The 72,089-nt window shown below is 41.9% G+C and overlaps 4 protein-coding genes and 1 long non-coding RNA gene across 6 annotated transcripts; 2 read left to right on the plus strand and 3 right to left on the minus strand.

Moving 5' to 3' along the window:
• Window positions 1–3,827: 3,827 nt before the first annotated feature.
• serp2 (stress-associated endoplasmic reticulum protein family member 2) lies at window positions 3,828–7,399 on the plus strand. Its single transcript, XM_027009587.2, has 3 exons — window positions 3,828–4,412; window positions 6,798–6,870; window positions 7,051–7,399. The coding sequence occupies exons 1-3, from the start codon at window positions 4,329–4,331 to the stop codon at window positions 7,089–7,091; spliced, it is 198 nt and encodes a 65-aa protein (XP_026865388.1). The 5' UTR covers window positions 3,828–4,328; the 3' UTR covers window positions 7,092–7,399.
• Window positions 7,400–7,885: 486 nt separating this feature from the next.
• tsc22d1 (TSC22 domain family, member 1) lies at window positions 7,886–42,634 on the minus strand. 2 transcript variants are annotated; one of them, XM_027009568.2, is made up of 3 exons: window positions 39,417–42,634; window positions 10,430–10,481; window positions 7,886–9,492 (listed from the first exon to the last, which is right to left on the minus strand). In XM_027009568.2, exons 1-3 carry the CDS (start codon window positions 42,077–42,079, stop codon window positions 9,235–9,237), a joined length of 2,973 nt encoding a protein of 990 aa, XP_026865369.2. In that variant the 5' UTR covers window positions 42,080–42,634; the 3' UTR covers window positions 7,886–9,234. The 2 variants fall into 2 exon arrangements, with proteins under 2 accessions (XP_026865369.2, XP_026865370.2); XM_027009569.2 differs by lacking the exon at window positions 39,417–42,634 and adding an exon at window positions 10,959–11,278.
• Window positions 42,635–49,259: 6,625 nt separating this feature from the next.
• gtf2f2b (general transcription factor IIF, polypeptide 2b) lies at window positions 49,260–63,348 on the plus strand. The gene is made up of 9 exons (XM_027009583.2): window positions 49,260–49,328; window positions 49,795–49,953; window positions 50,126–50,196; window positions 50,290–50,308; window positions 50,919–51,063; window positions 61,125–61,206; window positions 61,338–61,437; window positions 61,542–61,685; window positions 63,101–63,348. The coding sequence occupies exons 1-9, from the start codon at window positions 49,260–49,262 to the stop codon at window positions 63,230–63,232; spliced, it is 921 nt and encodes a 306-aa protein (XP_026865384.2). The 3' UTR covers window positions 63,233–63,348.
• On the minus strand, window positions 55,363–57,261 carry kctd4 (potassium channel tetramerization domain containing 4). Its single transcript, XM_027009546.2, has one exon. It carries the CDS (start codon window positions 57,056–57,058, stop codon window positions 56,282–56,284), a length of 777 nt encoding a protein of 258 aa, XP_026865347.1. The 5' UTR covers window positions 57,059–57,261; the 3' UTR covers window positions 55,363–56,281.
• Window positions 63,349–63,496: 148 nt separating the features above from the next.
• Window positions 63,497–66,417, minus strand: LOC113577086. The gene is made up of 5 exons (XR_003410590.2): window positions 66,326–66,417; window positions 64,809–64,891; window positions 64,514–64,557; window positions 64,049–64,125; window positions 63,497–63,931 (listed from the first exon to the last, which is right to left on the minus strand). It is a non-coding gene; the product is annotated as an uncharacterized LOC113577086 (long non-coding RNA).
• Window positions 66,418–72,089: the final 5,672 nt, after the last annotated feature.

Here is a 72,089-nt window from a genome sequence, read left to right on the forward strand (position 1 = left end):
TTCCACCCTACAACAGTGTGACCTACTAAAGGAATAATTGAGGAATAAGAGACAGAGTGCTACACATCAGGCCGGTTTGACACAGCGATTATGCCACTGTGCACACGTCTCTGTGCCTTTTCCCAGGTCCATAAACAGCACCTGTGATCGTATGGTCATCGGAGTTGATGTGAATACCACAGCACTGTATGTGACCCCAGCCCTCTGGAAGGTGGCGTTTGGGCTGTCTGATCAGTACACCCACCTGCAGATGGTCTGTTTCCTCACCTAAGAGGAAATTATCTTTTTTTTCCAGTGCCATTTCATGATCGCAGCCCTTTCACTGTGCAGAAAGCACACATGTACACCAGCATTTACCACCACTGTGAGTATCTCTCTCAATTTAAACAGTACCCTGGTGGATGGACTCAGAAAATGACTTTGCTTTCCTCCTGAGCCTTCATTCAAAATAAATCCCCTCGACACCTGTCTTCTTGATTCAATACATCAGAGCTCATAGTCAAAGAGGTGTTTAATCTCTACTCCAGTTTTCCACTATTCTAAGTCAAGGGCTATTGATTCTGGAATTCACTCGACACGTGAAAGGCAGCTACTCAGTAAATCACTTACAAGCAGAACATCCACATACTTTCATCCTCCCTGCAGACAAAACTTCCACTTACTTAATTCCAGTAAATTTCCATTTTTCTTATTCTCTTGTTCAGTAGGTTCCAGTACACATGTGCTGTACTGGAATCTAAGAAGCCCCTTTATTACATGGGGCAAGAAGCCCCTTTATTACATTGTAATTGGAAGGTTGCTGGTTCAAGCTCCACCACTGCCAAGCTGCCACTGTTGGGCCCCTGAGCACGACCCTTAACCCTCAATTGCTCAGTCATAATTGTACTCAGTTATAATAAGTTGCTTTGGATAAAAGCGTCAGCTAAATGCAGTAAATGTAAATGTAAATTACATGTGCCATTTGCTTTCTCTGCCTCTTGTGACTAAAGTGACTCCTAGTCAAAATGCTCGAAGGCACAACAGCATGTTGTTAACAACCTGGATTAAACTCTGCTGCCTAATTACAACTGAAAAAGGCAGGGATCAGTGCTGAGGCTAAATCTGACCTATGAGGGTTCTTCTCCTTGTTAGAAAACATGGGTATAAGAATTGAGCATACCATGAATATGTCATCATGCAACCTTAAAGTAAAGAACAGTGACACTATCCAACGTTCATCCTTGAAGTTGACAACATAAATTCACTTCCTTTAGAATCTTGGCACACATTAATCCCATAGCTCTCTTTAAAAAAAGAGAGAATTTGACTGTTGAATGTCTGGATGTTTTAGTTAATAAAACATGAAGATACGATGTATGAGCAGACATGTCTCCTTTACTCCTTATCCAGACCGATCAGCGTTGAACAATGAAATCAGCTCCTCTCTTAACCATCTCCGACAGGCAGCCTGTAATCTGACTCTCCTAGTCCTCTTACACTGACTACCTGCAATTTCCCAGAAAGACGCGGGGACACAATAGCTCCCAGACGGAGCAGCCAGTCCCAAAGAGCCAGGTGGTGTTGGGAACAGAGCAGTGAAAGACCCCTGAGCTTTCTGCTGTTCCGGAGGGACAAGTGCACGCTATCCCTCCCCAAAGCTCATGCAGAAATACTGGCCTAACAAAGCTTCTCCACAGGACTCCAAAACGAAAGAGGGAGAGATGGAAGAGTAAGGGAGAGGGATGCGAGTAAGAGGAATAGGGAGTGAGATTGGGATAGAGAGGGGAGGGATACGGAGAAAGAGAGAGAAAAAGAAAAATAAGTATTCAGAGCAAAAACAAAACAGAGAGAGGGAGAGAGAGATGGGGAACGTGAGGCGTTCAGTGAGATACGAGTGAGGCAGGAGCAGATCTGAACAGAAGAAGCACTTAGACTCTTTTAAAAAAACATTTTTTTTTTTTTTTTGCATAATGGCCTAAATATCTGCCGGAGCTTCACATGTCAAAATCCCAGCTGGACAAGTCGGACACGTGTGCTTAAATTGCACATGTGGGTTAAGGGAGGTGCACAGAGCTACATCTGCCCCCACCCTCAGAAACACACACCCAATGTGTCAGCACCGTCACCGTGGTTGCTGGATGCTAAAGAGGGTGGCGAGCAGTTCCACAGACGATGGTGTGCAGAAGATGATAACGTGCTGAGCCCATACAAGGGCAGATACTTCACTTGTATGCTGACACATCCTGTCAGAATTTCTTTATATGCAGTTGCTCATATCTCTCTTCCTCTTAGCAGAGTAATATCCTGGGCTTTGGAGGGACTTGCATGCAATCCTCCTAGAGATTTAAGAGCATAATTAAGGGAGCATTTCATGGGCAAACAGATTTCCATCCCCTTTAGCTGTAAAGCAAACATTCTTAAACATTCCATAAATATTTGCCACCAGCCCACAGTGGAATGTCATATTTTACAGTTTCACAGTAAAGTACTTTTAGCCAGAGAACTAGCTCAGGCTACAGAAGCAATAGTTCTGTTCAGAAGTACAATGAACAAGGAGAAAATAAAATCTTTAACAGAACATCTTCAACAGAATGAGGCTTTTGTTGTTACAGACTGGAGAATATGTCCAGGGAAAGAAAGACTGATGTTCATGACATGTTTTGGTGCTGGTGCTTTGTTATGGCACTCAAGACTGAGGGCAGAAGAGGTGGACAAGAGAGAGAACTGGACGAAGATGTCCACCTGTTTACAGTCAGGCAAGCCTGGCTGAGTGGAGGTCACTTGGGAATGAAGAACACTGTACAATTTGTATTTGTGTGTGTGTGTGTGTGTGTGTGTGTGTGTGTGTGTGTGTCTGTGTGTGTGTGTGTGTGTGTGTGTGTGTGTGTGTTATTGAGAGAATAAAAGAGTAAGGTATATAAATCTCTAACAATCAGAGCTGGCACAAACAGTGGACACCAAATGCAGTGAGAACTGCTGAGCAGCATTCTGGGTTCCAGCTTTAATCGCTGCTGTGAAGCAAGTACACAGCAAGGCCCTTGCTGCACTGCTCCTTACTTCCCTGGGAACCTCTGCATTTTCTTTTTCTGACTGTTTGGTGGGGTTTTTGTATAAAGACATGAAGCACATGTCAGATATAAAACACAGAACAAAAACAAAACGAGAGAACTGAATGATGTAAAATATAACAGATGAAGGTGTTGTGTTGATGCGTTGTCAGCTGACTCAGTTTATATCACGTGTTATCGTGTGTGCAGTGTAATAGGCTAAAAAGACCATAAGGGAAGCATAAGGTTCATCTATACTGACGTCTAATCTTGCTGCTCTTTGGTTACATAGTAATGTACAGCCTACTAGACACTGACACTGTCTGACTGCATGCCTGGGAGCTGTCAGGCATTCTTTGTCCATCATACCTGAACCAATATTGTGCAAAGCTCAACATTAAAATCTGGTAGCCTGGTTTCAGATAGGGTATATGCTAGCTGGTTGTAGCCTACAGTTAACGGCCCATGACACCAACGGATCCCACGCCAAAGATTTAAACATAGTATTGATTTCTATAAACAGCAGTAGAATCAGTTTAGAGGAAAACTTCTTGTGACTCACACAAAATTCATTTTTCTAGCAGCAGTACTCTAAGTAATCAAATACGTTGCTTCTTGATGGTAATGCTGTAATGTGCCAAGATATAGCTATCTCACTGCCCTGGCAGGGTAGGTTTGATTCTGCACACACCCCCTTGATGCAGTTGCTAAGCAACCATTTCTAGGAGTCTTTAGCCCTCTATAGGATGCACAAACGCCATTCCCTGCTGTTTATCCAACTCAGTCACTAGATGTGGAAATCGCCCTTTAGCGACATGTATTCTGAAAAGAGGAGCAGAATTTGCACAGGACACACATCGCTGCGTCTGCATGAGGGTCCCTGTGCCACGTCCACCGCTCGCTCTCTCGCTCGCTCGCTCGCTCTCTCGCTCGCTCGCTCGCTCTCTCGCTCTCTCTCTCTCTCTCTCGCTCTCGAAACGTCCCATTAAAGTTAAAGATGTGTCAAAACACGTTATCGATTATATGTTTGGAGAGAATATTCCTAAATATAGCCAGCTTTGAAAGCCTTGAATATTCCAGGGTGGATCTAGGGGCAGTGATCAGTAGGCTACAGCCCCGACAAGAAGGGGAGCTCCTGGCAGCCTCTCCATCCCCTGCAGACGTTACTTCATGGCGGTGCACTCGCGTCCGTGTGTGTCCAGGCTGTCGGGGAGCAAGTGTAGGGAATAGAGGTGAAGCTCAAGCGCAGACGAGGCGAAGCCAGTCCGATCTGACAGCGGTGGGTGTTTGCTTCTGCGGAAGATGGTCGCTAAACAAAGGATTCGCATGGCCAACGAGAAGCACAGCAAAAACATCACACAGAGGGGCAACGTTGCGAAGACCCTGGTAAGACGTTCATTTCATCGGGAAGGAGAAATCATATTTATCTAAGGACTATTTCTAATCGTTTAATTTAAAAACGAGTTTTTTAAGAGGTCTACCTGTCGTCAGTCGCTGTTTCAACTGTAGTGTTTTGTGTTTGCTGAGGGAATGTCGTTAATAAGGACGATGCGGACTACCGAGTACCTCCATAGGGTTAGTCGTGGGCCGATATACTCAGAGATTAAAGTATGCGGTAATCTCACACAACACCCAAACAACAGGTGCTACATCCAGGCCTGCATCCATGCCAGCTCAGAGATGATCCAAACCTGTCAGCTGTTTGCGTGGTAACTAATGTATTCATGATGTGAAGTCAACGGATCTGGAGGTTTTTGTAAAACTACAACGGAACCCAGTAGCCACACCCTCTCGTTTGTAGTAATAAATATATATAAGAAATGATTAAACAGACCACCATTTAGATAAGCTTCATGATAACCAAAACGGCAGTGACAGTTCGCAGGGGGAGGAGAGTGAACTGTATGCTACTGTATGATGTTTGACCTAGTTAGGTGCCTTGTTACCGTTGGCCTAACCTCAGTTAGCAGCCTGCATTACACCGGCACTTTATTTCCCACCATGTTATAGTTTGTTTCTTTCCTTAAGGGAGGTTTGAAAGTTTATGGGGTTACCCAATGTGCATCACCCATGTTACCACACAGGCTGACAAAATGGCAGTTTGAATAAACACCTTGGACAAACCTCCCACCTGCTCGGTAATAAGTTTCCATTACCCTTCTTTGTGATGAGTTTTCGCAATATGCCACCTCCCAGTTTCCTCCCTGTTCCCTACGACTCCCACACACCAAAGACCTTAAGGAAATGGGACCTACTAAAAATCATAATCCTCCCAGAACTCCAGCCAACAGTCTGTTGAGTGCTTCCTCCCTTCAACAGTTTTGCAACCGTTCTTCAAACCACAGTCGTTAACGGAAGGTGTGGCCTACAGTCACACAATGCTGTTAGACAAATCTCACCCAGCACATAATCAGTGTTCAGTTCCTGCCCTCAGGTTGCAGGTTCAGGGCCACTAATTACATGAAAATCAGGTCCAGTTTTTTTTTCTAACAAGAATTTACATGTAAAGTACCGACTGTTTTTACTGATCATGGTGTTGTTACATATCATGAGATATATGGCCATAGTGCTAAGTTTGCATGTAAGGTAGTCAAGGATGGATTACTGACCAGTGGGGCCAGTGCCCAGGGGTCTCTGATCACAAGGCCTGAAGCAGCTCAAAGATGATATCTCTAGATTATGGACAAATCACTAAATCAATGTAGACAAGAAAGAAACTAGAAAATATACTTTTTTTTCTTGTTTTTTTGTTTTTATATCGATCATTAGCATGTTGTCTATACAGGGCAGATATGAAGTAAGTTGGGCATTTGCAGTCATCGACTTGTAGAATACTGTTAACAATCCAAAAGACGATTTTGGACAGTGTGTGATTATAGCATTAGCGCACCATCTCACTTCTGACATAATGTGTGGCAAAGGCAGAGGGCAGTAACTCTACCCAGATCTTGAACCCAGGTCCTACAAGCAATAGACATGTGCCCTGACTACCGAACCAAAGAGCCAGAGCGCCCAGTTCACCTGCCTGAAGTGACATCACTCTCTCTCCTTCAGGGGCTCTGTGTTACCACAGGGGGCTATTTCTTGGCTTTGTGCAGAGTCCTTACACATTTTTCACAAAAGGGCTCCAAAGATGCTTCTGCTCAGGGGCCTTGCAAGACCGTGCTCCATCCCCGAAGGCAGTAGTGCATTAGTATGCGCATTGTTCTGTTGTTGATGTGTATACAGAACTGTTGTCATGCTGTAACCAATTTTCCTGATGGGGAGGAGGCTGAAGCTTCCCATGTGGAACAATATAAGATGCTGATGAAATACCTGTCAGACATGTCCCGTTTCTATGGATACCTTGCAATTCTTCCACTCCTCTCTCTCTGCCATATCTATCTATCTATCTATCTATCTATCTATCTATCTATCTATTATATCTGAACATAGTGCTGTCATGCATGGATAATTCAGTATGTCAGCATCTTGCCACTTCTCTCAGGAACCAACAGGTTTGTGACATTTTCAAAATGTGTGGTTGTTTCCTTTTGCTGACCGGGATAAAACTGTAATGATAGTGTGGGAATTAAGGTTTTGTTTTTTGTTTTTTTCAGAAAAGATTCAATATTTAATAAAATACTGGGTCCCCTTGTATCATTTTTAGATATCTTTATGTAAGTCTATAAAAGCAAGTAAGGAAGAATACACTCAGAGGAGATGAAAAATCTGTGTTCTAGCAATATTTCTGTTGAGGTAAATGAATTTTGTTTTATGGTTATCTTGTAGCGACCACAAGAGGAGAAATATCCAGTGGGGCCGTGGCTTTTGGCACTGTTTGTATTTGTTGTTTGTGGATCAGGTAATATTCCACTCTACCTCTCATTAATCTACCTGTATTATACTCTGTGTTCTTCACATACCTCAGTCTTGCCATTGTGCAGAATGCATCAGGAATAAAATATCACTGTACTAGAGCTGAACTCAGCAGCCATTTCCCTGGGGGTGAGCTCAGTCCTTTACCTCTTTCTCATCTTCTCAGCCATCTTTCAGATCATACAGAGCATCCGAATGGGCATATGAGCCCCAGCAGCTCGTACCTCCTCTGCCAGAAGGAAGAACCTGAGATAAAACCAGAGGCTTGGCATTCTGAATGTCACCTGTATGCTAAAGAACTGAGTCCTGCGTACTGTACATGACACTGTTGATCACTTGTTTACAATGTACCTGGATGGCAGGAACAAGTGCTTTTCTACTAAACCATTGTTGCTGGCATTTCCAACTCACGTCTTATCATGAATTATATTTGTGATCATTAACTATGTGCGACACTCTGTTTGTATACTTGTCTGTGCTGCAGGAACTTTTTCAAATAAATATTCCACATTTGAGAAAAGGTCTGGCATCAGTTTTTAAAAAATATGTAAATCCATGTCTAGAAAGCAGATTAAAGCAGAGTTAACGCAATGTCTAAGGCAGTAGGATATTAACATGAATGACAATTTCATTGTGCCATACCACTAAAGATATAAATACATTGATATTTAGTATTATTTTTAGCTTGTATTTGACCACTAGCCTACAGCAGACTTGGGACATCCCATATCATTGCCATTGGACCAGACGTGAAGGCTTCAAAATGAATCTTTTTTTCAAAGTGACAAGGCTTATGAGGAAGGGGACATAGCTGTGACGGCACCCAATTGAGCAACACTGAAGATTACACTGTAAGGTAAATACCTTACCTGCTATAGAAGGTGATGGCTGGTTTTCTCCCTCTTTGTCCAACACATTAGTTAAAAAGGTGTACAATAAATGTTTACATTGTCATACACAAACCATCACACCTGTGCAATAATAGACCACAACTAGGAAAGTGGATTTAGTGGAGACTGTAATTGATTTTTATTTGAGGCAGTCTTGACAATCCTCAAACAAATCCTTAACTAGTTTTACCTCAAGAAGAACAAGATAGCTAACCCACAAACTCAGATTATTAACAGGCCTGCATTTCTTGGTCATATTTTCACACACAAAATTTAGGCATTACAATAAACCAGCATATGCCTGATGGTCTTACGATTCCTTAAACATTTTATTGAAAGTTGTGAAGTGCAGTTGATCTAAATTACACAATACCTCCGGTTCTGAGGGACATGCACAGAACATAAGCATACAACTTGTACATATAATGCAATAATAATAACGCACATCAGTTCCCCATGATACTCAGAATAACTAAAGTTAAAGATCTGACCTCCACAGTAGTTCACTGACAAAAATGGAAACAGAAATCACATAGGTGCAAATAACCAAGTGAACAGTGGTTTACAGTAGGTATTAACACAGCTGAGAAGTTCAGTATTTTGTCATGTAAATATCCTAAGACTGATGCCTCCATTCTGGTAAAACAGCATAAAAAAGATGGTGAAATGTCTTGGGAAAGCCAACAACTTCTTTAGTTTGTAAAACCTAAATAGTGTCTCATAGTGTTTCTCGCAATATGACTATTTTACAGATTACTTACACTAAATATACAACTTACTTACAGTAAATATACAAAAGGATTCCCACATTCACTCAACCTGCTCAACACCTTCTCCTCAGGATCTTGCGTTACGAATGTTACTGAAAGTTGCAACAGAAAGAATGAGGAATTCAGTTTTAAATACTGAAAGTTAATACCTCCTCTGGGGCAACTTTTCTCTTTCATCACTCAGGTGTAATGACACCAATGCAAGTACTGAGACCACCATCCTATTCAGCCTACCCACACCTGATGGCGCACCGATTAATTGATCAAAGACTCAACACATTCGGCATCATTAAAGTGCTTACTTTTTGCAGCCTAAAAAAAGGACTGTGGTCAGCATTTCCACTACAAAAGTGAGGCATGGAAACACCCTTACAAAGCCAAAGTTACCATTGAAAAAGGACATTGCTTAAAATCCTTCAGCCATAGGCACAGTGAATCTTTTGAGTTGTGTCCACCTTGATTTTTTTCACCCATCTGACAGTCACATTCCATGGTGTTTGGCAATATCCATCATGCATCAACAACTTACTGGACTGTCAGAGGGATGTACAGAGCCCTCAATATAGGCTTGGTCATGTTGAGACTTTTAAATATGTGCAAATTTTGATAGAATCCTCCTATGAGTGAGGCAAACTTGTCCATTTTAGTTTAGTTAACCACCTATTCCCCTTCACAGGGAACATTGGCGCTCTATGCCGAGGGTCCAGAGTTCTGTGCAGAAAGCTGAGCTGGCACGGCGGACGGCTGCACTCCCTGTGCAGACAATGGTGAAGAGCCACTTTGAACTTGTGCCTGAAACTGTGCCAGCTGTTCTGGACTGGCCAAATTCTTCAGCAGGTTGTTTTCTTGCTCAAGCTGGGAGTTTCTTTCTATTAGTTCTTTGATCTGTTCCTTCAGCACTTCCACTTCCTCACGAACAGCATACATCAAGTGACTCTTCACTAGATCCTGAAGAAAAAATAAACATTACAGAATTCTTTATGGTGTATGATCTGATATGTAAATGCCATTGCTTAAATATATCAGCAATGATTTTAAAAAACCACACACACACACACACACGATATTTATATGCACCTTTCAAGCTGCCTTAAAATGCACTTTATTCAAATTAAATTAAATTAAACGAAGACAACAATAAAATCCTACTACAATAAAGTTGCACATATGACAAGGGATTGTCACTGGGTGTAACGAAGGCACGCGGCCCATTTCTAGCGTGCACTACCTGCACCACACTGCTTACAGCGTCACCGCCGAACAAAATGGCCGGCTTACCTCCAGCGAGCCAATCGGAGGCCGAGATATTTATAACTGGGTGTAGAAGCGCCGAGGTTTGCCTAGCAACAGTAGCGAGGCACGGGATCGCGTGAGCATGGACAAACAGGTTCAGTTCCCGCATTCAAATAGGAAGTGTGCGTTTCCAACTTTAAAATGTTTAACAAGACACGCTCGTTTTCCACACATTCGGCATAGACAGGACAGACCAGCGAATGTCAACAAAATCAAAGGCAGTTAAACATCAAGCGACGGAGCCACAGACGGTTCCGGGGTCGTGAAGTGTGTGGAGTTAAATAACAACACTGATCCAAGCACAGCACAGAAACACCACAGAGCACACCAGACGGCCAGCTACCAGGCAGATAAACTTGTTAGCACATTACAAAAACACTGCAACAAAGCACCAGAATCAGAGACTGAGGTTTTCTTGTGCTTCCCAGAGTCTTGCACTACTGTTATGTAATCCAGTACTTAGTTAACGCGGATGCTGATGCAACTCTGCCCCATGGATCGAGCAATCGAATTAGACAACACACACACTCCTTTTATTTCACTGCTAACATAGCTTCATTATAAAGAATAGGAGAGGAACAAACACACTTACCATTGCTTGCTCGATTTTGTTGTCTATGGCCACAACACTGGCGCCCGAGGAACTGAAAAACAAGTCCAACAAAGAAGTAATTAAGCACAGAGTAAAACACATGACCAAATTCTGGATTATGCCAAAGTATATACCCATGAAGACAAAGGCTACTTTCACAGTCACGAAATAGCCACAGAATGGTGCCATAAATAAAATAAAATAGCTCCAAGACTATGGGCATTTACCACAAAATAAAAAGTAAATCATTGAAAAAGCACAGCCAGATAACTTTAATTAAAAATCACATGTGACTAGAGCAGCATCCTTCGTGAGGAAACGCATCGATCGAAGGACCAGCCAGTTTAGATTGTAACCCTCACTAAATACACTCAGAGACCTCCAGCAGAAGGCACGGACCACGTTTCTGTATTTTATAAGGACGGCTGGAGAACCGAAGGTTGCAGGCGGTAAATGCATAATCTCCAGATACACCATCTGGATTAGTGCCGGAGGTAATGACTCTTAAAAGACACATTTGTCATTTTACCTATTGTCAAGCCTCACGGATGAAGCTTCCGTTCCCAGCAATGATGACAAAAACGAGATTGAAAAATTTCTTAGCTGACACACACCAAGATCCATCGCAACCGAGTAGCACTGAGAATTCATTCTATTTTAATCCATATATGTCGAAACGAAAGCAAAAAAAAATACAGCTCGGCATTGAACAGGCGGATAATCACATAGTTTTGCCGCAGTACAGCAACTAATCGGTGCGAAAAATTGCCCTTCGGAAACACTGCCTGGCGCAGTCCGGAGACGCACATCCACCGCCGCACAAAGAACCTCCAAGGTCAGCTCATCTCCGCTTCGGTGGAAATCTGCAGCCTTTCTAATTTGCATAATTTATCCAAGAAAAACAGCGCAACTCCGAATTCTATTGGTAAAGGAAGAAAATGATTTGACTAATATATGCGGTAACGCCTACACTTGAAATTCAGTTGCGCGAATTCGCATAATTTATTCAAACAGCTACTCCCTAAAAAGGAAATTCCGGTTGGACTAGAACAATGCTTTTTCACGCAATCTGTACAGTTAAAACTACAGCATTCATATTCTTCTGCGGGTCACACTGCCTTTTAACGCCAAGCATGCAGGAATAACATCCAAGGACTTTAATAAAATAAATAGATAATTCCTAAATCAATTTTTATAACTCGATGAAGCAATGCCAGTGAATGATAAAAGCATACGTCTTAAAAGGCTCTCAAGCTCAACATGTACATAGTGCCACTTGTTGGTAGCAAGTGGAACAGCAGTAGGTTATAAAATTGCTGATGCCTGCCAAGATGTTCAGGCAATATTTTTCAAAGACGTAAGACAGCGCTCACCCTATCTGTCTGTCTGTCTGACTTTCTCTTTCTGTCTGTCTCTCACTCTCTCACACTCAGACACACAATGAGGTATCACAAAACATACCATTAGCTCATTTAAGAAATTAACCAACTTTACACAGCTGTGATTCACATTCAAGCATGCACACACACACACTAAAGATCTGAGGTGTCTTATGTGAAGGAGGTCAAAATAAACTTGCAAAGAAACATTTCTAAATATTTAGAAAATGTCTGATTGTAGAGTTACTATACATCAGTCAAACTTAATATGAGTGTTCCTGAGATGTTTGTTGTACAATGTCTAAAACAGTCCTGGTTACAGACAAAACTTTCATCAGAAACTAAATATAAGGATCTTTCCAGGTCAGCTCACTTGGGCTTTAGTCATCTGGGGGTGAAGGAATAAAACTATGATCAGAAAATAACCTACCTCAATTTCACCCAACTAAAAACCAGCAGATTGCACATAATTAAATGCTCCATTAGAAAGAGTTCCACAGATGTCAGGCAGCGTTTTATGATTTATGTATAAAAGCTTGCAAAAATTAGGAACTATGCAGGAAGCCAACAGCCAATGGCATAAAAATGCCACACATGCATGTCCAGTACAAAGGTCAACTTGCATTGTGAAAACTAAACTAGTTGCATTAAATTAGTAAGCAAAAATTTAAAGTGAGAGAGAGAGAAGGGGGGGGGGGGGGGGGCGACGACCTACATATCAACATGAATGAACATGTGAACATTAGGCATTATTTACAGTACTACTTGGAGCCTACTGATCCATCACAGCTCCCACAACACACCTGAACCACACTATCAAGACTACTTAATGCTTGATACAACAAAAATATGTGGAACGTCTAGAGGTCTCTATGGACTAGTTTGCCTCTCAAGGCCAATGTAAAAAAAAAACAAACACTAACAGACCTTTAAAGTCTAAGGAATTTACAAAGTTAAATGGGTGTAAGATAGAAACCTTTTATAAATCTCAGCAGGATTAGTACCAAATAGCAAAACAAACTTTTCCTTTCACAGTGATTTCATTCTGAATTACACACATACTGAACAACTACATTTTACACCTCATATCCAGAAAGAAATTTTATACATACTCGTTTCCACAGAGTATCAGTGGTGCTCAGGATTATCAAGTCAGTCAAATATACTATAGTCTTGGTGACTGGTATATATAGAGCACTTATCCCAATTAAACGCAGCAGCACATCAAATGAGGACAAAATCCACGCAGCTTATGGCACAATGAGTTCTTATTGGATTAAGTGACTGGAAGGGGATTTAAGCAATTACAGAGCCCAAATATACCTCTTTTCTTCAGGTTCTGACCTCTGCCCATTACCACAGCCCCCAGACTACAGTCATTCAAACAACTCTGCTCCCCATTCACCCCAACACAGACTTTAGACCACATTAGTCAATAGTCAATGCCAAAATGGACTAACAGCCTAGATCTATATAAAATTTTCTAAATACCTGATCTCTCAACAACAAAATGAAACCTAATAGAACACATCAGTACTACAACAACAACAACAACAACAACAACAACAACAACAACTCTGTTGCTGGACTGGCACAATTAACTGGCAGAAAGAGAAGGCTGGACAGTATTACATGTTTATCTCAGGACACTTTAAAAGCAGGTCTGAGATGTGCTTTGATCAACAATGATAAAGGACGTGCTCAGCGTTTACAGTACAGATAAAGAACAACCCCTCTTACTCCATCCCGGTACAATGTCTGTAACGGAACTCAGAAATGCTCACTAGGTCAGCCTCAATATAAACAATAAACTACTAAAAATTTTTAAACTTCTGAAATGTTTAAAAAGTGTACATGTTTCTGGTGGAGGGAAAAGTGCTCCGCAATCCAAAACCATTAATTAGAATAAACTTGTGTAAAATTACATATAAAGTGATTTACAGTTGGAGTTATAATTCAATTTGGGCAGGATTTCAACAACTTATTTAAAAGGTCTTTCCATTCCTGAACTATGGGGAAAAAAATATCACCATACAGCTTAACCAGAAGCATGTAAAAATAAAAGGTTTCAAAACAATTATATTAAACTAAGTATTCACTCTTTGAACTTTACCTCTTTAAATGCTGCTCCAACTCCCAGAAAAATAGCTTAATGGCCATGTCGCCCAGGCCCTGTGCTTGGATAACCGCTTCTCTCATTGATGTGTAAATCAGCCTTCCGTCAAAACAAGAACTTATTCCACTATTCTCCACTAGGCTCAGCCACGTACATATCAAGTGTACAACCAGAGGAATGTAAACGGACAAGGGTAAAGGTTGAGTGCCTTTCTGGTTGTCTTCACTGTGCTGGATTTGAATGCATTGTGAGTGAATGACCGAATACAAGGGCAGGGAGATGTGTGATGTCACCTCACGTGACTCACTGTTTCATTAACCAGGACTGGAGATCCAGACCAGACTGACGATGGCCTCGGGTCTGCTGCCCACAGTCTCAGCAGGCACCCAAACCTTGGCTGATCCCAGCCGTCTCTCTTCCTCAGAGGTGTTGCAGTCAGGCAGGCCCCTGCACCACAGCCTGGACTTATCTTGTCACTTCTCATCAGCGTCGAAGCCAAGTGTAGGCTTAGGGAATCCGGGGCAGACCGAGCTAGCAGACGCTTCCGCAGACTTTTGGGGAGATTGTGGTGAAAAAACAATACAGGGCCAAACAATAAGAGGGGACTGTACTTGTTCAAAGATCAGCATAGCCTTGTGTACTGCAGAGGTGCAGCTTTGCTTCTCTATGTGCAACACACCTACACACACACACACCCATCTACTTAAGCCAAATGCACCCAACACTTGCTGGTAGTTTCTGCTGTGGTATTTGGGGGGGGGGGGGGGGGGGGGGGGGCTGGCTAAGAGGTACAGAATGTATACCCTCTGCCTTTTGGAATTGTTACACAGCCAAATGAGAGCCACATTGCCACTCTGCATGAGTGAGTGAGTGAGTGTGTGTGTGTGTCATTTTGGCATTTTGGCTGACAGCCGCAGGTTGCACAACAGCGCTCCATCCTGAATACTCTAGCTCCTACTTGCACCGTTCAGCATGCACAGTAAAGACTGGACAGCCTCAGTAAGAGTCACTCTATAAGCAAGAAACTGTGCATGTGAGAACTGCCTGTATGCATCACAGCTGCTTAATGTGTGTTGAGGGGGGAGTTCTACTTTTATCCTACTTTCAAATTTCCAAACACAAACATTTGAGACTCATTTTTTCTACCTTTCACAAGACAATTTGCCTTCATTGAAATGTATTCTTATTTCCGTGTTGGTGGACAGATGAACGGAACATTAGAGACTGACAATGTTTAACACCGTGTGCAGTTTTCTTGGGTGTTTTCCCCCACCCTGAAATGCGAATGCACTTCTTTCTTCTGAATAGTCTAGTCTTTGTGTGTCCTAATTGGACATCCAAAATTGGACATCCAAAATGTCAATAACATGATACAGACCAGAATATGATACTCCTATACGGACCAACTTACCCAGTGCACTGGTCTCATCAGGTTTGCTTTCAGAGAAAGGATTCGACATGTCACAATTGTCACAATTAGTGTAATTGTAGGACATCAATGTACAAGAGCAATGCCAGGATCAGACTACAAGTTATTTTCGTCTGTCACAACAGTCAGATTAGACGATCATAGTGGCATAAATTCGTGTAGTGTCATGTCTTGGTCAGGAGACTGATGCAGACCAACCATCATTGACATCCTTGTGTGGTCTGATAGGTTGTTGGGCAAGAGGGTCAAGAAACTGTCTATCGTGGCTACAGAAGCACTAACCTGTGTGTGATGCTGGTGGTGGTGTGTGCGGAAAAGAAAAGGAGGAAACAATTATTATGGACACTTCCTGGGTGTCAGTGAGGACAGTATGGGCTTGGAGGTAATGAATATGTTAACATGTTGAGAACATTAGGCCTACACAGGTGTAGCTAGGTCCCAGGTTCACTGTATGGAAACGCCAGATCTTGTGGAGGACAAATTATTGGGAATTGTATACATATGTGTTTTCATATAACTCACAAATCACTATTACTGAAATCAACGGTAACAGCAGCAGCCCTCTGGGCACCAGAAAACACTCTGTCATCCTACTGGTCAATGTCAAGGAACATGGTGTAAGGGATGTCAGAAAAGGGCATATACCAACATGCTACACTTGGTCAGTGTTGTGGGAAATCCCAAATGCACCATCATTGTTTGTTTAAGTCGTCACACCAGACCTGTTCTTTGTTCCTGATGCTCAGAAGCAGGCCTGACGCTGCACATTTATTGGCCATAACAAAACTTTGTCAAAATCAGGCTGCAATCGCATAGTCCGATCACGATACAAGTGGACCAAAGATCACCACCACCAAGAGGTTTGTTACATATATAATAAACCTAATTGAGGTTTGCTACAGAAATAATAAACCTAATTGAATAAGTATTGATTAGGGAAAGTACTGTGATGTTTTCCTCCAGCATTTGTTGTCATTTAACTGCCTTAGTGTGTCTACAGAGGCAGTATGTGTGAGTAATATGGAGTGAAACCTGGAATTAATGGGATTATTACAGGGACAAACAGCTCAGTTTAAAGACCTGGGACAAAACCACAGTGTCTGACTTCTCTGGAAAGCATGACTGAGATGTCTGCAGATAACAGCAGTCCCTTGCCTTGCCACTGCTATACTGAATCTGTCAATGTAGCCTTTATATGAAATGACAGTATAGATGTGGGAATACTGAATGCCACTGGTGTATGGTCTGTTCTGCAGGGCACACAGCACTAATAAAATCCAAAGCCATCTAATTATGCATAGATACAGTACAGTGAGGATATCCCAGTGAAGCAGAAAGGCATTGAGTAGAGGTGCATGAGCTCTAGGTCACTGTTCAACTGGGTTGAGGTGAGTGATTCAGGGGACCCATGGGAGGGTTTGTTTACACTGTACACAATCTTGATACTGATGGCCAATCAAGCACAAGCATTACTTCCACACCAACTCCTAAGATGATTCGTCGTCTTTGATGAATGTTTGCCAACGTAGAGCTTCTTCATTGCAGTCTACCACTGGAAATAACAGCTTAACATCACATTTTTGATCTAGCCCCTTTTTGTAGATGTTAAACCAACAATGTTTTTAAGACAAGTTTAATAGACAGCATCCACAACAAAGCAAGTAAGAAAAATCTTTAAAAAAAAACCCCAAAACAAACTACCATATTGTAGTTAAACCCTGTAGAGTTTTAAAAAGCTCTCAAATAAAACCCCAAAATCAGAACCCCAAAACTGATAAACACAAACCTGGTGCCTCAACTAAAGGTTATTGTGAACCAGCCCTCCAGAAGGCTCAGACTTCTGCTCCTTTAATTCTGCTTTTTGTCCCACACTCTGTGTGTTTATTACTTTGGATGACTGCAGCAGCTGGTGAAAAGCTCCCAGTAGCACGATTAGTTGATCGAGGGCCAGGCATGTGTGTGGCAGACATTTACTAACCCTGAGCCACTACATAAAACTAATAGACATGTGACAACAGAAAGCAGTGTGTCATCCCACAGGGCAGATGGCTCTTCTGTTTCAGCCATGAACACGCAAACACCGAGCACCGTCTTTACCGAGAGTGGTAGTGAACTGTATGGCATTCCACACTCTCCTTCCTCCTCTGATAAATCACGGAAGACACAGAAAAATGTAATCTCCCTCCTAGTTATCCCATATGATATACACAGTGTGAACAGACAAGGAAAAATAGAAAGATAAAAAAAACCTCATTCAGTTGTAATAGAAGAAAAAGCACTGAATTACAACCGGTTTTAAAGTGTTCTAATTATTTAACCCTAATCAAATGTTTCGTTGTTCAAATTCAAGCAAGGCATTCTTTGAAATTTAGATCATTAGTGAAAGTGGTACACCAAAACCAAATTCTGGTATATATTTAGCCCAAATGAATGTAATTTGTCCTTTTTCAGATTCACTAGGCATTCCACTTGCCTTCTCGCTCTCTCCCTCCATCTGTCACCAGTTCGTGACGACTGCTCCTCTTTCCCTGCTGCTATGTCCTAATTCCAAGAGGAACATTAACAGACAACGTCAACCGGCAGGATCCAGTTTGCCCGAGAGTGCAGAGCCCTCCCTTCCAAACTCTAACAGTGTCTACGTATCAGTGGAGCGTGGCAGTCTAGTGCTGGCCTGCGGGTGAACACACACCTGCAGAGTCTCAGCTAAACGTGCCAGCAAAAGCGGAACACACAACACTGACGCAGCGCCTGAGCTAGAGAATAGGCCTTATATGGAAAGAAAGCAGTACATTAGGTCTATATTACGACTGCAGAGCAACCTGCAGTTATATTTGGTTGCGGATTACAAGCATGTTGGTAAAGCTTGGACATAAAAGGGTTAAAGATTGGCCTGCATTTTGACAAAAACACTCACTTTGAAAAAATATTTACTGTAACATGTGAATGCCATGATTCATCAAACAAGCCCGAGGAACACACATCTGGAACTGCTCAGAATGTTCACAGCACTCACAGACAAAATGTGTGACTTGTTAAGAGGGCTCAATTTGATGCTGAAACCTTCTGCACCACCAATATTACTACAAAGGCCAAGATAGTAACGCCTACTACCAAACGACACAATCATGCTGTGCAGCTCAAGGAACCATTTGTGAGTAGGGTATTGTTTACTTGCTCTTCTTGGCTGTTGTTCTTACACATACACCAGTGGATCTTGTGCCATTTTTGGGACCACCCAAAAACGTATGCTGGAGTTGGACACACCCTCCCTCTGGATTACGCCTATATTGCACAAAGAGCAACGTCAGTTCTTTTACACAGGGACGCAGACTGCATGGAAAATCCTCTGGTTGAGTAATGCGCTATATAAACACATCCCTTTGCTGTGTGTCAAATTGCTTCTAGCATTTTTGTAACTAACATACATTACAGCCATTAGTCGCACAGAAGAATGTTATTGATAACCATAATCAAGTGAACAACAACCTTTAGCTGGACATTTCTGAAGTCAGTGGAACTTCTCTTTATTCTTTTATACAGCATGCACTCCTTTCCTCAAAGTCACCATTTCAGTTTATAATAATAACGGGATAAATACTGACAACAATACAAACAATTGTGATAAAGTTCTTAGAAGGGTCATCAAAAATACAGGATTATGTGCTTTTCCATAACCAGGCAGTGACTCAAACCTCACAACTCACAACAAACCTCAAAACCACTGCGTGGTAATTTTCTTAAGTACAATACTGGCTCTATTCAGATAATCAAAAATGTTTTATATATCAAGCAGACACACACACACAAACATGTGAAATTACAGCTGTAGTCAGAGTCTTATTCCTATATCTAGACCTCTTTGGCTTACCAGTACACCAGTGTAAACATTACACAAAGGTCTATAGACGTTTACACCCAGGGACACGGTACATAATGTATTTGGATGACACTTATCATCATTGATACCACCAACTCTGACAGATCTATTAGAGAGGAAATCAACAGTTTTTCTGAGTGGCATACAATCAACTAACTACCTGGACCTGAATCCCAGCAAATCAAAGGAAATGGTAGTGGATTTCAGGCAGTACCAGCATGTGGTCCAACCATGGAAATAATGTGTACAGATGACTGAAAGAGTTAGACAATATAAGTACTTGGGTACAACCGTCGACACCCTCACATTCAAGAAAATGGTGAGCTGTTTTCAAAGTGCTAAAAGATGTTATTCTTCCTTATGATGATGAGAAGACTTTGCGTTCAGCAATCAATTCTCTAAACATTCTGCTTTATTGAATCCGTACTAACCTAGAACATGGCAGTATGGTTTGGAGCCGTGAAGACAATTAACTTACAACCCCATTAAAGAAAGCCAAACAAGTGACTACTGACCCCACACATACACTCCATCTATACTACAATCTCATGCCCTCTGGCAAACGTTATAAGGTTAAACATTAATGTTAGGACAAGCAGAGCAATAACACGTGTTGATCCTTTTTCTATTCACCTTTTGAACTCCTAGACAACATTTTATTGTGTTTTATACTGCATTTTTTTTAATCAATGACTTATTTATCTACTTAAATTTTCTCCATCAGCTTGTGTTTGTTTGTTTATTTATTTATTTATTTATTTATTTATTTATTTATTTATTGTTGATTAAAACCATAATACTGTAAAACCCTGATATCTGTAGACCATCTTATGACACTATGACATTTTCTAACGTCTAGTTTGTGAGTAGTTTAACTGGTCACATTCCTCGATTAGAGGGATGTGACCTGGTGTGGGTTACACTCACTCACCTGCCGGCTAGCACATGCAGCGAGACCCTGAGCACTGCCAGGAGCATGGAAGCTCAGGTACCTCAGAAGACTGGCAGCACTGTAATGCAATACAGGATGATGCTTGCAAAATCTGGGCACTGCCAATTTATACGGGCGTAATATGGAAATAACAATTATGTCAGACAAACAAGGGCCATGTTGTGATTATGTATTAACTTGAAGGAATTTGCAATAAGGGACATGGGAAATAAACCAAACACCAAGTTGGGACATGAACCCAGTCTAATAGGAACAGCATTTTACTCACATTAAATCAACAAGCCTCCCTTTAAAGGGGCTTCAAATGTCTAGATCCTGACCCCTTTAACATATACAGATAAGAAAATATTCATATGCAGCAGCCAAGACTAAGTGAATGAATGCCATGAACTAACTGTAAATATCTCCCAGTAACATCTACAGCAGTGCACAGAAATGCTTTCCAGCCTTGCCACATGTAACTGTCACTGGATTCATGATGTCTACACATCCATAATATGCTAATTTTTAATCAGTTAGTTATTTTAATCCTAAACTATAAGTGACGTGGTGTCTTACTTGTCCTGTGTGTAAATCTAGCTGCACTCAGCCAGCTAGTTGGGTTTGAGTAATTAGGAAACCCTCTTTTGGGCTGGCCGGCCAGATAATGTTAGTAGCTGATAAGGGCACCAAAACGTGCTTGTAACATAAGTGAATTTATAAGAACAACTTTATAGCTAGAAGTTGTTTTTCTTTTGGATATAATTAACAAATATGGCAGGTGCAAGTAAAATGTATAGTAGCCTTTAATCTTTTTAATCTTAATTTCTCAGAAGCCACTGAATGGCTCTGTCCAGTAACCCTTAGAGAGCAATGCAATGACTGGCCCATAAAACCTCCGTGGCGTTGCGTAACTGTTGCTCAATTGCTGAGGGGACACGCCATTTGCGCCAAGCTCTCAGAGGAGCACAGAGCATGGCCCATTGCTTTTGTGGCCTTTTGTTAAGGCAGGAAGGGGGTGCGGGCCGATCGGGAACCTTGTCTCCTTCTGTAGGCCTGGCAGGGGAACAGAGGTATGCTGTTCGCTTGGGAGAAAATATAGGCTGAGGAGTGCTGAGAAACACCTCAGGAAAACAGGGATAGTGTTCTGGGAACAAGGCTAATAGTCTGGAGCTAGAGCTAGTTTTCAATACACCAACATGATTGACGGAACGAACTAGATACAGTCACTACATTAGAACCCCATACCTTGTGCTTACCAGGCCAACCTTTAGGTACACCAGTCTTAAATGTTTTCTTGGTGTGTAATGAATAACTGCATAACATCTGTTGGCCTGCTCGGTTATATTATTTGGATGTTATACTATCAGTGAAAGTTCGCTGGTTTGAGCCCCATTGATGCCACAGCCATCTGTGGCTGAGAGTCTAAGAGAGCAAAGCACGCACTGCTCTCTGGGTTGTGGGGGGGGGGAGGGGAGGGTGCCATGACTCTGTCCCTGTCAAATCACAGCGACCCTAGCCAATCACAGGCCAAGGAGGTTATCGCTTTCCTCCGGGTGCCTTCAGCTGCCCTGTGTCGCAGTCTAGGAAGCACCTCGAAAAAGCTGCAGTGCTTGGCTGTGTGTCTAGGAGGAAGCACATGTCTGCTGCACTCTCCAGGGCTGGGAGATGCCGAATGACAGAGGAAGGTTAACTAGCTAATGTGTGGGAATCACTGATGAAGAGCTACAAGATAAACCATGCACAGCAATAAATGGAAACTCTTTACATGAGAATACACACATGTTTTGTGTTTTAAAGTGACTGCTGACACCAAAGGTTTTTTAGACTCTACAAAGTGCTGAAAATCAATTAATGCTTAAAAAAGTTTGCATTTAGTGCTACATGCAGGAAACAACATGGATCTAATGTAAACTAAAATTACTTCAAAATTCTGTTTGTGGAAAGAAAAATGCCCACAGTGACTGGTTTATGAGAATAAAAATAAAACAGTATATGGCCTGATATGTAATAATATGGCATGTAGTAATTATATGTAGAAATATGGCCTGATCAATAGCTTGGCTAGTTTTCAAAGGTCTGCTATGGCACCCAACACTGGCCTTCCATTGAACGATTACTGTTCTGAGGATATAATCATGCACATGACCAAAACATCAATAAAGATCACAGTCCATAGACCACTCGGCCTTAAGGGACATTACAGGAAACCACCTAGCAAGGGTGGAGTGAACGAAGCTGTAGCTTTGTCCGATCATGAAATCCCCCCCCCCCCCCCCCCCCCCCAAAAAAAATGCAAGAAACACGGACTTGAACAACTAGTTATCCTCCTTGGCTCATGTTACTAGCATAACCCAGACATCCAGGTTTCACTTGTCAATCTTTGTGAGGATTTCTGTCATGTCTTTCCAGAGAAGCCACTCAGATGCTTGTCCAGGCCCTTGTCATCTGGACTACTACAGCTCACTCTTGGCCTCCCCGTACACACCACCTGGTATTCAGCCGTACAGCTCATCCAATCTTCAGGTGCTTCTACTTCACTCCACTTCCCTTACACACATGCACACGCGCTCTCAGCTCCAACTCAGCTGTTCCCAGGACTGCAATCTTCTGGACGGAGATCTCCGATGGGGTTCCTGGGATCTGCTGGAGCAACTCTCTCAGTTAGAAGGTCACAGCCCCTAGTGCTCCGATTACCACGGTAACCCGTTGCCTTCACCTACCACATCTTTCCAGCTCTTCTCTCAGCCCTTGGTATTTCTCAAGCTTTTCATGTTCCTTGTTCTTGACGGTGATATCACTTGGACTTGCCACATCCATCGCTACGGACCTTTTCTGCCGCATGTCCATTTGGATACTGCAGTCACCTACATTACAGGACCGGCCTGGGTAACAGTAATTGATATACATAGGAAAACTGCACAAGAGGCAAGTGCCCCTGCGCTGACAAATTCACACAAGTGCATTGCTGTTGCCAGCTTTCAAGACTTAAGATTTTTTAGCAATATGGCCTTGAGCCTTAATCCCTCATATTGTGGAATCTCATTACAGACAAAAATCATGTCTGAGCTAGCTGGAGCCCAAAGCAAATGACATTTTGGCAGAAAAGAGGTGTGTTAATGCTACAACAAACTCATCACCACAAAAGCTAGATGGCTGACAATGCCAACTGGACGGTGTTATGAATCTGACTACTGTGTTTAGTCTATACTGGTTTTGCTACCACACAGTTGCATCCAGACAATAAGAATAAGATAGAGCTTCACTGAGAACTGAATGTAACTGATGGCATTACTGTTGATGGAAAGGAACCTTTTCAGGGGACTGGCATTTTCAGTATTCTTTAAGCCATATCCAGACATCTTTACAAATCAGTCAGCACTCAGACACCTGTGTCATAGCCTTTAAACGAGGTCTGATCACTACATTCAGTGTCCTTGATTACTGCAGGATTACATTTGACATGAAACTGACACCTGCACCTTCACTGTGATCAAGACTTAAAGCCGCTATGTGCATTTCTGGCACTGTTAAACACTAGAGCCAAAAGGAAAAGTAAGCAGATTGACTTTCCATTTTGAATACATTTCTGAATAAAAGTCAAAGCTCTCAATTTTTCCATGTTGCCTCATAGTTAACATGGTGCACATTTATAAAGTACGACTCTAATCAGAGAACAGTGCAGCACCTGAAGACTGACATTTAAAACAAACAGAAATGGCAACAGAATGACTCAATCATTTGATAAATGCCAGTAATACAAGTCAGTCCTTCTAGTCTGACCACATACACCATTTGAAAATGGGAAATTCTCAACACCAAGTATATTCAGAGCAGGGCAGACAGGCGTTTCGTACCGAGCTCATAATCTGCCCTCCCCTGCACCGTGGCCCCATGAGGAGGGAGGGGCCACTTCAGTGCTTCCATCTTCACCACACACAGTACCACAAGAGCCTAAATGTCCATCACTTAAATCATAAAGTAGACTTAGACTCTACTCTCACAATCATATAATCTTAAAATAATATGATTTACAAAAATGTAAAATAAAAGTAATAAAAACTAACAAAAAATAAACAAACAAGTAAAACAGAGTTGATAAATGGCTCATAATTGTATAAACCATGGCTATTAAATAATTCATTAAATCTGGGTATACACTGTGTAATTATTGTGATGTTTATGCAATCAGGACAAATCACAGTAACGTGGCATGCTCCATGAGAGTGGATTTAGCATCTCTGTGACCAGAGACAGCTCCAATTATCTGTCCAAATCTCAGTGACAGCTGCCATGACACACAACTAAAAACAACCAACAGGGAGCGACACAGAATTACGCTCAACTCAACGCCAACTTCAAATCAATGGCAGGATAGCAAACTGAAAACGAAGTGGGACTCAAAAGAAGAACGTTTGTGGAATTGTGGCAGCAGAGAGAATGCCTTTTTGATGTCTTCTTTTGGCAAAAATAAGTCGCACATAGATGCTGAAAGCATATGATCATAATTTTCTATCTTGGGATTATTGCCAGAGAACTTTATTGTTCAGTCTGACATTCCGCGAGTGAGATCGCATAGTCTGTCATGTGATTTGGTCAAAATGTCAGCATCTCATACCGTGTGAACAATGCAACAAACATGTACAACTCCTGGAACTCAGTGTAAAGCCTTCTTACAAAATACTGCCAAGAGGCCAAGTATACCTGCATATTGCATACTGAACTTTCAGAAACTTTACCAAAGATAACAAGAAACAAGATTAATTGTTGAACTGTTTTTTTTTTTTGCTCCTTGGATTATATTGTAGGCTTCTATATAATTTTTGTAGCTGCTACATTTAGCGTGCCAGCATTTTGGCTGATAGTCATAAGAGTTTGAAAAGTACCATTACTGAAAATGACCTCAAGCGTGAAGAGATAAAACACAAGTGTGCCAATTCTACAGGTGCCTCAACACTGACAAGTCTGTCTGTGGAGTGCATTGGGGTGTTGAGGCCTGTTCCAGGAATAGTATAAACAGTTTTGTTACTGATTTGCAGTTTATTGTATTCCCACTTAAGCAGTGTCTTTCCTATAGATGGGCATCAACACTGATCGGGGCAATAGATGAGAGAGAAAAAAAAAAGTAGCTTGCAACAACAAAGAGACATTCATTGCAACAATTCCACAGAACAAGATAGCTAGGGTGTGACCACACCACAAGTATGCACCTGGAAATATTATGAACTGTATTATATTACTTGGAATTGTTCTATGAAGCAGTATTAATTACACAATAATTGGCCTTAAACTGCATTCATGCCATGGCTATGACTAAGCTAAACAAAGGGGAAAAAAAGAAAAAGCTATTGGGTCACAGTGAAACAAATGCTTTTACATGAGTTTACTTTATTGTCATAAAACACCTACTATAAACAGTCAAAGGCTAAGCAGGAAAGCTCAAATGCCCACATGAACTGAACTTCCACTGGTGAGGCAGAACACCTTGTAACGATGAGTATATGCACAGTAAAAGGTTTTGAGTTTTCAGTGTAAAGGTCAAAGAATGGCCTTTCTTAATGGCAGAGCTTATGAGGCATATCAGTGAAATGATGAGAATGCCATTTTAACTTAATTCAACACAAACAATGGATGCTTTATTTTTATCGTGCTTTAAAAAGAATGCTCTCTTTCTAGAGTATTTTTCCTAACTGTATATCTGCTGCCTTTCATTAACAGTTAGTAAACCTGAGCCATACCAATCTCTGCAAGACACTTGTTTTCCAGTTCAGCAAAAGACAAACCCGACAGTATCGTTAAAGTATGTTAAGACACTGTAAGGCCAGCAATCCATCATAGGTTAAATATACATGCCTTTACTAAGAGTACAGCACTAATCTCCTCGCTAATTAAACAAATGTACAAGGATAATCACAGCACGGAGCAAATGGCTGCATGAGTCATTGTGTTTGCAAGGTGACTTATTAATGCCAGAATTTATTATTATCATCATCATCATCATCATCATCAGTATTAACTAACTACTTCCAACATCTCTGAAATTCTGTGAAGTCCTTGCCTGGACTCCGAACTAATGGTAGAGGATGGAACAGTATGTCAAATAAAAGACAATTCAATTCACTGCACAAAGTAGAGGAGGGAGGGTCCAGAGTGTCAGGTCAGCCTCATCAGTCAGATGTACGCTGCAGGAAAGGCATTTGGCTCTACAGAATGCGTGATGGAAATACAGCGCAGGTTTCCACTTCTTTGATTCTGATTTTATTCACTTGCAAATTCTGAATTTGAACTGACATTAATACGGACACCACTGGCAGCAGTGTTCCAAAAAAAAAAAAAAAGTAAGCGCACGCATGCACGCACGTACGTACCAACTTATATAAAATGATGTTGGATTACAGACGTAATGGCCTGACGATCCAAGCCTGCTAAGTGTAGGCATACTCAGCTCAAGTCTGCCCTCTGGTGTACATCCGAGGTATTTCCTGTGCCAAATCCAACCTTTAGTGGTGTGGCACACACGCTCCGCCCACACACAGACGGAGAGTTTGATATCTATAGCGCTTTAGCCTGGCCTCAATGTCAAAGATTTTGCCAGTTGCATTCTGAGTGGCTATTATACTGATCAAAGTTTTATTGTTCCAGCTAAATTCAGCCTTAGCGAATAGTTGCAATTGAGTATGCAAAATAGTCTTTCATAAACAGTTCATGTTATCTCATCATTCCAAGTAAGTGAAGAGTTCTGCTTACAGGAGTTAGCAAGAGAAACACAGCTTGCTGGCTATGGACAAAGCCTTATATTTCAAGCATGGCCAGCTGTCTGTGAACACCTACCAGGCATCTGATTTTGCTGGTTGTGTCAGTTATGCGAGATCATGTGAAATGGCTCACAGAGAAAGGCATAGCTGTGGCTTACGCAGGGACACAATGAAGACAACAACATGGCATCTGGGTGATGAAATATCATAACTGGAACTCAAATTACTCGTGGGCACTAAAGTGGAGAGAATTACTACAGACTTACATTTACTGACATGGTCTCTCCAACTGTTTTGATTTCATTACAGGCACAGGACAGGACATTACAGGACATCCCACATCCAGCAGGGCCATTGTATAGCTACTCGTTTACCCGGGGAACCATGTGTCTATTTTCAAGATTGCCTCCTTATTTAAGTCATGCCAAAATTGCAGGCTTGTGATTGGTCATCAGTCAGTCAAATTTCCTTTTCCTGAAATAGTATGCAGGTCTTGGTCAGGTGAAGTAGCGCAAGATTAGTGGTCAAGTGGACCCACTAGTGGACTAGTGTCCACGGACGTGGTGCTAGGAAGTAGTCTAACGATATTCATATCACCACAACATCTGCACGTACGTGTCACATGACTCATCACCACCAAAGCTATGAATGTGACTTCTTTTCCAATCCATGGTGGAAAGCCACTCACAGTCAAACCCGCCTGCCGAGGGTTTCTTGAGTGGTCCAATAGAAACCTTTAAAGTCTGACAAGCTAAAATTTTACAAACTCTCATTGGCAATTTTTTTTTCCAATTGGATAGATTTTCTATTGAGAAACTCTGACTAGTTTAAAGAACATACATGAGAATAACTATCCAAAAATATTTGATCTAAGACACACGAATCATTTGTAGGAGTGTGCTTACTACCTAAATGTTATACAAGCCACTAATATTTTGCCTATACAGGCCATAACACCTCACTGACTAGCAATGCCAGCTAGATCCCGACACACCTCAGCTCAACCCCATCAAGCTACAATAACTGTGTGTTTGATTTATGTAGCAACTCTCTCATATCTCATACCTAAGGTTGCTTCACAAAAACCTCTGGTGGGAGAGAAAAAAAAATGTCGAGGAGAGTAAGCAGAATAGCGTACCAGGCAGGTCCTGAGTCAGCACAACTCCACTCCGCTACAGAAACCATGCCCGGCAGGTCCTGAATCAGCTCAGCTCCACTCCACCCAGCTACAGAAACCATACCTGGGAGGTCCTGAGTGAGTTCAACTCCACTCCACTCCACCTAGCTACAAAAACCATGCCCAGCAGGTCCTGAGTCAGCTCAAATCAATCCAGTACAGCGACAGTAAGGCCAACATGGTACTGCAGTCCAGTCACTCACTAATGAATAATACAGCTTTGGAAATTACATTTGATTTAAAACATATTTAAACTTCAGAGTAAACAGGCACTTACAGAAGTGAGAGAAGTGAAACGTGCAACGTGGGTTGGAAAATCTGACCACATTTTGATCCTCTTATATAATACCTGCTGGTTGCCGTCCCCTTCCTCATGAGGAAAGTCCAAAGCTTACACTATGCACATTCTGCACTACTGAATGGGAAAACTTTACATCATGTGTAAAATATAGAACAGGGCTAGAACAGAGCACCAAAAATACTTACAGACTATTAAACACAAGCAAGAACTCTGACAGATCCTGAAGAAGTAAAAAAACAACAAGCAAAAAAAAAAAAATAATGCAAGAATGTCCAGAGATTCTGAGCTCCCCGAGTGACGCAGTAGTAATGGAGAATATCCAGAGTAATGTAGCAGATCCACTTAAATACACGCACACAACAGCAAAAAGCAACAATTTCCCAGTGACTCACCATGCTCTCAAGTCCCCTGGGGAATGTTTGGATTTGTTCAATGACATGTTCAAATAGGTGTTGTACACGACCCTCAGAGGCATTGCAAATATCAGTCAAGATACCATAGTATCTTCAATAAGACTTAGGAACAATTCTTATAAATTATTCCTGCACACCATCATATATAAAACTAATATATATTAGACTAAAGGGGGGGGGGGGGGGGGGGGGGGGGGGCGTCTGATTAATACATTTTCTATACTACCAAATAATTCATACGATTTGATTCTACTCCAGGGAGCTCATGATTTCTCCTCTCAAAGACATGGACACAGCTCTACCAACAAGAGATGGCATGTGAGCACATCAATCTTTGTATAATGCTTAGATTAGGAAACAAACAGGTGCAAGATCTCACAGCTAGCCACAGGAAAACACGGGGCTGAGGCAAGAACAGCAGCCATCAAGCCACACTATGCTTTTTGTATTTTATGTATATTTTCAGTGAATTTGTTTCAGTGAACTCAGTCATATTTCACACAATAACCAGAGGGCATGGTTATTGAAGGTAATAGGCTCAAGTGTCTTGTGTTGTTGCTTGCAGATCTAGGAGATCAATGGATGCTATTCTAAGCCTTGTCAAAGTTAAGTGAATTTTTATTTGCAGTTTTCCATTTTGTTTTAAATATGCAATTTACATATATACCAAGAGTCATAACTAACAGCCAGAAATAGTCTTTTAGTTGGCCAACTCTCTCTAATGGCCTTTAGGTGGCTGCAGAGACAACAAAACTACTTCAGAACGATTATGAAGCACTTCTACTGAATGGACACTGGGTGGCGACATACAAGCACAGTACATATCTTAACCGCTTTCTACATCTCAGCACATCTTGAAAACAAAAATGTCCTTTAAGCAAATATCACTACACTGAAATACCCAGCAACATACCAAGCAATGTTGGGCACCTGCACCTTAGGACAAAGTGATTTAGCACAACCTGAAACATCAGGTAAAACCAAGACAGTCAAGAAATTCTGCATCAGTTTGTGGACTGTGACGAACACAACTTCACAACTGTCTTGCTTAAACAGGTGCCACATTAGCAAGTGTTTCTTGACTCTTGCCTTGAGTGCAGGTCAACAGCTTTTGTGGTAGAGATGGTATCATGTTTCAGTATATAACAACATGAGTCAAATTTTGTCATATGAAAACTATGCTGCCTGCCACAAAGGCAGCTACTGAGTCGTGCTCAGTCATGCCACCACACTGCGGCTTACGTTCCTCAAGACATTCCTCAATATCTCCGCTGGTGAAAGGCTATCGGGCCTCCCAGCCTTTGGTCATTTTGATGATGTTCATCAGTTGCTATTCAATAGGGCTGTTAATAAAGAAACAAGGACCAGGTGACTCCTTGACTTTATTAGATGACAAACATCTATTGCAACAACTGCAATACTGTAATCTTAAATAACTATGTCAATTAATCAGACAATAGTCAATCACATTTTATACATTAAACCCATTCTAGTTAATAAAGGGCTAATCCAGAGTGCCACAATCAAGACCAGGGGGGGGGGGGGGGAAAAAAAAAAAAAAAAAAAAAAAAAAAAAAGTTGCACGAAGTACACTCTAATGCAAAACTGTCTCCCTCTAGCAGTCTTTGTGCTTCCAATATCAGGACACATTCACCAGAGAGAGAGACCTTATGAGCCCTTTCAGGATACAGTGATCAGGGACAGTCGTGTGTGGACACAGATCAGAATGTCCCCTGTCCCCACCCGCCCACCCCCAGTTATTCAAAAACAACTTTCTACTTCATGAATAGAAGAACGTTCATCTACCAGCCTATACTAAGCAACCTAATGTGAGAGACAAGATTCCCAAACCATTTACTGTATGTTACTTGTCACTGAAGTGATTCCTGCTAAAATTTACAAGGAACTGTCAGGATCTCAATATGACAAAGATAAAAATGCCCAAACTAGCAGCCCACATAACTGAGTGAGAATGGTGCAACTGCTGACATTCACACATGAATGAAGGGAGGACAATGCAAGCAGACCATACTGCTGTGTGTGTGTGTGTGGGGGGGGGGGGTATAAAGTTCTCCATCACTACTGTATAAATGATGATGGATCCATGTCTGCTGCACTCTACTATGCAAGTAAAGGGAAAGCCCCAAAAATAGCATTCATATGTTCAATATGTTAATATGAAAACAATGCCATGAAAAAATATTATGCAAAATACCACTGCTGAATCCAACCAGACCAGTTGCTGCTCTCTCCATACAGCCCATGCCTTTACAGGCACACCTCCTCAGGCCTTTTAACAAGTAAATAACGAGCCTTCTCAAGAACTGCCTGGTTTTCTGCACAACTGGCTCCAAAAGTGTAATCTGATCATATGAAGTAATAAAGAACAGAGACAGCCATATTTATCAGAGGAATACAAAATGTTACACAAATGGTTTAATAGAAATGGTAACTTCAATGATCAATGAAAAAGGGTGTAACTGGAGAGTGGAGTTCCCATTAGTACAACAGGTACAGGGTAGTCTAGTAAAGAGAGATCTGTGATATAACAAAGTTATTGGGGCGCATAAGAGTGGAATGGTGAGCAAAGGGATTTCTTAAAACGTGACCCTCCACTAGTCAGTCTGGCTCATCATTCTCAAATAGAAGTAATTCAACATAGCTGGTACTTTCCTTAGGCTGTCCTACAGTACAAAGAAGGCAGCATTGACAAAGAAACCAAGTATGTTAACCATAGGTCAGCAGGCCTAATGAATCTGCCAGTAGGAAAACTAGAGAATTAGATTGGTATTACTGGGAAGGAGAAAACCACTGCCATCAACTAAAAGATAATAGCCAAATGGTGCTACTTGTCTCATCACTCCATGTTTGCTGAAGGCCATCTGGATGGTCCACAGGACTACTGAAGAAATGTTCTATGCAGAGGTTTAGACAAAGCCATTTCACTTCAAGGACCTGACCCAAATTCCCTTAAAATGCTGTGGTGTGATCTGAAGCAGGCCAGTCAAGCAAGACACCCCAAAAATATACATGGACTAAAATGGTTGTGTGGATGAATGGGCACAATACCTTCTAACAAGACTGCTTACTTACCACGTACAGAAAGTGTCTGGTTGACGTTAGCACAAGTAAAGGAAGTACCACTATTTGCTAAGTACTTCTTACATTAAAGACCAGAATTGGTCTTTGAATAAAACATACGTCACTGGAAATGTGAAATTTCTCAAAAACAACTAAACCTTTTTATTATTGATGACTTGATAAAGACATGACATATTTAACAAAGAAATCCATGGCTCACAGATTGTTACAACTGTACATTGTAAATTCAACACCTGGGTAGAAATACTGGATTGCCTTCTATCCCCATGTTCCCATTACCTCATCACCATGACTCACGTGTCCATAAAGCACAACATATGAATCATTAGATAATTCATCTACTGACAAAGGCCAGTCTCAGGAAGGACTAGCCCTTCCTGTACACCTCAATCTTTGTCATTTTTAAAGTAGGAATTTTTTCACGCACATTGCAATATGTTTACAGAAATACTGTCAGTGGTGACATGCATGGACTTGAATGACTCAAGAATGTGACTAATACCCGCCAGCTGTTGTTAGTAAAGTCTGCATGGCATCCCAGGTCAGTGCAACTAAATAGCTCCTCATAGCACCTGTCATGCTCTCCCACCTGCCGAAGCCTCGCACTCCCACAGAGGCCTCGCAAAAAGACAAAAATAATCACAGGCTTTCCACGCGGTAGGGGTGGGGTGGGGTTATAGGAAGCTTTACCAAACCAGCCCTACGGCTGCTGCCGAGTCTAGACAGTGAATGAGGCTCATCAGAAATGGAGCCAACGTATAATAGTAACAAATGCTTTTATGATTCTAGATAGTATTGAGATGAGATCAGTGAAAAGTCCAGTGAGTTCTCAGCTGATGTTGAGTCCCTGGGTGCACAGGCCTCTCAGTGCGAGAGTGTGAGGGAATGGCCTCAGGGTATGTGGATATGCTTTACAGAGATCTAAAGCCAGTCAATGTGGGAGCTCCAGGCACTGCAGACTACAAGTTTAGGCAGAAACCTCGATTCAGCCTTCACAGGCCCCTTCAGAGAAGAAGGGCAGCTACTGTCAGAGTGTTAGCAGTCAACTCACTATACAAATGCCTCCTGGTTCTCTCTCTCTAAGAATGTCCTAACAGCACATTACCGCAAACAAAACAAGACAGAAAAAACTTGACGGCATGCTTTAAAAAAGGGCGTCATCATTACCAAACTTGGCCAATAACTCTCAGATTAAATTGGAACAAACAAAAAAGATGAAATGTGAGGACCAGCTCCTGTGTGATACTAGCTCTTGAACAGATGGTCAAAAGACCCGTGTGAGAGCATCGTTAAGAGGAGGAGGTCACCAGGCGTCATCCTGTGACCCAGACAGGAGCACGTCCCGTCACCTCCACAGACAGAAGCTCCAGCAAGGCCCGAGACCACTGGTGCGAAGAGTGAGCATAAACAAACAGTCGGCCTTCGCCAGTAGTTTTCCCACTCTGCCTGCACCCAAGACAGAAGATGAGCACTGAGCAAACAAGCTCTGAACTGAAGCTGCACTCGGCCGTCCCTCTGCAGAATTTGGTTCCATGGTGTTATGAGCACAGCCTGGGTCCCAAATGGACTATAGAAGAGCAATGATACAACAGACAGAGAATTACACCGACCATCATATAACAGAGGATATTCTTTTGATAAAGTTCGTCATGTGACCAACAGTCAATTTTTACAGTCAGCCATTTGAAATCATAAAATGTTCACCCCAAAGGAAAGACACACCAAACACACCAAAAAGCAGTTTCATCTCCCTAAATGCAGTCAGCCAAGAGAGAAAAGGTAAGACAAATTTGGGCTCTGGAATGGCAGGGAGGGTTGTGCTACTGAGTGTTATGGCAGCTTGGTGGCAGCTCAGACAAGCATGCAGACGGGCATAAAATCAGGGCTGGCTGGCACGCAGGGTAGGAGCGGAGAGCAGCGAGATGGCCGGCAGCCAGCCAGCACTGGCAGTGCCAGCGAAACAATGATTCAGTGCTAAAGGCTAAATACAGTGGCATGGTGCATGCTAAAGCCAGGGCCCAGCTCCCTTCAGCCTCCACACACAGGGAAGGATTATTTTAAATAAAATGAGAAGGAGAACCACTATAAACCCTCCTTGATCAGACCTCGCCAGAGCATAACACACAAGCTCAGCAGGGCCGGGAGAACCAGTTGTATGGGAGTCATTACCATGTCCATGTATGATCAGCCCCCAAAGGCTGTTCAATACAATATTATCACCACCACAATATGGTCTGGCAATATGCAAATATGCCTTCCAATAAATGAGAAATATTTGTGTGTGCTGTAAGGGTGACTACCAACCTCAGACTTTGCCAGTGAGTGTTCTGTGGGTGTTTTGATGAAGCACCACATTCATATCCACTTCCAACAAACAAATCATTTTGGTCAAAATAATTCAGGCCACTCTTCAAACCACATCACCAGTGGGATTTAATATACTGCAACGCCTGCAATGTGATCCAATATAGCTGCATTGTATTCTGTTTATGCAGATATACAAATAATGATCTCACTGGGTTGACTCAGCTGCCCTTAGACAGCTTCTCATTGACGTGATCTGTTTACCATTGACAGTTAGGCAGAAGTCAGCATTTAGCATAGCACAGAGGCTACATCTGGACTGGAGCTTATACTAGGACAGTGAGAGCGTGCCAGTTACAAGGTGCAGATCACAGGCTTCTAGGGAACACAGATAAGGACCTTTGTTCTAGAAAGCAGCGCTTTGACAAATAGCCTGTATTCTAACTTCAAAGATGAACGCTAACAGACATGAAAGTAAAGCCATGGCACATGCAGCATGTAGTGTGTGCAAAAAAAAAAACAAACCTAAATCAGCTCCCTGAAAATCACTGCAACAAGTGATACAAATTTGTATATTGCAAACCAAGCAAAAAAATAAATGTAAAAATAAAACCCCCTGGGGGTGGCAGAGGTCAGCTGTTGTACACTAGCATCCACTGTGTGCGTGTTGACCTTCTATCACACAGCCCACCCTCACGACATAAGGAAGGGAACTCTCATTGTGCCTGTAACAGAGCACCAGAAGCACACAGGCCTATGCACAAGGCCATCCGCTCCAGCCAGAGACTTCCTGCTCTGTCTAAAGCCCCTGCAGGATAGACACCATTGGACAGGAAAGTCCTGATATTTAAAAAGTTGAAAAGAACGCAACTGCCAGCCTTAAACTACCAGTTTTACTACTAATTCACCCAGACTACCTGGCGAAAACACTTCCCTCGACGTGACCAATAAAAATGTTTTTTTTAAAACGGTAAGACTGGCGACAAGTTCTGATTAAAAACCTCCTTCCACAAGAAATCTAGTACAGTCAACTGATGCACCTGAAACTTCTCCAAACATCTCACACTACTCCCTTGACACTGTGCAGTAACGGCACAGCTGGTACAACTCAAACCCCGTGGAAGTCCCACTCATCAATAACCTGTGGTCAGAAGTGAGTGAGACGGCAGATGCAATTCCTCACGTCTGGCTCACCAGCTCAATGAATCGTCAGTTTGAAAGATGATTCTCCACTGTGGCTTTCTCACACTAAAGCAACAAAGAAAACCATAGAAGCTTTGTATACTCCTGATTTAATCAAAACCATCAGGGCATGAACTAATCCTCAATGTTGAGGTCTCGTATAACAGCCACTGTGAAAGAGCTGATGACTAAAGCAAAGGAGAAGCTATTTGAGATTTACAACAGAGCAAGAGGAAATCATATTTGCCTGGGGACTCGTTGTTGAGACCCAATTTTAAAATGGAAAGATCTCATGAATAGGATGTTTGATACTAATTAAGTAAAAGCAATTTTGTCCTAGCTGTAAAAGTAGAGGTCTATTAGGCTATTGCTTTTATAGAACTCCATAAAGTCCACAATGGTCGTTTCACAGCAGCTTCCTACCCATGATCCCAGCAGCTTCCTACCCATGATCCCAACACACTACCCACTCCCTCCCACTGCCAGACAAACACTAGATGAGCTTAGACGAGATTAGATCTACTTAATATACATGGTGTATAGCAAAAATGTAATTGACAATTAAGACATGAGTGACTGAATTAACCTCCAGTAGCAATTCAATAGCCTCAAAGAGCACGAGCAAGCAAAGCCTGTTCTATTTACTATCAATTCTGTTGCTCAAAATGGGGCATACAATATCCACAGGAGCATCAGAGTTCATGGGTAATAAAATCCGCTGCGGTTTTCTGTCGCTCACCTGCCTGCCGCGCGTGCAAACAAGGCTTCACAATGAAATGCTCTTTACATATGAATGTGGTACACAGCAGCCCTCCAATTACACAAATAAAGCACCAACATGTGAGCTGCACTAAAGATGTCCTTTGCTTTGAATCCTCAAAAGATATATAACATGGGGGACAACCAAATAAAAAATATATACAACTGTTGTCCAGTGTGGCAGACGAGCTTGAGGAGTGAACAGCAGACTCAAAGTCCAAATAATGGGGCTGCTCTCCACATAAAAGGAAAATGGTACACTTGGAGAATCTGGGTTTAGATTGACATGGTACACTGGAGGAAAATCAACGAGGAATGTCATCATTCCTGAGGATGCACGTCATAAAGGGTGTCATCACCCCAAAAAGATGAACACGAAAAACAAAAGCATTGAGAAACTGATACACAGCTCATGATTTCCCAGGGCTGCCGTTGCTAAAACATATTTGCTTAGGAATTGAACAATGAAGTAAATATTTGTTATGTAAGAAAATCTATCCAATGGTCAATAGTGTCAAAAGGCTTCAACTAAGGTTCTGAATCAACATCACACCATCCACTCAAAATGGCAAAGTTATGAATCATAGCCACAAGTTTAATTCTCTAAGGAACTAATAAATACTGAAAAGAGAACTGAAAGTGCCAACATAAACATCACTCTTAGCCTAAATACAGAAGTCAGACTTCAAGTGGTGAGCAGCATTTTTTAAAGTAATAAATAAAATAAATATCAAAAACACCAGCACAACTTTTTAATTCTGAAGTTTGAATGAACTGGACTGAATGAAAGCATTTTCATATTCCAAAAATTCCTATGCAGGAAGAAACATTCATTTCCTCCAAAATAAAACATTTTAGGTCCTAATTCTGATGGAGTCAACAGAGTGCAGGCAGATGCCGTGCAGGTCACTGTCCCTTTAAGAGCACAGCCTGCTGAAAGTGAGTTAGGCCATATATGAGCCCCAGCTACATCACACCCTCATCCACCCTTTATCTTTTCTGGCCTGGACAGACACAGTGAAAACATTTCCTCTCCTCTCCAAATCCACTCTATTCCACAGGGATTATTAATTGGAGATATTGGCTAATCTACTTGCTTTCCACACAGATAATGATTCACTGAGAGTCCCGTGAGCAGCTTCTAACACTGCCAAGAGCAGATTGCATTCAAAAAGAAAACGTGATAATCTCCCTAAACAGGGCCACCAGCCTGCACTGTAACCCTAGAACATTACAAAGGCACTTTAATATAATTTGTGCTGAGTTAGATCAAGTGGTGTTTTGGAGGATTTGAGCAAAATGAGAAATAAATACAAAGCAAAGCAACTGATGAAAAACTCAATAAACAACAACTCAGCTAGCCAGATTCAGATTTCAAATTACATCATACTGTGACATCAGGGCACACAGCTGACCTTGTAAGATCGAAAACTGTTCAAGTACAAATACATTTTAAAAAGTAACCAAAAAGCTATAAGCAAGGAAGTACAAATTTAAGACTAGTAAACATTTATGTGAATATACAATTTATCTCATGAAAAAGACAGCAAATTTTGACAAGCTTTGACGTGCATTCCTAGAGCACAATTTGTGGTCACAAGACAAACAGTTATAAAGTCTGCGTGACCTTTATCCGACTTCTTGCGGTTGTGTCAACCTTATGTCACCTGGATCCTTACTAAGCCTTACAGGCTGTTTCACTGAGGCAGTTATTCATTTCCTCGATATCCACATAATCACACCCAAAATATGATTCATACATTGTCACAGGTGTCCCTCCCATACTGAGCCCTACACAAAACATAAGAATGAACCCTACCCTAAAGAATCAGTAAATTACTATTTCAAAATAATGATTTATAAGGCTAAAACGACACAGGAATACAACAGCAAAATGCCTACCATCTGTGCTCCAATTAGCACTGTCATTTTGGAAAAAGTCATTTAGGCAGTGTAATACTAGTATAGCCTATTAAGAGTAAACAAATCATTAACATTTACCAAATAACCCTTAAGGTCAATTTTCTCATATTCCTGCCTCATCATGAGCATCTTTGCTTAATGTTTTAACTAGGGAACATGATTTCACAGACGATGGTAGGGTTGAGTGGTATCTCCAAAAATAATCATACATCAATAAAACAATATACCTATTGTGCATGATAACAGTTATCAAATAGTAGTAAATATTTATGATTTTTTTTATTCTATCAGCACAAGTGCATCATAGAACACTTTTCCTAAGCTTCATTGGCACAACCAAAGCACTCAAACATTCTCATGACTTGCTGCAGCTCTCATGTTAAGAACTTCGATGAAATGCTTGACTGTGACACACCAGGTAAATTAAAGGCTCAGTGTAATGCATTACATTACAGTGACCGTTGTTCCCCCCTGCCCCGTTTGAGTCTTGGTTCCTCTCAAGGTTTCTTCCTCATGCTCTTGGGAGTTTTTCTTTGCCAATGTCACCCTTGGCTTGCTCACTGGGGGCTTGGACTCAGACATGTGTAAAGCTGTTTGTGACAACAGCTGTTGTAAAAAGTGCTATAACTAAACTTGTCTTTGATTATTATTGTGGACTTTCGAAATGAAGAAAGCCAAAATAACTGCATTAATTACAGTCTTGGATAAGGCCACTACACCTGAGTGTCTTTGATGCTGACTCACACTCACATGTATGCTCTGGGACTGAACTGACAGGTCCATTAGAGTGTCAAATGAAGTTCTCATTATTCCAGAAGGGTCTATTAGCAAGCGCCATCAAGCACACAGCAGTCGCAGCTATACCACGGTCTGCAAAAACACTGACGGTCACACTAATGGCCACTCACCTGATATTTGGAATGCTTATAATAAATTTAGTATTTAGTATATTTCATACATGTTTATACTCTCTTTAGAATTAAAGGCTAACAAGACTAAAACATAACTTCAGGGATAAACCCCAATACCTAGAGCTCAGATTAGGCACAATACACATTTTAAATGGAAGGTGACCAGGAGAATGGCACAAGCACAATTACTGTCAGTCACCCTGATTTATGCTAAACCACGCAGTGCTGATAGATATCACTTGAAACAAGCACATTTCAAATGAGAAAGCAAATAAAAGACAACTCACTATTGCAGCTGTACAAAATAAAGAACATTCAGCCTTTTATATTAAGAAGTGGGCTCTGCCAGAAGAAATAAAATTATCAACACGTTCAAACTAGAATAATAAACCCAGCATCTTTCCACTAAGGCTCATTCTGACACTCACCTATCTTCCTCTCCATCGACAGGCAGGTTCTTCAGCAGACTGGCCGAGGCCGTTAAGGCACTGACTCCACCACTCTCCTCAGGACCTGAGGAGGTGCCAGCTTGGGAGGCACATTCACCAGCCGCTAGCTTCGGAAACGCCAGCAGAGACTGATGCTGAAAGAGAAGGCGCTGGGCATCCTCTAGCTGCGTGGCCATCAGCGAGGGCAGAGTAGCATACAGGGCACTGACAGGAGGATGGGACCCAGCATCCTTACCACCATCATGAACCAAGCTGGACTGAGGATCACTCTGGTGACTGGGAGGCACATTTGATGTGGTCAGGCTCGTTGTAACTGCAGGGACAAACTGGGTTGTTAGGCCCTGACTGTTAAGTGGCGCCTGCTGTTCAATAGAGAGCTGAGAAGAGAGCGGTTGGCCTTGGGGCTTCTTGATAACCCCAGACCCTGCAGACTGTACCAACTGTGGCATCACCCCACTAGCAGGGGCCTGGACCATCTGGGGCGAGGGTGTCTGCTGTGGTTGAAGAAGACTGTGTGGAAGTGAATGAGCTACAGCAGGTGGCTGGGGAGCCTGCATCATCTGAGTGTTTCCTGCTACAGCCACAGGGGGTACAGAACATGGCAGTGTTTGTGCTGATCCAGGAGGTGTAGCCTGGATGATCTGCTGAGATTGGGTAAATTCAGGTGGCAGACTGCCACCTTGGCTTAATGGATTGACATGCACTGATGCTACCTGGGCTGCTGCAGCTGGTTGCTGTGCATGCGGGTAAGCCATCTGCTGCTGGGAGACTCCTGGCAGACCCTGAGCTGAAGTCAGCTGTGCTGCCTGGGCATATGTGAGCTGCTGTGGGGGTGATGGATGCCCGGTGGTTGTCTGCAGTCCTACCATGCTGACTGGCACCTGCTGCTGAGTGCTGGCTGGCAGTGGGGTGGCACTGGCCTTCAGGTGTTGGTGTACAATGTCCTGGCGTTGCATATGAGGCTTAGCAATGCTAGCAGGAGTGGAGTAGTCTGCCATCTGAGTGGGTGGCTGTGGAAAGATCTGCTGCACAGCTGTAGAGCCTCCAATATCCAAACTGCCCACACTCTCAGAGTAGTGGCTCAGAGTGCTGACCGAGCCCCCACTAGCACTCTCTGAACATGAAATGGTGTCAGGTACAAACTGGCGAATGCTTTCCACTGATCGGGTGCTTGGCACATTCTCAGGCACTCCAGGACCTGGAGCCTCCTTGTCATAATACTCCGTGCATGTCCATCTGCCTTTCCTAAAGGGCTCTGAACTAGAGTCCAACTTAACCACTCTAAAGCGCGAGCCGGTGGTAGGAGGGGGCACTTGGGCCTGCTGAGGCTGTGCACTGGAGACAGAGGCAACACTTGTAGGCTGTGCCATGTCCACCAACCCTACATGACTGCCACTTGTTGAGCCAATAACAGCAGATGTTGTGGTGCTAGTCGTCATGCTCACGACACTACTTACTACACCACTTTGTTGCTGTATTAGGTTTATATTTTGGTTATGAGTATTATTCAAGCCAGAGGAAAAGACTACACTGCTACCATTTGCACTTATGCCACCTAAACCAGGCACATTGGAGTTTAATATATTAACATTACTAACATTGCTAGTTAAAGGCTTAATAACACTAACTGCAGCACCTGGCGCTGCCGAGACCATTCCCGCAGACGTTCCCAGGGCAACAGTAACTGAAGTCTGACCAATGACATTGGGAGTGCCAACAGAGACATTTTCCAGAATCCCTCCAACATTTAAAGACATTTTCTGGCCTTTGGCTGGTAAAGTCCCAGTGCTCGGTGTTGTGGTGGATGTCACCACACTGCCCAGCAGAATCCCAGCTTGCGTCCCAGTTGAGCCCGAGGAAGCGGCATGAGTATTTCCAGAGGGGGTGGCGTGAAACTGATGGTGATGAAGGGTGTGGTGGGTCCGGTGCTGATGCTGAACAGCACCGTTGACCATAGTCCCGTGAGGTTGAGGGAGGACATGCGGCTGATTCGGGGACACGGCGCCGGGGGTTTCTGCCTCGTGGAAGTTGCTCAAGGTTTCCTCAGATGAGCTTCTCTCAGCAGCCCCTGTGTCATTTGCCCGTGACAAGGAAACATCCAGGATCTCAGAAGAGCTCAAATCCTCTGTGTGGGATTCATCCAAGTCATCACAGCTCTCAGTGTCCTCTGTAATGCTGTTGTTGGTGCTGACAGAGATTTGTGCTGGAGTAACGCTGGTGATCTGAAAGCCACTTTTCTTTTTTATCTGTGCCCCTGCTGGAGTCAGAATGGGAGCCAACAGTGTTGACTGGGAATGGATGCTCAGGCTTTGGGGTGGGTGTTGACTTCCCAGTGACGACGCGGCAGGGGCCGGCGGCAGAATTAATGTCGAAGGCTTGTAATCATCTGCTGGCATCAGACTGCTGCTAAGGCTAGTACTTCCCTGTGATGCCAATGAGGAGGGAGCCCCACCAGCAGCGTTACTGGCCCCACGCCTCTGAACACTGACCGGCGGCGCCATTCTCCGAGCGCTCGCCGAGTCTCCTGTGGAGTCGGGCTGCTGCATCTCCAGGGGCGGCTTGGAAATACAGGCTACAAGAACTGCCGTGTTGACAAAGTTTTTTTCAAAAGGAATTTTACCTTGCCCGAGTAGTTTCCACATAAAACTAATGTCCACTTTCCAGCACCAGTCAGGCGCCGATAGTTCAACTTTTGTAACCTATTAGCTAACGTAGGTATGTAATCCACACACCCGCCCCGCCGCGGCTAACACGCTAGCTAGCGGAGCTAAGTTATACAGTCTCGGTGAGTAATGCTAGTATTGCTAGCCCACAACCCAGCCAGCGCCGGCTTGTTCAGCTGTTTATCTGACCCGTTGCCAAGAATGTTGAAGCTACTATTAATTTAACATAATATAAGTGTTATTGAATCCAGTCAATCCAGATAATAGCTAATTACTCAAACGCAGCAACGCTGGCTACAAGTGCATCGACACGGTATTCCCATCAGTTACAGCCAGACTGTAGCTAAGTGTTTAGAATATAACGTTATATCAACCAAACAATTATACTATCCTTCGACGTTGTCAGGCTGGCAGACTGTATTCAAACAGCGTAACGTTATTAGAGTTCTTGTTTACTCCATTTCTTCGTCTCTTTGTTGTAATCCAGTGCTAGCTATCTCCCTCAGCAGCCTGTGCTAATGCTGGATAGCTGTGACGGACCAGGGGGAGGAGACCGTGAGAACATGGCGACCGCGCATGTCCGTTTACAGCCAGACATAAAGCAGTCTGAGGAGAGGGGCTGGAGAGGAGAGGAGAAATAAGGCACGACTTGGAGAGGAGCATAGCAAGGTGGGCGTAAGTTGTTAAAAAACAAACAAACAAAAAACTGGAGGGCAAAGTGTCAGTGTAAATAAGACAAGCGTTTGTAAATATTCGCACAACGCGCACTCATGACTTCAGATATAGACAAGCCCGGCCCCTGCGTAACCGGGTGAATGGGAGACTTATTTCGCTTGGACCTCAGAGGCTGTCACGGTGATGAGGGAGCATGGGCGTTGTCCTCATGTCCTAGTCCAAGTGATGCCAGACTTCATTTTCAAAGTAAAAACAAAAGAATAGCCAGAGATATAATTATAGATTAAGAAGTAGATAATTGTTCTAACTAGTATATTTTACCTCATTTGGATGATAAATATTAAATAAGTTAATTTGGGTCAGAAGCTTAACAACCCAAATAGATGCAGCCTATTGAAAAAAACAAACAGATATATTCATTAATACAGACAGAACAAACATCCACTTTACACACATAGTTGTCTTTTTGAAGTCAAACTAAAGGAAATAAATACCTAATGTTCTAGGCACAATACTATCAATGACTGTCATGTTAGGTAAGGGGCATTTTAAACACCTTAGTCTGGAGTAAGGTATAAAAAAGTTTTATAGCACAATGCAACACTATATAGGAGTGATGTTCCTCAAACATTTACATCGAAGCTATTGCAATCGAATATACTGTTTTGGATATGTCTGGATTTGCCACTTGTGTTTCCAGAAGTCTCTAGTTACAGAGGTTGGTTATTCACTGCATAATATACATGTATGTTTGTGCTCAAAAGTAACAAAGGTTAATTTGACAGATTCAGTGTGATTATATGAAGCAATGGTAATGATATTAATAATAGTAGACACTATTTTGTTGTTTGGGGAGTGTCAAATGACGGTCATGTTTTGATGCAAGATGAAATAAAAATGACTGGTGATAATATTGAGTAATTATTGGTTTTATATATGTTCATGAATACATTTTAGTGGTTAAATTGATACTCTTGATATATTTCCTGTCAAATACAATTGATATGTACCTGATTGACACTGGTGCTTTCTCTTTAGGGGTTCTTAGAGGGAGGCCTTCTTCACTGAGGGCTGATAATGAAAAGATCTTGCACCTCTGTAGGGCAGAAATCACCACCACTCTTCACTAGTGGCTTATTTTGGTCAAAAATAATTGTAACTATTAGTTGTAAGACAACAAATACATATCTCCTCTCTCATTTGTTATCTAACATGAGCCAGAATAAATTTCATGAGGGTAAACTGGAACAAAAAACTGAAAAGATGTATGAAAAGAAGCCCACCCAAACAAGTATGTGGTTTTTGTGACTGGCAGGCAGTTGTAAGGGCCAGCAGTCAGGCTGTACATATCTATACACAAGCCAGATGGAGAAAGCCAGTGAGAACTGATTGCAGTGTAAGCGTCTGGTGCTGTCAGCAGATTTAAGTCACACCAGCTCTGAAAAAAAAAAAAAATGCACTGAGCTATTCTCCTCTGGAACAATTATGGCTACTAGTTTGCTTTTAGTGTGTAAAAATGTATTAAAATGATATCTTTAAAACAATAGACTTCATTCTTATACCACTGCTTTACGGGAGCTGAGTCTGGATTTGCTGCACTGCTGTGAGTTCACTGTAGTTGTCTCTCACAGATGCAATAGTATTTTAACATCGTCAAAGATGTTAATGGGTATTAAAATGTGTGAGGACAGACATCGTAGCTTTGACTCTGTAGCTGAGGTGAAAGTCTTGAAATAACACAGAAATTAGGAGGAGCAGCACTGTGCAGCTCAATGGACTGAAGTGTTGGCTGTTGTGTTCACTTTGCACCTTTGACATTGTTGACAGCCAGAGCTCAATGTCCACGTAGAACAGTAACAATTAATGCCAAACAAATCTGTGCAGACTTTAGGATATAGAGTAATTCTGCTGATCTGTTTGGAATGAGTGTGATATATTCGTTCATCTAGACATCCACAAACATGTTTCAATAAGATCTTAAAAGATGATGCATGTCTCCCCTTAGGCACTTTTGAAAATTCTCTGGCTTGTTAAGGAGCTTTCATCTGTAATGTCTGTGGTCTACAATGTAACATGAGGAAACAAATTGTACAGTGCAGCTAAAAGGACTGAATACTGAATTATATTTACCAAACAGTAGAATATGCAAACACAAAGAAAAAGTATAACATGGAATATGCAGAGCATGGTGGAATAACCTTGCATTCAAGTGAAGGAATCAATTTACACACACACACCACCAGAGCCATTGAGGAAAACACCTACTTTCAACAAGTAAAGACTTAAAGAATACAAGAAAAGCAGCCTAGATCCAAATAGAAGGCCAAAGTATCACACACAATAACACGTGACTTGCTGCCACCTTTATTTCTCATACATAGAGGACTATTTGTTGTTTTGTTTACTGCATTTCTCTGTTGTCCCACTTATTTTCCTCTTTCTCAGGAAGAGCTCAGTTATTAAAAAATGCTAAGCATCGTCAAGGTTGTTCTTTTTCTATGATCATTCACTCCAATGGGTGAGACCTGTTGTTGGATTCAGATGAAGACTTGAGAGTCTAGAACTATTTTTCATAGAAAATACTTTCAAGCAAAGCAAACTGTCAAAATGTTCACTTGTAAATGTAAATCCATTTCTGATTATTTCCTTGCACTTCATCTCAGACAGATCATTTCTTCTATTTGTCCTTGGCAACACCAACAAGGACAGTGCTCACAATATTGAGTACAATCTTCATTAAGGTACATATTTCCTTTGAACGAGATGATAGGTGGGTTCTGAATCTTAACGCTTCCTGTATACCCTATCTCGTAGCAGACCTTTCATTGCGATACATTCCTTTTTAAACCCAACTATTGGAACTTTGTTAAGACTTTCTATCTCTCCCAGTCCTATTTTTATTTAAGCGCCCCATAAACGATTAAATGTCCAACACTACCACCTAGTGGCTCCTTGATCCAGAATTCACATAAACCCGGTCGAAGCATAGTATTGAAACCTATAGCATTGCATGAATATATAACTGGCAGTAATCAGTTTAAAACTAATCCAGAGCCGAGTAGGCTGAAATGTCTATAAAGTATTTATAAGGCACCATCTCGGCAAAAGACCTATATATGTGATTATCTTGTTAGGCTGCGCAGACAAAGTGCCCCCTATGAACTTCGCCCCTTTATCAACTGTTCAGGCGGACAGACGTTCACATGGTGCGGTCGATAAACGGAACTTTGCACAGGTCTCTGTTTTAAAGTGAGTTTACATCCACCTTTTCTGGGAATGTTGAAAATAGGCATTAAAAGTCTGAATGGAAAAGGCTGTGGGGACACGGTCACCCTTTGTGTTGGAGATGGAAGGCGGGCGCGTGAACCAACAAAATCAATTGATCTTGGCTTTTCAGCTGCGTATTTCCTTTAACAAAAGATTTCTTTTTTGCAAAGGAACTTCTGTCTTGATCTTGGATAAACTCTGCACGTCAACGAGGAAAAGAAAAACTCTAGCAGACTCCAACGCCAAACGCAAACGTCCGGAGCGCGATCTCGTGAACTCAAGGGCTTTGAACTTACGTCCTGTGACGTGTCCTGAAGTGGCCAACGTCATCACGTAAAATCTGCGAGGCCGAGCAACTTTAAGCGTAGAAAAGTGCAAGGTGGAGTTCGGGTTCGGCTCGTTTCCGTGGTTAATGTCGACGCAAATTGGGTTTACCTGAGCCACGGTGTAACTAGCTAGCACCATTGCTTTTCTTTACGTTCTCGTGCACGTGATATCCGTCGCTGGCACGTGGAGGCAGAGGGTTTCATTACCTCATCCAGGACCGGTGGGAGGTTTTCAAGATACCCTAATAACCTTAATAAATTCGTGTAATAGCCAGTGGAACAGGTGTTAACGAAGATCAGAATTTATAATACAATTTAAAACAATTGCAGTTCAGCACACCCATCATCCTTTATGTAAAATATGCTGGTTTAAATCACAATCAATTCTCTTTAATTTGGTAATTCCACAAGCAAAGTCGGCTGAGTTCTGCAAACACAGACGTTCGTAAGTGTGTATTAACATTACGGCCAGGGTGAACGGCAGAGTTAGATGTCCCTGTGGCCCTGTTGATTTTCTCGGGTTGTCTAAAAGTATGCCAGAGAGGAGATGGGTAGACCCAGATCGTAGTCCTGCAGTCCACAAACGTGCATGCAGACGAAGTGTACGAGCCTGTATGTCAAATAAATCATTACAATGTTTTGTACGACACGTATTGTCACAAAGCTGCTTTACAAATATTTGGGTTCAGAGCTCTAATGTAATGAGCAAGCCAGTGGCGACAGTGGCAAGAACAAACGCCTTCATCGGAATGAGATCTTGGGGTGTCACGTTTTTTAATTTTGGCGTTGAAAGGTGTGCTCCCTATGCGCCCTGACTCCGCCCTTTCAGCGAGGACCGCAGTGACGTGGCCTCAGAAGATGTCTATTACCCAAACCTCTGTGAGGATTTATGTCAAGCGGCCTCATTGCAAAGAAACACATATTCAAATATAAGTTAAAGGAATTTTTCTAGTGATTTATTATATGTTGTTAATGATTATTAGATACTCATTTTAAAATGTACTATTTTGATTATTAGTAATTCAATATAGTACATTTTATAATCATTTTAGGTTTTTGTCAGGTGCAATATAGATGCATGTTATTGTTATTAATAATAGTTGTTACTAATCGTTTTATTATTGTTGCCTGACAGGATGACCAACAGTATTAGATGAGGCTCTTATTGACCTTAACGTGAAGGACACACAAACCTCTCTGTTGTGAAGGATGAATGTTTCGGACCAGTTACTTCAGAAGTGTAGACAGAAGTAAACATGGATGCCTACATAGTGGTGACATGCATCACTCTGCTAGGGGTCTCTAGAGTCCCATAGACTGATACAGTTGAGCATATAAGACAGGCCACAGTGTTCTTCTACACATGATGATAAAGCAGAAGATCAAATCTTGTTACTGACACCGCACCCAACATGACCGTCTGTGCACAACATTTACAAGTATTGCATGTCCTTTGTTTAATTAACATTCCGAGTCTGTTTGTGAAAAGGCCGTAGAACAAACCACTAATTTGCATGCGGTGTGTCTATAGTCAAGTCCAGTACCAGTGCCAAACAGAAGCTCTTAAACATCCAGTATTGGATGGGGAGACCTGCAATGAAGCTCCTCCAAGAGGTTGAGGCCAGAGGGAGCAGCACATTTCAAAGGTTTCAGCATCTGTTTGCAACTTAACGCCCTTAAACAGTGTAAAGAGTGGCGATCAAGGAACCGTGAGTGAATGCCGTCAGGTTCTTGCTGTGTTCAATTGAGCCACTGTAGACTGTCATCAGAAAAGAGGTGATTCTTCAAAAAGATTTTTAAAAAGATTACAGCATGACAAAGTTCAAAAAAATAATGTGAAAGGCAAATGAGCCCAGTTGCATTACAGATATGCAATAATCTCCAGAGGAACTTGAGGGAAGGATGTGGGGTGGAGTCTGCCAGCACCCACGCAGTGGCAGATCTGTTAGATCCCAGATTCAGTTCAATCCTGTTTCGGGCTTTTGTATGTCCTGATAATGCAGCCAAAGTTGTGAAGTGTCTGACATCTGACTGCTGCACTGTTATTTGTGCAACTTCCAAAACACAAGTAAGTTCTGGTGCTCCATCATTGTCAGTAGCTGCACCACAGTCCAGTGAAAATAATGATGACAGTCTCTGGGACTTCTTTGACAGCAGAGTGGGCGAAGCAAGTCGGGGACAGAGTGTCTCTGCTGATGCCATTTTTGAGGTTCACTGATATATCTCCGCCCTGTATCTGCCCGGAGGACATGACGCCCCAGAATACTGGGCCAGACACTCTGCCATATTCCCTCAGTTGTTCCAGCTGACAAAGACATATCTCTCTATTCCGGCAACATCTGTGCTTTGTGAGAGAATTTCCCCAAAGCAGGAGATTTTGAGTAAAAGGAGGAACCATCTTAGTCCTAGCAGTCAAACAGATCCTCTTTCTTAATAAAAATAATTACCACAAATGATTTCTCAGCATGTACCCACTTCCTTCAAATACTGATATATAATTAATAAATATCCCATAATACAAATCATAATGTACATTAAGATTTAAAACATATGGCAGCATGCATTGACATATAGAGGTAATATTGAATAATTAGATAACAGGTCCAAGTTAATGTTTTCAGTGCACTTCACTATTTATTGAATTTGTTCCTATACAATGACAGGGGTATTTCGTCACTAGATGTCACTGTGGAATGACGTTTCGAAAGTTCCGAACGATCAAATAATTATAAATCAATCAGTTCGTTCTGTCGATCGTTCCATTTCTGTCATTTCACTAGTGTAAAAATATATATCTTGCAACTAGTCTTAGCGTATAGTGCACAACTGAGACGAACCCTTAGATCGGACTTTTCTTGGTCACTGAAGCGCAGTGGAAAAACACAAGACACATGAACACCCGTAACACGCGCGCTCGCGTGAAATCCTTCATTAGCCACGACTCGTGCTTCTGCTCGCGGGTGACGCTCGAGCAACCCCCGCTGCCACACACAGGAAACTCACAAAAAGCTTGGAAGAGGTGGAGGAGAGAGATTTGGCATGACGAATGCGAAGAAGTGTGTGGAATGTTAAGAAATGATGACATATGATTTCGCACCTGACGATATAACTATAAACAGTGTTCAAAGCAAATTCAAAATTACATTTATCTGTGTTTGTCTTTCATTGCTGTACAAGCACAAGGGAACGACTGACAGTTTGTGTATTTGTGTTTCACCCTTAATTATGTAAGTTTTATTGAATAAAAGTTATGAAAACACGACTCAGTTCGTATTTTTGTTTTCGGAAATGCTCATAACATTTGCGAAACATTTAAATGGAATCCCAGTGTTTTTAAATAGGAGAACGAAGAGAAAAAAGCAGGACTACAGTACTGCCTTTGTTTCCAAGGTGTAATTTGCTGCACGTTGCACCTGTGAACGCCAGGCTGCTGAGCCACCAGGTGGCAGTATAGGCTGGCCTCTGTCTGCAATCATAGGTTCGTATGGAGAGGAGCTGAGCGGCGCAGCTGTTGCTATGTGTGAGGGAAACTCAGACGTCGACTTAACCAGAGCCAAACAGAATACTGGAGTCTGGCTGGTGAAGGTTCGTCCCGCTCTTAGTGAACAGACTTTAATTTGTTAGATCATTTTATTTATTTAAGTTTTTATTTGTTTGGGACTTTTAGAAAGTGGAACACGGATAATAATAATAATAATAGGCTACATGATATGGTTTTTCTGTATAAAAATATTTTACGTCAACAACCCCCTAATAGGTTCCCAAGTATCTTTCACAGCAATGGGGGAAAGCATCTGGACGAGAAGTTGGCAAGCTTAAAATAACTAAGTAAGCGTTAAATCCCACCTGATTAGCGCGATCAATCTTCTTGTCAAAAATGTTTTTGAAAATCTTTACAACCTCTTCCTTCATCTCTTCAAGAAATCAAGGAAAAACAATGGTACGTATTTGTGTTAATGGTGACACTGCCATCCGTTTTCCTATAAGCCTACAAGGAAGGGGTAGCAAAAGGAAGGACTGTTACTGCCCCTCAGATTTATACATAGAGCTGTAAATAAAAGCAGTTTAGGAGCCATTGTTTATGAACCCTAACATGTGACATACAGGTTATATAATTTGCCACCCCCACACACACTTTTGTTGGTTCTATTTGTGTTTGTTTGCATACATATACTTTGAGTTTATTAAAGCATCCACTAGTTGCCAAGTCACTCCTACACCCGTGAATAGAAAAAAAAACAAAGTCCTTCCTGTATTGGCTTGAGATTGAATGTCGCTATGAACCCTTAAGGTATCTGTAAACAATCACCTTCATGAACAAGTGCATTACATAATAGATCTGAAGTAAACTAAAGTGGCTTTAGGGAGAAAAGGAGCATGGTGTTAAGGTCCTTCAGTGCGCCAAGTGATGTAATCACTGATTGGTAGTGTGGGAGTAACTTATTGAAATGATACGTTGACAATTAATGTTCTGTAAAGTGAACTTGTGTACAGAACTCCAGAACACATTCCAACCTAGTTAGAGTTTGAATGATTGGTTTGTTTCTAAGGTGTCATTCAGTCTGAGTGAGGAGCTGACCATGGTTGAAAGCAAAGGGGAGAAGGCATCATCCGTGCAAGTGCCTCGAGAGCACCCCTTCACCATGCAGAGTGTGGGAGGCCAGACCGTGGCTGTCTTCTCTGAGGGCTCCTCAGGTGAGCACTGAGATCATTCACTTCTGATGGAAAGGGAAAAGTCTTTTATCCCTTTCCAGATATTTCACATCTACCTTATGAGAATAACTTACACAGTAGGTGAAGAGGCCAACTACAGAATGTTGTGTTGAACAGCAGAGCAACCTTTAAGGCAAATATCCTACTCCCATGTCAGTCAGTTCGAGGTCAGGGTAGCAGACGAGTAATGCATTTGGAAGCCTTAGCAGTGCAGTGCAGTCTCCAACTAGAGTAACAAGGAGAAATTTTATGTGCAATGGTTAACAAATATAAGTTAAAGTTCTAAGTTATAAGTATATGTGCAATGGTTAACATGGCACCAAAACCACTTGTATTTTGGCAAAAATGTATACAAAAATTCTAATACACTGATGTGAGAACATGTGATTGAGAAGTGGGTGCATCACATTCTAAGCATTAATGTTAATTGGCCACATTATTGACTGAATTTCAGTGTAGAATTTCAATTGTATTTTTATTCTTTTGTTCCTGTGGCTTAAGATTTTTTTTCAGCCGTCTGCCTCGCTCCTGCGAGCTGCAGGTATTGATTAAGTGGTTGCTAAGCAACAGGTTAGCCACAGAACTTGGCAATGAATAGAGGCTCTACTGTGCGGTTAAAAGCTTTCTCTGGGTTATGGGGTGGATAAAGAGGGGGGGGGGGGATCTTTCTAAGCAAGTTCTGAATCGAGAGAATTCAGAGTGAATCACCCTCCCATCAAATGCTAAAGACCATAAACGCTCAAAGCCACCAGTCACTCAACTATGTCCAGATCCTTCTCATGTGTAGCCTAATAAGACATAGCTAAGCTTTTTTTGAAAGAACATGCTAGACTTATTACAGTTGGCATTGCTACAGTTCACAGCACTTCTCTTTCTGCTATGCAACTGGATACACTTAGACTCACTTCTTGCTGCCTTATCTTGAGTCAGTTTATTAATATTTCCAAAACCTCATGAGATCTCGACATCTAAAAGTAGGTAAATTATGTTTGGGAATGTGATATATAATAGAGTGTGTATATATTCCTCTGCCTACAAATTCAGAAGCACTTTGCTTGCACAGCTGAAAATGTCCTGTTTCTCTGGAAACTGTGTACTATACTACAATTTTGAATCTATCTATCTATCTATCTATCTATCTATCTATCTATCTATCTATCTATCTATCTATCTATCTATCTATCTATCTATCTAAAAATAATATAAAATTTAAAAAACGATCATGAAACAAAAATCATACTCTAGAAATTGTCACATATTGACTGAGTCTCTGACCCTCTATGATGGTTTGTCGTTGTGATACTTGTGGAACGTGTGTGTTGTAGCCTGGTTCTAAATATAACAGGGCAAACAACAGTGACCATGGCTACGGAAAGTCTCCTAGCGATGAGATTCTGAAAAACCGTACCGAGACACTAATTGGAGTTTAACGTTGTAAGCTCTGTGCGGAGTTCAGGTTTAGAAATTCGTAGGTGTGTTTTAATCGGCTATTGAAGACGGGACCGCGTGGTGTGCGCCGAGCCGATGCGGAGCTTGCGCCTTTCTCTGGTGTGTGCGGGCCGAGCGTGTGGACAGGTTCCGTAGAGACTTTTAATAGTGCGTCACGGTCAGAAGTGAGACGTCGCCCCTCGCACAATGAGGAGGGTTGGAGAGTCGCTTTACTTTGACGGACACGGGCGCATATAGCTTGTTGCCAGGTCAGGCAAAGGCACAACGCGTGACGGAAAACATGCACACGCACATTCATACAGCCTCAGAATTACTGGGTTGAAACATGGAGCCTTCAAAGCAGTGGGGGAGCGTGAAGAAAGCTGTGCAAAGTAGCAAATATTCCCCTGGGCTTTGAGAGAATTTCACATTTCAGTTCCAAAAATGGCCAAGAAAAATCGAGGCTGAAGATTTGGTGCGTTTTTTCCCCCATAGTGATTTTCTTAAGCGGAGAACAGCATGAACCTGAGGCATGTTTAGAGAGGTAAACATGAGTCATGGTATCTGATCAGAGACTCAGAAGCAGCATGCAGCCATCCACAGTGGCAGCTTGGGTCCCTCAGGTAGGGATTACATCTCCCCTTCTTCATCTTTGTGGCCCCCAGATAATTGAATGTCCTGTTAGGAATCTATTAGTAAGTCTCTACAAGCGCAATTATTAATTGTGATAACAATATAATTTACCATCATGTCATATAGTCAGTATCATCATCAAAATTTGTTAAGATTTGGTGAATCTCTAAAGGCAGGATTCTCACGTTTTATTTTGATCTCAGTGCTAGATTATCTCTGTGAAATCACTCTTGATTGTGCACTGAACTGAGTTATGGTTGAAACCAAGCAGAGCAATCTTAAAGACTACAAGGTTGGCATTTTTAGTACTTTTTTAGTAAATTTTAAGTGCCTGCCCTCAAAGATATAGGATTGACCACTTATGCAATGCAGAAATGTGATTGTGGTGTCGCTTGTAACCCTGCCGTTGTATTCCTGTATGTGACACTGTTTAGCATTCCAATACCTATGATATTAGTAATGTAATGCTTAAAATGATAATGCTTATAGATTAAAGAAGCAGATTATAAAAGCGGTTTTCATTATGACAATGCAAACTAATACAGAAACTCCTCTACTCGGCTTTAAACCAGACTGAGTGTATTTTGTCCTGAGTGTGTTTAATATTGAGGTAAAAATATAAATATTTTCTGCAGTAGAGATCAGCTGGAACTGGAACAGCTTGTTAAAGCTTTTGGCAGCCATGTGTTATGTTTTCAGTATACCTGCTCATTACAGAATTGCTCTTCAGTCACGCCTGATGCCTGGAAAATGGGATGTTCTTTGTTTTTAAAAAGGTGGTGACTAGTGATTGTAGTGGTTTTTTGAATTACCAGAATTTTTAATTCCTATTTGGTTACATTCATATGACTGACTGAGAATTACATAGTGTATTTTTGTCCTACTGATTTATTTACGTTCCTTCTGGAACCTGCACAGAGAGATTTTAGTGAGAAATCTTCACCAGACGTAAAGCCTAACAGCTGGATTTGCAGCTCATCATATCTCAGCAGTACACAGGCTACAGGCAAAACCATTTCCATGAATGTAGTTTGTCCAAATATGTATATCAAGGTATTTTTACAGAAATTGTTGGCAAGACTGGCTTGTGATGAGAAGGTATGTAGATTTAATGCACTACGTTTTAAAAACCAGTTTTGCAAATATCTTTTGAATTTTGTATATAGATGGTTCAGAGCCACTTTAAGTGCACAGCTTTCTAAAACCTGAGTGAATTTTGCTTGGTTGACTGATTTGGCTTTGTGTGTAATGGGCAGTTTATTAACTAGACTCTTCTGCCCTCGTGATGGAGGCTTGCTTTGATTTACAATATGTAAATGCCTGATTGTCTTCCTCTGCTTGGTGTACAGGCTAAAATGTGACTTCAGAATTGGTTTCTCAGGGGCATGCAACCTGAATTTCACATCCTCGCTTGACCAATTAATTGTTATATCAGAAAGGAGAGATATTAGTCATTCCACCCCTGAAACATTTGATGAGAATCAGCAGGCTTTTGTTGTAATGTAGGAGTCTGATTCATTTGGCAGCCAATGGATGTGAGAGAAATCCATGAATATTTGAGTAGGGTTCTTCCATTTGAAATAAATGTGCTTAATCCCCCTCTTGACAAGGTGTTAGCTGCACGCTGCATGTGGCTTCCAGATACATCAGCCAGGCAGAAAGGCCTAATAAGCCCACCGTCTCATCAAAAATGAATGACCCTTATCTGCAATTAAAAATGGAGCCCAGTTTGATGTTCTCACAACAAACCGTGGGGTTGGATATGACTCCCATTTTCTTGTGTCAAGTAGCTTGTTCATTATGACTCATTAGTGGGAGATGGTTGTAGGATAGACTCTATGGAAACAGATGAATTTTAATGCGTGGAGATCCAGTCCCCTTTGTTGTGGGCATATCCATATGTCCAGTATTACTTCATTTAAAAATGAGTGACTTTTAGGCTGTAAACAAGTTTGGCTTCATGTTAAAGAAATGTCGTCAACATTTGCTGTGCTTTTTAGACACCTCTCAATACTTGGTGTTAACGTGTATCTATAAATGCATTTTATCTTTATACATAGCGTTTTTGCTCTTTGAATTTCAAGTTGTAAATTAGTTCACCATAGATGGGCCACATTTATACATATCTGTAATGATTTTATGAAACAAATTCTTCAAATGACAGTAATGAAAAACCTTCAAAATGCTTTCTAAAGTACAAGGAAGCATGTGTTCAGTAGGTACATAATTATTTGTATTTTATTTGCTGTAGGCACATACAATTTTTTTTACATGGTCCCACACAATCTGATAGCTTTGCTTTTTCAAATTAAGATCAATGCTCGGGGAGATATTTAACAATTATTGAATGGTGGCTCTGTGTTTTTAGGTCATGCAGAATATTGCAATAATCTATTTAGGCCATGATGTAGTCTCTATTACTAGCTGCCTTTACGGTTACTAAGGAAATTAATTGTTGCTATGTTTATACTGGCTCCATGGTAACTCGTGAGAGCTCTGTGCCTTTGCTGCCGACTGTGGACAATACCATCATTCTGTCATTTTATCACTGTTGATTCTAACAAACAATACTGGCCTTTTCAGGACTAAACCTCTTTACAGTCTTCAAGTCATGTTGTAGAATGAAGTACTTGTCATCTTTATTTTTGAAAACATTCACAGGTTCTGAATAACATTTTCTGTCAACTCCACTTTTTCACAAAACCAGCAATCACAATATTTGCTCCCAGCCATGAATATTTGCACATGCATAACATAGCCTGTTGGTCAGAAATCACAGTAGTTGTATGCAGCCTGTTGCCATTTTCACTTATCTGAATTGATTCTGGGAAGAAGTCAGAAGGTTTTCTGGAACATTCTGCAGTTCAGTGGCCGTGTCCACGTGCCGATCCTCTTCCTTTAAAAAGCCAGTTTGTGCCAATACGAGGGACTATACACAGCATACCAGAAGAAAACACAATACACAACACCTCTTGGTGGTGGGAGCTGGAGGAATGCAGAAGCAGTGTTCTTTGCGGGAGACTCTTTTGTAATCCGGAACGGATCCTGCGCGCAGTACACTGACGGCTGGGGATGTTGACGCGGGATAGGCGGTGGTTCTCGGCAGGTCATGTGGTCCATGCCGGCAGTTCTGGTTGGGTCACTTGACGAAGTGCAGCGCCTCACACTGTGCCACCGAGCCCCGACTGCTGTCCAGGCAGGTGAGCAGGCGGAAGCCTCCTCGCAGAGCCATCATCACCGTCTCCAGCTTAAGCGTCTCAAGCGTGCACAGGAATGTGCTGTCCTCTTTCAGCACCAGGCGTGAGCCCTGCTCGGACTTGATGAAGTGCCGGAACTGTATGACATTGGACGACACCTCGAACTCTTCTGGGAAGCCGTCCAGCCGGCTCTTGGAGATCTGCACCAGCCGCCCTTTCACCTTCTCGATGAAACTTGTGTCGCTGCAGTACACCTTAAGGCCCTGCGAGCGCTCATGGCTGTCCGTCACTTCGAGGAAGGCAGGCTCTCGCTGGGCAGCCTGCACCTGTTCCCACTCCTGCAGCGCCTGGCCAAGCTCGCTCAGCCGGTAGAAGTCGGCCTCCCGTCGGAGGAGCGCCACCTCTTTGAAGTCGTCGGGGAGGATCAGATCGCCTGTCCGCAGGAAGTTGAGTACGTGCCGGAAGATGGGCCCGTCGCGGTCGATGAAGGTGTTGCCCATCGAATCGACGTGCTGCACAGGCCTCTTCCCGCTCACCACTTCCTCGAGCAGGGAGCCGGGGTGCTTGGCCAGGGTGTGCCGCTGCGCTGCGTACAGGTAGCCTCCCACGTTGATGGTGACCGTGCCCGAGGAGGGCTTCTTAAAGCTCTTGCTGGGCTGCAGCAAGTCCGGGTTGATCTGCCTCAGCTCGCTCTCCATCCTTCTGAGATCCCACTCCATGCCGCTCCGCGAGCCCAGCCTGTCGGAGCGAGGAGGGGGAGGGGGAAGGAGGGGGGTGTGTATGAACGGGCGTGCGAGCGAGGGAGCGTGCGAGCGAATGGGAACGCAGCTGAGCGGCAGGGAGCACTGAGCACTGGCAGGAGTACCGGAGCCTTTCACAGCCCTGCACTTGCGTGCACACGCCAGCCCAGCACGCAAGCACAGGCACACGCGCTTCCCCATGCGCATGTGGAGGAGGCGGGGGAGGGGAGGAGGCGGGGGGAGGGCACGCCTGCGTCAGAGCAGGAGACGAGGGGAAAGAGAGAGTGTGTGTCGCTTGCTGCCCTCCACTTTAAAGGCTGGATTTAATCACCTCGCCACTCTAGTGTACTCCTCCGCGCTGTTTCGGCAATTAGTGCCGTTCTGCTCTGATGAAAGGGCTCGTCAGCTGGGCGGCTGCACGCGAGTGCACGCAGGTGGGCCACATTGCACGGACCCTGCTTAACGCATGCAGCTTAAACACAGCCAGTGGCAAAAGAGGGGTTGTGGGGAAGAGAGTGTTCCAGTGTTCAAATCCCAACACGTTTAAGTTCTCGCCTGTCAAAGTCTTTGTTTTGCAGGGCCATCTGTTGCCATTGTGTGGCAGCATTTGGCAGCTTTATTGGTAAATGAGGGCCAGATCAGGAACAGCGGATTGATGTGTTTATGCAAATGACTCGTTTCTCATCTTTCCCAAGGCATGAATGTAGTCAGTGCAGGCTTCTCTCTGAGTGTGTGTAGAAGAGGAAGGCTGCTGCTCCTCACTGATGCACGGATCCGTGGTGCTGAGAAGTGACCCAATTGGTAGCAGCAGAAGTATCCGTTAAGGTAGAGTCCTTGATTTAGAAGGTCCGCCTGTTCAGTTGGGGGTTGGTTGGTGTGTAATAGCCCCCAAGCAGTCTCAGAAAATGTTTTACAAGGCAGACATTTGGTGCTGTCACTGTTTGAACCTTCCAGGGAAAAAGGCTCAGATCAGTGCTGTTGTTTTAGTTTTGTGTGGATGTAGGCTTACGGTAACGGGCAGACTGAGCAACCCCTCTGTTTGTCTTGGAGGACATACCAGTGCACGGTTGGCTCAAGCCTTTGCGCCTCCAAACCATCGAGACATCTCTCTGAGCTGCCTCTCTCAACAGCAACAACCTGTCAGTCAGGCAGTAAGAGGCACTTGCCCTGGACCAATCGAGCTGAGGGCTTTGTTGTCTCCATGGCAGCAGGGTGACAAGCAGGGCTGAGATTGTAGATGGAACTTCATGGTTGCAGTCACTGTTTAGGTTGAAATCATGATTTATAATGCACTTTATATGCATTGTTGAGTTCTTGTTAGCACACCACAAGACACGGTAAAAAGGTTTAATGTACTTGACTGACAACATAACCAAAGCAGTTCGATCTCTGATGGCTGCTTTGTTCTGGTTCTAAAATCACAGAGTAGCTTTACAATTTATGAGAAATGTAGGACGTTAATTAGTTTGTTTTGGATGTGTGGGCAGTTTAACGAATGCTGTGTTTTGTTTTGTTTTTTGTCACCACTAGTAAGAAAAGGAATTAATGTTGACAGGCACATAATGTTGATTTTTAAAGCAAATGTTTATTTCATGTGATCTGTACTCATGCATATTTATGTGTATTAAATGAGAGCTCTATAATGTCAGTGCTGGTACTGGCAGGCGTGTATCAGTATAATCTTTTATTATCTGAATAAAATATCAGTGCATAGCTATGAGTAACAGCTCATCAGTGTCACCGCTGATTACAAGAAGACACGATTTCTAATCACATCCTAATGGAGTTATCCAACTGTAAACTGACGTTTACCAAAAAGCAGAGAAAGAATTTTCCTTTTCTTTATAGTTTTTTGTTTGTATATTTGAGTCCATATGCAGCTGAAATAATACTACCTCAATTTTTAATACCATGAAGGATAATCAGATAATATAGTGAGCAGTCAGTATGTCCTATACCGAGGTTGTCTATAAATGGTAAAACTGTTAAAATATTCATTGTTTGCTGAGGTGTTGGTTACATGACTCGTTTGGCAGTTATCAGAGGTAGGTCTTTTACATGAGACCTGTGCCATTTGAAACTGCAAATTACAGTTGACAGTCATTGCATAACACATGGGGAGGTGGTGGTAACCAGTGGTAAGACTAAAGAAAATGAAGCGTGTGCTTCACAGGCATCTAACAAACCTCTGAGGTTTGGGTACTAGTATGTTTGCTTTTTCTGTCACTAGGCAAAATAGTTTTGCCTTTTCTGTCTATTTCTATTCAGAATTTAAGCAATTCTGAAATATAATCATAACAGAAAAATTCCAACCATTTAATGTGTCAAAAAAGACAGAAAAAAAAGCCAAACTCAGGAAAATTTTTCTTTGAAACTAATTGCTTCTCAATTATATGCACTAAAAAATTCAGCACAAAACTCCCCGTGAAACTGCTGCTTTACAAACCGCTGCTAAGTGAATGATTTGACACATTTCTCAACACATCAGCTTGAAATGCGTGCAGCCGTCAAGGAGGAGGCACTGTGCATATGCAGATGAGCGGAGATGTCTGGGAATCAGAACTGTTGCTGCTGTGGGCGGACGGGTGGGTGTGGAGGGTCGAGATGTGTGTGTCCTGCCTGTGGATCCATGGCATGTTTGGAGCGCCGGCAGAGAGAAATGGATGGGGGCTTGTGAGGGGGTGGATGGTTGACCCCTCACCTTGCCAACATCTTAGCAGCGGTTCATCATCCTACAACCTTCCTGTGCGGCTCACGCCACCCCCGGCTGGTCCATTCAAAGAGGATGTTGATGCTGCTCCTACATAACTGGCAATTTATTGGGGTGATGTTTCTGTGACTCTACTTATGTAACCTTAGCCCACAGCAGGAACAGTCATGTTTTGTTTTTTCGGAGCTCCATGGAGAAGAGAAAGAGTTCACGCCTGCTAGGAGAAGATCCACAACGCTAGGCTTCTAATGGCCCTGAACTCTCTGAGTGTTGGTGAGGAAAATGGATGCTCTGGTGAAGTTGTGAAACATGAGTGGGCGTATTTATAAAACCACTTTAATAAGTGCTCCTGCACTCATCCCATCAGTTAGTAATTGGTAATTGCGTGCATTAGCGAAGCCCAATTATGGATTTTGTGGGTGAAGTTGTGCTGCCATTAAAAAGGTTTTTCAGCGGGACAATAACCACAAGACGGCGCAGACTCTATTATTCCCCCTAAGAAATGAAGAGGATATATATAAATGTAATATATATGTTAAAAAACTGTGTTGGTGTTTGTGTGGGTGATCGGTGGAAATACGCAGCTCCCCAAAGGTCAGAGAAACGTCAGCCTTCTGTAGAATATGCCAACAAACGGCTGGCTATAGACGCGTGAGCGGTGAACCAGGTTTCTGTGGAGGGTTCAGCAGGGCTCAGGAGGGTCAAATTCACACTGCCACAGGTCAGCCATGCTGATTCTCAGAAAAAAGCCCTGCACTTCAGCAGTGAGGTGTGCACTGCTTATCTGAATCACAAGATTTCAAATGTCAAGTTGAATTTTGAAACGGGGTTCTGTGCCAACACTACAATTAAGGGTGCTTCTTTTTGAAAGGTATTGTTCTGTATTTTTCTGTGCTTCTCTGTTCATTTTATCAAGTAGCACTATTTGTTCAGGGTACCAATTGCACATGAAAATGATTTGCTGTCAGCAAGCTTTCTTTCTTCTTTTGGTTTTGTTTCTTTATATAGTAAAGCTATTGGATGATCTATTGGTACATTATTTAATTAAATCATGTTAAGTAATATATTCTTAAATACTTTCTTCTACTGTTAGCTAGATAATAGAAATTGTGTAGTAATCATAGATGGGTATGTCAGTACACCGATATGTTAATACAATGATTACATATACATATGTATAATTATTTATGATTTTAGATGTATAAATTAAGTTAAATATTTACATATTTACTGATCAGTAAATATGTTATATTTTTTAGATAGGAGATATGTAATGTATGGACATTTTTTTAGCTCACCTAGTAAATCATGATAAATACTTTCTTTGCTTCAAAGACCAGATCACACTTGAAGGCCTAGTGGTCCAGCGTGCCGAGTGCAAACCTGCAGTGCAGGAGAGCTACATGAAGTTAAAGAGGTAAGTGCAGTAACACCAAACTGATCTCCGAGTTGTGCAATTTTTATTAATATTATTTGTTAATAAACAATACAAAATAATAAAATTGCAAAGGAAAATTATTGCTTCTGACGTAACGATTTGCACTGCAGACTGCAGATTGAGGAATCTACCAAGCCCCTCCGACTGTCTCAGCAGCTAGAGAAAGCAGTGACTACCAATTATAAACCTGTGTCCAACCACAACTATAATGTGAGTGAGTGTGTGAGTGAGTGTGTGAGTGTGTGTGTACACACACCCGTACCTGTGTTCACATACATGCTGCACAATATATAACTGGGATGTTTTGAATGCAGGTGGAATATGAAAAGAAGAAGAAAGAGGAAGGTAAAAGAGCCAGGGCTGACAAGCAGAAGGTTCTGGAAATGCTCTTCTCTGCTTTTGAGAAGCACCAGTACTACAACATTAAGGACCTGGTGGAGATCACTAAGCAGCCAGTGGTGAGTTGCACCGTTTACAAATTAGCACGCAGCCCAAGACACACAAATGCTGCAATCTAATGACCAGTGTAATGGAGTTAAATGATTCATATTCCTAGTGATTAAAGAAACCATTAGCCCTGTGGGTCTGGAGTGTCAGCATCAGTGCTCACTCCATGGCCAGTGAGGGAAAGCTGGCTGTATGCATTTATTTCTATTGCTTTGCAATTTGCCACAGCCTTCTACTTCTGCCCCTCCGAAGCTGGCTCAGCATACAGCTGGGAGCCAATACTTGAGTACTTGACATAGGGAGTTTGAATAGTGTCTAAAGAGAGGTCTGTGTTTCAGGGTAGCAATTTCTTTTTTTTCTTTCTTTCTTTTTCTCTTTTGACTGACCTTTTGGATCTGATGTTCGTTTTAATTTTATGCACAAAAACTTTCCATTTCTAGACTAATCTTACACTTTCGTAACTGATTTAGTGGGCTTTGCCATCAGCAGTTAAATGAAGCCTCTGCAGCAACTACTAGCAAAGCACATTAAACTGAGTGTCGTCTTTTGAAGGCTCAAACTGATGCCAGAATCATTTTTGGAACTCATATCACCACAGTGACACCTTCATTTAATTCAAGTCCCAAATACAACACAGCATGCTTCACTACTAGGATGCTTCTGCAGAGTTTTAATAGCTAAACATTGTGTTAGAAAACTAATCTGCATTAAGGTGGATCTCCAAGGGCTGCTCTAGGGTTTGACAAACACTGACAGTATTTTCCCAACCTAATCCTCATGGACACCCAGGTTGTTTTTATTCTCTCCCAGCTCATCTGAACAAGGATTAAATGTCTTTGATGGCTTGGAGCAGGTCTGTTGGGAGCTTGAATAGAAAAAACGTGGAATATCGAGGGGTCTCTGATTATTAGGCTGATGAACATGAGGCAATAAAACAGTCATCTTGCTCTGATTGCATTATCATTGATAAGTGTGCTTGGTGTTCCTGAGGATAACAATCACCTAAATAGTGTCAGTTTCTCCAAGTGCTAGAGATGTAAATGCCATGAAGTTGGATGACTCATACCTGTTCTACCATTTGGCTAATGAGGACCAGGGAACAATTTTAAGATTAAAATAACCATACTATCTGCAGACACCTGGTGGTCAAACTCTTTAATTACAATGATTTGCAGAAAGTATATTTAAGAGGAAAATTAAAACGAGCCAATAAAATGGTAACCATTATTTCTAAACATGTTTAGACTCGCCAGTAACCATACTCGACATTCTCATCAACCTGATGGCCTTTAAGTTATAAAAGAAGGCATAGCTGAAATGCCGTAGTGATGTTTTTTTTTTTTGGGGGGGGGGGGGGGGGGGGGGGGCTATATAAAAATGTAAGCATTTGGTGTAAATAGCTTTAACCTGCTCCAAACATCCCCAGATATACCTGAAAGAAATTCTACGTGAAATCGGAGTTTATAATTCAAGAGGGCCCCACAAAAGCACCTGGGAGTTAAAACCAGAATACAGCCATTATCAGGAAGGTGAGGAAGAGCGAGGGGGCACAGAATAACCTGACATGGCTTCTGTTTCACAAATTTTGCACTAATTTCTTGCACTTTTTTTTTGTAAAATAGTTAATTTGTCACTCAGGATAAAACTTGTTTTCAGGCAACAGATGTCATTTGGATAAAGATTCTGTTCTGAGGTGTTGAAAATACATTCTTCAGTGTAAAGTTGGATAGAACCTGACATTAATGTGTATTTGTTCTATAATACTTTCATAGTATTGGTGCTTTAAACAAGAAAATAAAAGACCAGGTCTAATCTTTGCAAATTATTTAAATCTGATATTTATTAATTTGTGTAAAAAGATTAAGGAAACGACAAAGTGATGCGAAGAATTCAGCACGTCTTCATCGCAGTGGCCAGAAATGGTGTGAATAGACTGACAACACAGCTTATCACTGTTACACCAGCTCAACATAGTCTTCACTCCTCATACTGCTCACCATACTGTTTCCACAATTAAAAACCAAACAATATTTAACAATATCTCCTTCAAGTAGTTTACAGCCATATGCTCCATTTGGGTTTTACCACAACTAAAGTACTAAGTAAATATACATTAATTTGACATATATACATTAATTTGTATTTGACAAGGACTTCTTTTCACTCTTGAGAACTGTTTTACAATTAGGCATTAAAATTAACCAAAAAGGTGTAACCCAGAAGCAGGGACCCAGTATTCATTAGGAATCCAGTGTACCTGCAAAGGTAAAGCAAAATGTGATTATTCTGTTTGAGTGTCTCAGTTGACCGTTATATTGTGTGAAAGCACAGCATGTATGAAATGTAATAGTTCAGACACACATTTAATACCTACATGTTCCATTGTCCGGGACATTAGTCAAATTTAGAAGCTGTTCTCTTCAGTGCATTTGGACAAGGTCACCATGCGCCCTTCCAAAAATGACAGACAAGTCAACAAGTCAATCAAAATGAGCTGGGAAAAAAAAAAAACTTACTGTCTGCAAAAAGCAAAACCCTAATGTGCTCAGGTAATACATGCAATAATGTTTCATCGGTAATAACCTCAGCAGGTTGGTCATCCTTGCACATTTTATGCTGATCATTACATATGGAGTTTCCTAGCTGACTCAGTGAAAGGAATATTATGACCTAGTCCAAGTTTAGATTGTAGCGTTATATATGGATAAATGTAATTAATATAGCAGAAAAGCAATGAGCAATCTCTGTTTATTTTCTGAAATGGGTCATGATACGGCATTAATTTCCAGCTGCTCCTACAATTAGAAAGACTTTAGCAGTGGAGGGTGACGCTGCATACCTCAAGAACGTGCATATCCCATTTTTACTTGAGCATCAGTTGACCTGCAGAATCAAAAAGTCAATCACAAAAAGGCCCTTCGCTCTCCAGGTAGCATAAGAGCGCACACACACATGTGCTCAGGTAATACATGCTATTAGGTTCACTGGTCATAACCTCAGCAGAAAGTAGTCATCATCGCACATTTCATGGCTGACCCCTCACCGAGAGTTAGCCTTTTATACAGTGTACACACAGCACAGATGTTTAAGGCCATGACATCTTTTACCAAAGACCATTCCTTAAGGCAAGTTACCTGACAATTGTGGTTCGAGATGCAGTCCACAGCATTAATAAGGGTTCCAGTCAGTTGTCTCCATCCTCTCTAGTACTAACCATCTACAATAACAAAGCAAGTCGTATATTTGTTTCACTGACAGTTAGATTAATTAACCATCATTACTAGGTGATTGTGATTAAAGTTAAAAGGTGGCAAATTCTGGTACTTTGCCTTTGACTAAACCAATTTGAAAGATGGACTTGAAAAAACAAGCGTCACACCACTGTAAAGTATTAAAAATGTTTAGAAAACGTTTACCATACTCCCTAAAAAAGTTCTTATCAAGTTCAAGTTCGGTTTATTTGTCACATACATAGTCATACACAGTACAACACGCAGTGAAATGGTGGAGAGTGCTCTGTCCAAACTGAGGAAGAGAACCAGGGGTGCATAGAGAAAAAAATATATATACAGATAAATATATATATATTCTATGTATGTATCTTGGAGACAATGCAGTAATTGCACCCTGTGAAAGACATCTGGGAGGTTATATTAACCCCATCTAAAACCCCAACCATATACCAAGTATTCCAATGCAATTTAAACTACCTGGATATATTAAAAAAAAGTGTTTGATCATGTGAAGGGGGTTTTGTTTCTTTTAGCATTACCCGTCTTACCTCTTAACTAACTGCAGAAATTGGTGTGGCTTAAGGTTTGTGTGTAAAACGTAAAAAATGCAGACCTGTATGTACGAGTCTAACAAGAGTATACAAGCAGTTAATTACACACGGCATAACTCGCTATTGTAACGACTGTAACACATCATTATAAATACCAGAAAATACGGTATCGAAAAACGCCTACAATATTTCCCAACCCCTCCTAAGGTGCGATGTTTTCAAAGTAACGTTAGATGAATATGGGAACAAAGCTCTTATCTCGAGGTAAACGTTCACTTATTCCTGAGTCAATTCTTGTCCGTGTGCTGAGGTAATAGCGGTTAGCTGCCTAGCCTAGCCACATCCTACACCAGTTTTAGGATCGTCACCGCTGCAAGACACGAGGAACGTCGATTCAGTCTCCCCAGTTACCTAACCCAACGCTAGGTTAGTTTGCAAGTTAGTTAGTTAGTTTTCAGAAACGAATGTTGTCGGTATTTTAATGGTTATTTATCCTGATGACAAAATCGTCTAAAGTCTGAGACTACATGGATCCCTTAAACCTGCTCATTTAGGTTAACTAACTAGTTAGATAGCTATCCTAGTTCAGTTTTTAATTGTGGGCGACTTGAATTCTCAGAACTGCTTAGATAGCCAACTATTCAGACTGCGAAACCACAATGTTTATTATCTTAATTTTTAATTAACTTATCCTACTTCAAAATGGCAGTTAGCTAGGTGACCAATCTTATCTTATTTTAGCTAGTGCTGTATGGTTCACATGGGAACTTTAATCTTTCAGAGACGCTTCATTCGTCAGGTCCGGGACTCAGGACGCGTCGTTTCAACATGTAACCACAACTGGGGTTAAAGTTAAACATAACCTACCTGTTGTAACTTTGTTTACGTTCATTGTTGTAGTTTATAAAAATGCCTTTGCTAGCCATTACTCTAAAGCCGAAGTCTCGAACGGAAAGGAAGTAGCGCCAACAGTGCCGCCTCGTCGTGACGTCACAGCGTGTGAATCCACTCAGGGTTGCCAGATCCTTGGACTAAAACCCACCGAAGCATTGATGTAAAAAAAACCAATGTACTATGCATTACACAGTAGTAACGACATGTAATGCAAAGAAATTCATATTGCAACTACAGTTAAATACTAAGATAATGGATTTTAGAATACTCCACAACACTGCTCGTTTCATTCTTTGAACATGAGGGCCCTCTTGTTGAATAAATGGGTTTGTCCTCAGCACCGAGCACCGATCATAGCACGGAAGCTGAAACGTTTGCTCATTTCATTGGCTGACATTAGTTCATACTAATGGAATAAAATTGTTCAAAACCTCTGTTGGATTTTCACGATCTTTTTTGCCTTTTTAATTTTAAATGTACCATGTGAGCATTTTCCCAATTAGGGCAAAAAAGAAACGAGAGTAAATGAAAATGAAAACAAGTAAGTGATAAACCCCACGTGTATTACAGAATAGCGCATTCTGTTTTCAGTGCCTGACAGGTATAGAAATGTTTAGCTTGAAGGTGAAATATGAATCAGTTAAAAAATTAAACATGGCTTTTATTTAAACTCTAGTTCTACAGTAGTGTGATTTAGATGTTTAAAAAAACATAGTTGGAAATATTTTAAACCTTAATGGGATATTTCCAATTAGTTTGATTACGGCAGTGTATGTCTAGGCCTTCTTTATATAATTAGGCACAGCGGCACGCTAGTACAACATCGGACCTACATGCTTTGTGAATCTTGTTTAAATCCTGTTTAATTTTTTAGATTCACTAGATGGCGCCATTAAACCAGGCACGATGCCCCCTCCCCCCTCACATCTCTCCCCTCCTCCCGCCCCCCCAAAATATATTCAATTTGAGCCATAACACAGACGTGCAAAGAACATCTGCCGAAGAGTGAATGAGAAGAACAAAGACACAAAGCCAGTACCTTCTCACACTGCTATTTCTGTAGGCCTTCTCCATTAGGCTGTCTCTCATTTGCGCACTGCTGATAACGATCACAATAGCGCTGAAAAAATTTCCATTCCACAGCAAATGCAATCAAGTCTAATCAAGCTGGAAAATTGTGCTTTGGGGGCTTCTAAGCCTAGACAAATGATTGATGCTGTCTTTTTTGTCTAATTAGTGGCTAGTCAAAATTAAGCCATTTGCAACCAATTTCATTCTCTCCGAGGACATAAAAATGTTAAGCAGGCCCCATGGTTTTAAGCAAAGTCGTCTGCAGGAATTCTCCTTTTCTTATTGGGTGTGGTACCTCACTGTCTGATAATGGCCTAATGAGGACACTCGATCCTTTTTCTGCAAACAGTCATAAACAGGTGAGGGCAGCATTGTGCTCCAGTACTTACACAAAGGCACAAAGACAAACAAGAAATCATATAAAAGTCACTAGTGTGTGTGTGTGTGTGTGTGTGTGTGTGTGTGTGGAATGGAATTCAGAGTTGTCTTTCAATTGGGTAAATGGCAGCCTGGGTTTGGACTGATCACAAGCATGGAATTGGTTTGGGGTTTCTGTTTGGAATTTTAATATGGGCTTATACACATCCTGAACATCTTGAAATTGTTTGCACTTAATAAAAATAAGCCTACACACACCCTGAGACTATTTCTATCCAATAAATCATTATGATCTGTTATTATTACTGTTCTGTTATAAATTATTACTATTGTTGCTGTTTTGTTGTTGTTGATCTTGTCAATATATTTTAATTTATATATTTGTAGTTTTATGCACATTTCTGTTGCTAAAATTAAACCTAGATGCCAAATATATAGCTCATTTTAATTCAATTCAGGCATCTCTTTTGCCATGTGAAGCAGCAGCACTGTGTTTGGTTAATTATTGTCGCAATGATTGTGTCATTTGTTTCCTAACACTGATATGCACTCACAAACAGCCTAATGAGAACACTAATAGCAGTCAAATCTTTGAATTACTGACATCTTCCCATGCTCAGCTGCTGATCCAATTATCTGTTGCCTCTTGATGCAACACTTTATTTGCAGAGACTGGCAATGTTTCAATTAAAATGAAAATGCTTAAACTCTGCTTTGAAAATTATTGGCCCTCAATTGTTCATTTGCATCTCCTAAGAGAGATGTGTTATGTATGCAAATAAGTAACTTGAGGATGCACACTGGGTCACATGTGCCCAGTGCAATTAAAGCTTTCTATGTGGAGATGAGTCACGGTGTTTGAAGGCATCATCTGCATAGCTGTCTTTTATGGTAAGTGGCACAGTTTAGAGTAAAAAGTAAGTGTATTTTAAGGGCCTTTTTAATCTTTTGTATTAAGCCCAGAAACACTAAATAACCATCCACACTAGCCACAAGTTTTAAATTTTTATATCTGGATCTTAATTCTCTCCGCACATTGCAAATTCACTCAGAATAAACTCATTCAGAGTTCTGAGAACAAAATGGATAAAGTATACACAAGAACATACACATGCATAATCTGAGACTTTGCTAATGTTTCATGTTTAGAGCCTTTTAATAATACTGTCATATGATATTTATGGCAGTAATTTTGCTGTGTTTAATTGGAGTATGAATATTTTAATGCAAAGACTGTACATGAAAGCCTTAAGGGAAAATGTCGTTTTAATCTCCAAGGTACAAAGTAGCCTTTCAGTTAAATGCCAAAAAACCTTTTGCATCATAAAATCATTTTCATTTATTTTAACTATATACTTAGTTATCTGGTATTTCAGCTAAGGAAACTATAGGGACTAATAAAATTAGTCACAGATGTGTTTCTGCTTGAGGAATCAGCCCTAAAAAAGTGGTGAAGCTGGAACTGATTGAACATTTAACTTCTCAAACTGATACTCATCCACCTGTTTCTGAAATTAGTTCTTTACGGCCGTGATGAAATCATGTGAACAGCAGGCGCTTGCCCTGTACCTTGGCCAAAAAGGTCAGGAGGTTCTTTTTTAGACAGAGGCCCTTGAATCTTTAAAATGCACCTCAGATTTTCTCTCTGTACACTTTCATAATTGAGTCAAAAGCCAAACATTTTCAGACTCCTGCTGTTAAATCACATGGAGAATAATTGGAAGATTTAATTGTTTCCACAAAACAGGTCTATTGTAATTGTTTGTTTCAGTAGAGCAAGAAGGATCAATTATCTGAGCCTCTCATTTGCTCTAACCATGCTTAGATGAAAACTGGATCGGTCTGACCTCATGAGAGTCCTATCATATCATATATTGGAATTTGACATCCCTGGAACCTGGGTCCCAGTAGGTTAATGTAGGCCAAATTGTTGGAAAAGCTCTCGTGCTTTATAGTACCTCTTTTGAAAACAGTAAATGACCTATAATTATCACCCTGGCTTCTGCTGTCTTTGATTTTTGAGGTTTATGCAAATGTTGTTTGGTAAACAACTGATCCTCCATACAGCATATAAGTACCACGTGAGTGGTACCTTAAGAATCCTGGTACCTTAAGAAACCTTAAGAATCTACAGGCTGAACTCCTATAAACAAACCCTTTCTGCCATTTCGCACACACAGTGAAACTTAAGAACATTTGGTCGCTTCTAGCCCCCTGCCATAATGGGTCAAGCACTGAAACTAAAGCGACGAAGAAAAAAAAATATGCGCACTGCCTAAATATCATTTAAAAGGCATATGGCAAAGCTCCTCCCGGGCTGTGTGTCTGCACACGCTGGCCAAACAAAACACCGATTTATTGAGCTTCCGTGTATGGTGCACCGTGCTGGAAACTGTGCGTTTCTGTTTTCTTTACAGTTCCTTTTTCTTTTTTTTCTGTTTTTTTTTTTTTTTTTGGAGAGTTGGGTCGCCGTCCTCACTGGCTTAGCTATACCTCATATTGTTTTAATTCCGCAATGGTTGAGTCACGTAGAGCAATCAGGGCAGACACGGCCGCAGGGCCTTTTTTGGGAATGTCATGTGAGAAGGCCGATGCCGTTTTGCCTGAAAATAAAGTCGGAGCTGTCTGGAAGTTGTGGAATGTGCAGCAGGCTGCGGGCCAGCTCCGCGCTCGAGGGAAGCATGGCGCTTAGCAGAGCGCTCGGGGCAGGTAGCGCCGAGCTTGTCCCGTCTCTCCGCCCACAGTCTCTCGTCCCGTCTCTCCGCCCACAGTCTCTCGTCCCGTCTCTCCGCCCAGTCTCTCGTCCCGTCTCTCCGCCCACAGACTCTCGTCCGTCTCTCCGCCCACACTCTCTCGTCCCGTCTCTCCGCCCACACTCTCTCGTCCCGTCTCTCCGCCCACAGTCTCTCGTCCCGTCTCTCCGCCCACAGACTCTCGTCCGTCTCTCCGCCCACAGTCTCTCGTCCCGTCTCTCCATCCACAGACTCTCATCCGTCTCTCCGCCCACAGTCTCTCGTCCCGTCTCTCCGCCCACAGTCTCTCATCCCGACTCTCCGTCCACAGACTCTCGTCCGTCTCTCCGCCCACAGACTCTCGTCCGTCTCTCCGCCCACAGACTCTCGTCCGTCTCTCCGCCCACAGACTCTCGTCCCGTCTCTCCGCCCACAGTCTCTCGTCCCGTCTCTCCGCCCACAGTCTCTCGTCCCGTCTCTCCGCCCACAGTGTCTCGTCCCGTCTCTCCGCCCACAGTCTTTCGTCCCGTCTCGTCTCTCCGCCCACAGTCTCTCTTCTCGCTCTGCTTCCTTCTGCGCAAGGCCCAACTTGAAACATTTGTACTGTACACACTACGAAGTCTGCGTAATACGAAAGAAAGTGTATGCTAATGGTTCTTCTGAACACAAGTCACATCTTAGTGGCAGACGTGTTTCTCGACTTTCCTACTGATTCACATTTGACTTAATGAAGGCTAATGTTGTGTCTCATTGCTGTCGCCTTGTACTGTCGCGTCCTTCAGCAAAATGCCGGAATTCATATATCAGATATATTGCTGGGCCCTTGTTTTGATTGTCCCCCACAGTGATCAGTACTATGGAGTGGTAAAATAGCTCCTCACGTTGCACATCCTCCCCACAGCATGGCTTTAGGGCTACTCGGCTTGCTCCGTTTACTGCCCTACAAGTCTTCCACCAAATAAAAAGTCGCCCATGCAGAACAGACACTCTTATGAGCCAGATCCCAGATGGGCCGCAAGGCGTAATTCCTTTTGATAGGATTATTCCCACTGCTGTGGGTTATAAATTTGATGAAGCGATCTTGAACCAGTTCCAAAATGCTCTGCGGGATGTCCTAAGGTTTAATGGAGCATGTGTATGTTCTTATCTTTCCTAATTAGTGGGCCATTCTAAGAGTGGAGGACTGCAAAATGACTAACACACATGTAGCATGATCATAACAGTTCTGTTCTGGAAGCAAATAGTTCAGAACAGGTGCCATGAAGGATATCTCAGGCTAGCCTGCAGTCACTGCTGGAGGGCAGTTGTCACTGGTGTTTGCCCATTTGCATTCATCTAAAAGAAAGTTCAGTACACATGTCATGCAAAAAACAAGATCATGAACTGAAAAAATAATTGAATTCATACCTAGCAATCTTTTATTCAGCTTTAAATGGTCTGTTTGTTCTGTTGGAGCAAGAACTGTGCTATGAGTATCTGTGATTATAAATATTTTATGATTTTCAAGTTTTGTTTTAAGGGACAGAATACAGAGAAATAACATATCAGTGTAATGT

This window comes from Electrophorus electricus, chromosome 2, assembly GCF_013358815.1.
Source record: "Electrophorus electricus isolate fEleEle1 chromosome 2, fEleEle1.pri, whole genome shotgun sequence".
Taxonomy (NCBI): Eukaryota; Metazoa; Chordata; class Actinopteri; order Gymnotiformes; family Gymnotidae; genus Electrophorus; species Electrophorus electricus.

Bases quoted from the DNA above. Each gene is read 5' to 3' on its own strand.
- tsc22d1 (XM_027009568.2), bottom strand. From the start codon at position 42,079: ATGTGGAAACTACTCGGGCAAGGTAAAATTCCTTTTGAAAAAAACTTT. The intron at 10,482-39,416 runs GTGAGTGTCAGA...CTTGTTTTTCAG, and splicing joins GTCGATGGAGAGGAAGATAG to TTCCTCGGGCGCCAGTGTTG. The intron at 9,493-10,429 runs GTAAGTGTGTTT...TTTTTTCTTCAG, and splicing joins ACAAAATCGAGCAAGCAATG to GATCTAGTGAAGAGTCACTT.
- kctd4 (XM_027009546.2), bottom strand. From the start codon at position 57,058: ATGGAGTGGGATCTCAGAAGGATGGAGAGCGAGCTGAGGCAGATCAAC.
- serp2 (XM_027009587.2), top strand. From the start codon at position 4,329: ATGGTCGCTAAACAAAGGATTCGCATGGCCAACGAGAAGCACAGCAAA. The intron at 4,413-6,797 runs GTAAGACGTTCA...GTTATCTTGTAG, and splicing joins GCAACGTTGCGAAGACCCTG to CGACCACAAGAGGAGAAATA. The intron at 6,871-7,050 runs GTAATATTCCAC...TCATCTTCTCAG, and splicing joins ATTTGTTGTTTGTGGATCAG to CCATCTTTCAGATCATACAG.
- gtf2f2b (XM_027009583.2), top strand. From the start codon at position 49,260: ATGAACACCCGTAACACGCGCGCTCGCGTGAAATCCTTCATTAGCCAC. The intron at 61,207-61,337 runs GTAAGTGCAGTA...TTTGCACTGCAG, and splicing joins AGCTACATGAAGTTAAAGAG to ACTGCAGATTGAGGAATCTA. The intron at 61,438-61,541 runs GTGAGTGAGTGT...TTTTGAATGCAG, and splicing joins TGTCCAACCACAACTATAAT to GTGGAATATGAAAAGAAGAA.